This window comes from Diabrotica virgifera, chromosome 1, assembly GCF_917563875.1.
Source record: "Diabrotica virgifera virgifera chromosome 1, PGI_DIABVI_V3a".
Classification (NCBI taxonomy): Eukaryota; Metazoa; Arthropoda; class Insecta; order Coleoptera; family Chrysomelidae; genus Diabrotica; species Diabrotica virgifera.
Genome location: NC_065443.1, coordinates 16,901,258 through 16,973,346, shown reverse-complemented (window position 1 = coordinate 16,973,346; position 72,089 = coordinate 16,901,258). Strand labels below are relative to the sequence as shown.

Here is a 72,089-nt window from a genome sequence, read left to right as displayed (position 1 = left end):
TTACTATTTTCCCGGTGTTACTTACTAAATTTTCTGGGATTTTTCCATTGCCCTTCAAGGATCCCATCAACTTCGTCGCAAATACGTAATTAAGTACGCAATTAGTGTGACTGTTTGCCTGCTCAGAACGTAAAAACATGGCACAAAACGGCAAAAATCTTATTTTTAATCGTCGATTGTGTCGTAAAAAAGCTTTACCGGCTGGTTATTCAATGTAAAGTTCTGGAATGTATTAATATAGTGTCTAAAACTTTGCAGTCGGAGACAGTAGACCTACTTTCAGCCTACAACTTACTCAATAACACTCTTCTAAAACTGAAAGAGATGAGAGAACAATTTGATGATTTCGTATGTGAGGCGACAACAATTTGCAACCGTAGGGGTATTCAACCTGGGTTCTCTCAGAAAAGACAGATCAAGTCAAAAAAACATTTTGACGAACTGTGTGAGGACGAGAGGTTGCAGGAACCGGAATCATGTTTTAAAGTAACAGTGTTTCTCCCTATGATTGACATATTGTGCAGCCAAATACAAGCACGTTTTCTAGGAATGAAATCTGTTTTAGATACTTATAAAGTAACTTTTCCTGAATTCCTGTCAAAAGCAAGTGAAAGTGAAATTCATAACTGTGCTGTTGAATTTGTGAAAAGGTTTCCTAATGACATCTCTCCTTCATTCCCATCACAAATTTGCTCCGTAAAAGAAACTTTCAAAACAGAGCTTAAAACCATGTCCACTGTCAAAGAGCTTGCAGATTTATTGCTCATTGACCATAGCTCTTTGTCTTCAACTTATCCTGATGTGTGTACAGCGTGCGTCATGTACTTGACAGTCCCGGTCACCGTCGCTAAAGCGGAGCGCTCATTCTCAAAGTTGAAGATAATTAAGAACTATTTGAGAAGTACTATGGGCCAGGAAAGACTCGCAAATCTGGCGATACTTTCAATTGAAAATGATCGTGCCAAACAAATTGACATTGATAGTGTTACAGATGATTTTGCTTCAGCAAAAGTTAGAAAGAAAGACTTTTTTAAATAAATACAACCTGACATGTCAACATTGTACATATTGAACAAATTATTAAATGATATGATATTTTAAACTGGTGTTTTAGTTTTAATCTATATTTCCAAAAGATTTAATAAAAAATATAAAAAAAATATTACACCTAAAAAATATATTTAACTGAATATGCAGAGTTCAAGTTAAGTTTATATAAAAAAAAATCATTTTGAGGCTAAGCATGATTAGCTTATTTAAAAGTAGATTAAAGAGCTAGAATTGCAAAATAGTTAGATATTTTAAAATAAAAAAAAATAAAATCAATTAAAAAATTTGTATTCACCCAAAAGCAAGCTGAAATTTTTTTTTGTAGTAGGGGCCCCGTGAGTGGACTTGCCCCAGGGCCCCCGGATTTATCGCTACGCCACTGTTTTAGATCGTTTGTAATGTGAACGTTTAAATTAAGCATTTTTTATGAATATTTCAAATGCCTCATATTCGTTGCGCAAACTCAAAATCGAGATTAAATATTATAGGTTTTGAATATTAGGCTCTAGCAATGGAAATTCCATAGTGACCGATTAGAGAAAGTAATAAATTGTATTGATATCATGACAATCGTAAAAAATGGCAAAAATACGCAACTTTTATTTATGTAACACCTTTATAGAGGCTCAAACTCGTCGACCGCTTCAAGTGTTGTTTTTGAGAAAACGGTTCATTATACACAAAGAGTTTACATTTCAAGTTCATTCTAGATTTCTTTGTTTGAAATATTTTTTTCTACAGTGTACAGATACTTGTTATATCGATGTTTTCCGTCCCCCTCCCCTCCAACTAAGGAGGTTTTGGAGGGAAACCCGGGGGTAGGAGTGACAAACTTTTTTGCATTTTTTTGGGATCTCAAAATTGTTACTCTTAGGATTGGACAGGATTGTAAACAGTAAAAATTGAAAACATTAAATGATTACCTACCTATATTTTTGCTCGTGTTTTTAGTACTCAGTTCGAAGAATCTAATTCACCTTGACAATGAACTATAATACACAATTTCAATCGATATCAAAGACAACATAAGGATTTATCATTCTTTTATAGGTACCCTTTATATTGGATAAAAGAGATCGACTACACAGATGCCAACAGTTAACTTTTATAAAGGGCCGAATCCAACAGCTGCGCACAGAAGCCAGCAAAGGCATTTTTTATGGCGTATGAGGTATTTAAATCTAACAATAGCATTAAGCTGTAGGTAATAAAAGGTCTTCTCTTATTTTACTGTCAATTAAAGTCATTTAACAAAGAACCTCAGTTTAGAGATCATGTTTGGATTAAACAATGGCTAAATAAATAATGCCTTTTAATAGATGTCGTTAGATTAGGTTGAGACATTTACAGGAAGTGTTATAAAATTAGCTAAAGAAAATAAAGAATAGCCCAATATTAGCGCAATAATCAGTTTCATTGAAAAACGTCTAGGTTGAACGACATTACAAAACCAGCTGCACTAAAAATGAATCACAACATACAAAAACACAAAATGGCACAATGGTTAAATTATGACAAAATGTAAATAAAAGGAATTCCCTACCTGAGTATTTATAATAAAATTTTCACCTTCAAGACTATACTACAGTATAGTCTTGAAGTTGAAACTATACAGTATGTGTGTGTTCACAAAGAGGGGATGGCATTAGATAAACTTTTTGCCACAGTTTTTTGAAAGTTGAAGATTGAAGATGTCATATTAAATTTTTATTTTAGAATCTTTAAGAAATTGTATGATAACATCATTAATAGTTTTGGTGTTGAAGCTTAGTAGGTGTGAAATATTCAGGGATAAACTTACATTCCGCTCCTGAAGTCTAGCAATTAGTGCTTTCGTATGGTATTTATTAAGTTCACAATTAAAGATTATATGATTTAAATCTACAGTAGAGTAGTTATCACATGAACAGAGAGAGAGTTGATACGCATTCCTATTTTAGCTAAATGTACAGGAAAATTGCCATGGTTTAATCTTAAGCGACTTACGGATGTAGAATAAAATCGAGTAACGTGATAATCAAATATATGTGGGAGATTTTGCGGAAGTTGTGGGTATATGTAAGTGTACGGATTCCTCGAAGTTTGTACAAACTTAAGCCAAATAGTTTCCCATTTCTTTCTTAATTTTGTATGCAATTCTGGAATATAATCGCTGGAGATTGTTAAATCTACTATTTCATTTAAAGTTGCTGTATTCTTTGCCATTTCATCTACTACAGTCGTGACTATAGAGAAGTTATACAAGGTAGTATACTGGGTCCACTACTTTATGTACTTTACACATCCAATTTACCAACCTCTCCAGAAACCACTATTGGAACTTTCGCTGATGAAATAGCAATATTTGCAACTGAAGAGGATCCAGTAGCTGCAGTATTAAAACTTCAAGAACACCTAGACAAAATCGGACAGTGGTTAAAGAAATGGAAGATAAAAGCTAATAAAACTAAATCAACACATATAACTTTCACACTGAGGAAAGACACCCAAATACTAGCCTTAATCAAGTCAGCATACCACAACAGAATATCGTCGAATACCTGGGGCTTCATCTTCATTCTAAATTAAACTGGAAACAACACATTTTAAAGAAAAAGAAACAAATTGAGTTGAAAGCGAAAGAAATTAATTGGCTTAAAGTATGAAAATCTCGACTATCATTTGAGAACAAACTGCTCATTTATAAAACAGTCATCAGACTTATTACGACGTACGAAATCGGACTTTTATATGGAGTTATGCCAGCAAATCAAATACAAAAATGATCTAATGTACCCAATCAAAAATTCTACGCACCATCGCAAATGCCCCGTGGTACATTTCCAACCAAACACTTCATAGTATAGTAGAGACCTAAACATACCGTTAATTAGCACGGTTATCAAGAAAGAGATAACAGACACCATGAGAAATTGAAAGAGCACTCCAACCATTTAATATTACCACTACTGCATTCACTAAACAACAGAAGATTGGCACTGGCATGGCACTGGTATGGCACATAGGTCTTTGCTGAAACTGAGGTGAAACCGCTGGGTGATGTACCTCATAACGCCATATTAGTGCACAATCTTATAGTTAGTTTATACAAGTTATTGTGCTTGTTAACAAATTATCTTGTAGAATGTTTAATTTAGATTGATATTAAATGCTTATAAAAAAACCTCCAAGATCAACTCTCATTCATATTTGTTGTGAACTAGTAACATATATTGATATAGTTCGTCCGCTATAACTTTTCCCATGCGTCACGATTCATTTTCAAACAAATTAAGTCAAAACATAAAGTGAAACGTACGCCGATGTGTGTAGTATATGCTCACGTGTACCTTTCCCTAGTACGAATTCGCATTTTTCTTCGGCTATCTCTGGAAGTAGAAAGTTCTTTAGCCGTTCAATTGATTATACGTAGCAGGATTTTTTTCTGCGACTCATAATGCAAGGAAAGATAGATAGCAGAAGAAGCATCGGAAGAAGACAAATTTCATGCTTGAAGGACCTGAGAGAATGGTTTGGATGCAGCTCAAAACAACTATTTAGAGCTACTGCGTCAAAAATTAAAATAGCTATGATGATTGCCAACCTCCGTAGCGGAGATAGCACCTGAATTAGAAGAAGGAGGATTTTGCTTACATGAGGAATAAGGGCAATGACCTGCATACGGTCAGTGATCCCTTTTGTGGATAGGGATAAAGATTGATTCGCACCACTCAACAGGCCACTCACCGGTGTGGAACATATTATGGTGCACCTATCCAGTAACTCACAAAAAAGGGCGATTCAGCAGTCCTCGAGAATAACTGACCCATAAGCATAAACAAAATCTTACGTATACAGTGTACTATACTATGGAGTGGAATTATGGACGTTAAATGGAGAGACAATGAGACGACTTAACGCCTTTGAAATGTGGACCTATAGAAGAATTATGAGGGTTTCCTTGGTAGATAGAGTTACGAACAATGAAGTACTGAGAAGAATATGTAAAGAGAAGGAAGTTGAACTTACAATTAAAGAAAGAAAGCCACAGTATCTCGGACATGTCATGCGGGGCGAGAAGTATGGCAACCTACGACTCATAATGCAAGGAAAGATAGATGGCAGAAGAAGCATAGGAAGAAGACGAATTTCATGGCTGAAGAACCTGAGAGAATGGTTTGGATGCAGCTCAAAACAACTATTTAGAGCTACTGCCTCAAAAATTAAAATAGCTATGATGATTGCCAACATCCGTAGCTGAGATGGCACCCGAAGAAGAAGAAGCTTATTAAACCACCTCTACAAGTTATTCACAAGAATAATAGCAAATAGACTGGAAACAAAATTAGATTTTTACCAACCTAGAGAACAGGCAGGTTTTGGGAGAAACTTTGGCAGTAACGACCACCTCCACTGCATAAAAGGGATTATATAAAAATCTATTGATACAACCGACCATTTAGTCCTGTCGCCAGGGGGGGTACAACGGCCTCCTTAATTCAGATGGACTTACCCAAGTTTTTTTTTATATATTTTGACCCGCAGAATACGAATTTTTAGGGTAACAGTTGATCCGGATGTCGATAAGATTGTTATAAACAAAGAACTTGAGGAATTACATAACAGCGATTTCTCGCAAAACAAAACATCTTTTTGTATTTTTTGGGTCATTAAGCAAAAAATATTTCTACAAGTTTTTTCGTAGAATGCATAGTTTTCGAGATAACCGCGGTTGAACTTTCAAAAAATCGAAAATTTGTAATTTTTGAAACCGAATAACTTTTGATTAAAAAATAAAGTAGCAATTCTGCTTACCGCATTTGAAAGTTTAAGTCAAATTATATCGGTTTTGATTATCTGCATTGCTAGAAATTTATTATTTTATTGTTAATCAAAGCCCTAAACACCTAGTATGTGAGTGATGTTTTCAATGATTTCTCATTTAAAATCGAACGAGTAGGTAGAGTAGCTACGAGTGCAAGCGAGGCAATTTCTACGTAGCATGCGTTAAAACGCATGTATTAGGCACGGGAAACACTATGTGTTTATAGATTAGTTTAACAATAAAAAAATTAATTTTTAGCAATGCAAATAATCAAAACCGATATAATTTGACTTAAACTTTCAAATGGGGTAAGCAGAATTGCTACTTTATTTTTTAATCAAAAGTTATTCGGGTTCAAAAATTGCAATTTTTCTATTTTTTGAAAGTTCAACCGCGGTTATCTCGAAAACTATGCATTCTACGAAAAAACTTGTAGGAATATTTTTTTGCTTAAAATGACCCAAAAAATACAAAAAGATGTTTTGTTTTGCGAGAAATCGCTGTTATGTAATTCCTCAAGTTCTTTGTCTATAACAATCTTATCGACATCCGGATCAACTGTTACCCAAAAAATTCGTATTCTACGGGTCAAAATATATAAAAAAAACTTGGGTAAGTCCATCTGAATTAAGGAGGCCGTTGTACCCCCCCTGGCGACAGGACTAATTGGTCCTAGCTCTCATAGACTTTCGCAAAGCAATTACAATACATGTAAATCAAAATGTAATTCCGTCCAGGATGCAATAAAATTTTTATCAAAGTTTAGGTCAAAACAAAAGATATTTTCAAGAAAGTATATGATTCATATGAGGGGATCATTGTTTAAATGATTAAAAATGGGTAATTTTTGCTCAAAATTTATTTTTTTTAAATGATGCGGTAACTAATGTTCATATTAAGGTTTTTACAATTTTTTTCTGCAAAGCTGAAGAAACAATCTTTTATATAAGAGATACTAAATTAAATTTGACCTTTAATTTATTTAAATATGTAATTGTAAATCAAAATTGAAAAACAAGTTTCCAAAAACAATTATTTACATTATAAATAAGCAATATCAAACATTTTGTTTTGCATAAAAAGTTGCGCTATCGTATCAGTATAAATTGAAAAAAAAATTGGTTAATAAATATTGAGTAGTTTATGAGATATTTAATTTATTTATAAAAAATTACCATTTTTTCAATTACAAAAACGCGGTTGTTGCCGACAGAGTATACAAGTTTTTAAGGTCTCATTTTTTTTGCTTTTATGTATATTTTCGATAAATGTATTGACAAATTCAAATTTCGATAAAACAATACTCAAAAATGGCGTTTAACAATTGGTGTAATTTGTTTTTTGAATAACATCGCCGGGATTAAAAATTTAAAAATGATTTTTCCATTTTTTGCCGTGATAGCTTTTCCAAGTTTAAAAATTCATAGTTTGTTTATTTATCAATATTAACATTTAAAAGTGCGTGAGTATATCTATTAACCCTACTACTTAACAATGCCATTTATACACATAATAAACATTCTAGAATATTTTGAAAAATAATGATTTTCATAACACCTTAAATGAAAACTTTTTGCATGAAAATTGGCGGAGGAGTAATTTGCGATATCTCCGTTAATAATGTGCCAATTTCAATGTTTTTTTTTTAATTTGGGGTAGCATATAAAAATAATAACATCTGTATGACCCTTTTTGCAATAAATATTCATTAATTTGTTATAAACAATATTTTTCTTCAATTTTTTTTTCTCTAATATTGTGATAAATAAAAGTTGGCACCAAAGATAACCACAAAACAGTATTAAAACAAATTTTTATTTTAAACATCTAATAAAATAGTAAAATTTTGTTAAAGAAACAAAAACTTTTTTCTTTGTACAAATCATTGGCAAAATCTCGCAAAGTTAATGTGAATACAAAAGAAAATATATAAAAAAATGGAGGGCAACCTCTATTATAAGTCTATGTAATATAAGTGAATAAAAATTAACAAATATATACACAATTTTTAGTGTACTATCTGTTATAAAGATTGTAAAATTAGATGTAAAATACATATATTTTAATATTGTACAAAGAAAAAAGTCTTTAACAAATTTTTAATACTAATTCAGTATTATCTTGTTAATTTTTTTATAAAACATTTTTGTGCCAATTTTTATTTATCATACTTAAAAAAAATTGAAAAAATCTGTTTATTAGAAATTGACGAATATTTATTGTAAAAAGTGTCATTCAGATGTCATTATTTTTATATGCTACCGTAAACAAAAAAAAAAACATTGAAATTGGTCCATTATTAACGAAGATATTGCAAAGTACTACTGCACCACTCTTCATGCAAAAAGTTTTCATTTAAGGTCACTACGAAAATCATTATTTTTTAAAATACTCTAAAATTGTAACACTTTATATATTTTATAAATGACATTGTTGAGTAGTAGGGTTGATAGACGTACTCATGCACTTTAAAATTTTAATATTGATAAATATGAATTTTTAAACTTGGAAAAGCTATCTCGAAAAAAAAATGGATCTAGAATTTTTTTTCTTTTGTAAGTGTGTCAAAAACTAGCAGAAACACGAATATCGAAAAATAATTTCAAAATTTTTAATCATGACGGGCGATGTTATTAAAAAAGAATGTGTGTGTACTTTGTACGCACGTAAGAAGTTATACTTCTATTATAATATAATTTCAACGAAATAAATATACCTACTTAACAGTTACAATACAAAAAATTAACAATAATTATCAAAAATGAACCAAAACTTAACAATTCCAAATATTAAAAAAAAAAAGAAAAAAATATGAATCGTCCGGGATTTGAACCCGCAATCTCGCTATTTTTTTATCTCTGGTCCAATGCTCTACCAACAAGGCCATCAAGCCGCATGCTACTTACCTTTCAGATATACATAATTATACATCACGGTGACAAGTGAAATATAAAAATAGATGTTTTATTATTTTACGCTCAAGGAAGACAAATCCAAAGACACAAAATTATAATAAAAAACCTTTTAAACCACCTTTTTCAAATTGCGCGAGTTGTATTATTAATATTAATGTTAATAAATGAAATATAAATATTTTGACGTTTCACAATTTGACAATTCACTTTTAACTGCAGTGCCTTAAAAATTTAAAAAGCACTAGTGCCTTAAAGTAGCATTTTTAACTCTCCTATGGAGTTCTAAAAATTGAATTTTTAACACGTTTGTAGAAAAATATATTTAAAAACACTAATATATTCTTTCCACACCTTTTCTGGACTGATACATACATAAATTAAAACATTTTGAAGTATAACTTCAAAAATATAATATGAAAACTATTTAAAAAGCAGTATAACTATTAACTAATCTTTGTTGTTTCTCTTCCCACAAATTTTAAAACGCAACAACCATACATAACCAAACCGTCAACCGTCCAAACCACAGCTGCGCTACAGCTGCCATATTGGATAATTTTTGACATGTCATTTGAACATCCAATCAGAACAAAGTTATAATGCGCATGCGCCGGGATCGTAGGTTTTAACATATAAAAATTCACCCTCATACCGCGCGTAAAGAAGTATAACTTCAAAAAAAAGTTTTAAACAAATTACACCAATTTTCAAACACGATTTTGGAGGGGTGTTTAATTGAAATTTTGATTTGTCAATACATCTGTCGAAAATATACAAAAAAGCAAAAAAAATGAAACCTTAAAAACCTGTCTACTCCATCAGTAACAACCGCGTTTTTGCAATTGAAAAAAATGGTAATTTTTTATAAACAAATTAAATATCTCATAAACTACTTAATATTTATTAACCAATTTTTTTTGGTTTATACTGGTACCATAGTGCAACTTTTTCTGCAAAACAAAATGTTTTATAGTGTTTATTTATAATGCAAATAATATTTTTTTGGAAATTTTTTTTCAATTTTGATTTACAATTATTTAAATAAATTAAGGGTCAAATTTAATTCAGTAAGTCTTATATAGAAGATTGTTTCTTCAGCTTTGTAGAAAAATTTTTTAAAAACCTTAATAAAAACATGAATTACCGCAGCAGTTAAAAAAGTAAATTTTGTGCAAAAACTACCCATTTTTAATTATTTAAAAAATGATCCTCTCATATGAATCATATACTTTCTTGAAAATATCTTTTGTTTGGACCTAAACTTTGATAAAAAAAATTATTCCAACCTGTATGGAATTACATTTTGATTTTATTTTATTTTATTGGGCTATAGGTTATCGGTACTCCAAACTGATAGCAAACATACAATAATGCAACCATGACCGTCCGACCACACAAAGATACCAAATCTATAAAAATCAAAAGAAGATTCAGACAGGGAGACACGTTATCTCCCAAACTCTTTACGGCAGTATTTCAACATGCTTTCAAACAATTGGAGTGGGACGCCAAAGGAATAAATGTCGACGGCGAAAAGCTTTCCCACGTACGATTCGCAGACGAAATAGTTCTTATAACAGAAAACTTAAAATAGATTAGAACTATGCTTACTGAGTTAGGTGCCGCCTGTAAGAAAGTTGGTTTAAACATAAATTTTGGAAAGACATAATACATGACAAACCTGGTACCAAGCGAAAATCCAAAAGTCGACTTTAACGAAATAGCATTTGTCCATAAATATAAATACTTACGGCATGAAATCCAAATTGCCAGGGACAATCAAACTGCCGAATTACAAAGAAGGATCACCTTAACATAGGCCGCAGATAGAGCTCTATCAGACACATTCAAGAGCAAAATGCCAAATTATTTGAAAAAGAAGAAGTTCGACCTGACTTACGGCGCCGAAATATTATCGTTAACTAAGGCCACAGCAACCAAACTTAGAGTGGCCCAAAGAAGAATGGAACGGTCACTACTTGGTCTGACTCTCAGAGACAGGGTCAGAAACGAAGAAATCAGAAGAAGGACAGGCGTCACAGATGACCTAGAGCGAGTAGCATGGCTGAAGTGGAATTAAGCGGACCATGTAGCCAGAACGAAGAACGGAAAGTGGACCCAAAAAATTACAGTGTGGATACCAAGAGCACACAGAAGAAGTAGAGGTAGACCACCTACACGATGGACAGACGGATCAAAAGGATTGCTCGGAATTGGTTGCAGAAAGTCCAAGATCGACAAAACTGGAAGGAATTAGGGGGGCCTATGTTCAACTGTGGATGAAGAAGGCTGGATGATGATGATGATGATGATGATGATGATGATGATGATGATGATGATGATGATGATGATGATGATGATGATGATGATGATGATGATGATGATGATGATGATGATGATGATGATGATGATGATGATGATGATGATGATGATGATGATGATGATGATGATGATGATGATGATGATGATGATGATGATGATGATGATGATGATGATGATGATGATGATGATGATGATGATGATGATGATGATGATGATCATGATGATGATGATGCTGATCCAGGAATACATCTACGACAATTTCGCCCATTGCTTTTAGATTATCTGCTGGCATCCCAACAAACTTTTTTTTTTTTGTTTATTATGGTAGGGGAGCCCAAGCGGGGATTTTTGCAGTTACTCGAGCGCGTCAGATTATCATATGGGGAGAAACGTGGTACCCTGCAGAAATACCTCTGCCATATATTGGCTCTTAACACAGGTGAGTTCGTTTAGGGAGGCCCGAAAAAAAAATGAATCCTTAAAAATACTCGAAATTGTCAGATTAAGATAAGGTAAGTTAAGTACATGCAAAACAGTGTATATTTAAAAAATCTGACGATTTGAGCAGGGCGTAAGGGAATTGGTGTCACAAAATTTCACAAGAAAAAGGCGAATATTTCGCGAAATAAACGTCAGATCGAAAAACTAAAAACTACACGTTCAATATTTTTCAAAAATCTATCGATAGATACCAAACACGACCCCTCGCAGAGAGGGGTGGGGGGTAAATTTTAAATTTTAAATACAAATCCCGCGATATTTAGCAAAATAAACATCAGATCGAAAAACTGCAAAATACACTTATTTAATATTTTTGAAAAATATATCGAATGGTACCAAACGCGACCCCCCACGGAGGTGGGGTGGGGGGTTACTTTAAAATCTTAAATGGGAGCCCCCATTTTTTATTGCAGATTTGAATTCTCTGCATAAAAATAAGCAACTTTTATACGAAACATTTTTTCGAATTATGGATAGATGGCGCTATATTCGGAAAAAACGATTAATGGAAATGGAAAATTAAATTAAAAAATGGCAAGCGCCCGCTAAAATGGAAAATTTTACTTAACTTTTTTTGGTTTTAGGACCTAATAATCACAACCCAATAGGTCCCCAAAGCGCTCGAGTGACTGCACATTTAGCATACTTTGCTCCCCTACCATTAGTTGGTTGAGAGCCTTCAACAAAACATATTATAGTCCAGGAAATGAAAATGAAAAAATGACAAAACCTCGCAATTTTTTCGTCCAGCATCGATTTGTACAAAAATTTGGGGTTAGGCTCATTACACCCTCTAGTTCATTTTCTAAATTCAGCCGTTGTACGATTTTGATTTTTTAAGGGTGAAAACTACCCCTAATTTTAAAAAATTATAAAATAACATTTTAAACTTAATATTGTCAACATTTGGTTCTTATTAGTTACATAATGATTGTCTTATGCTTTAAGATACACTATGATAATATTTCAACCCTTAAAACCACCCTTGTTGGAGCTACAGTAGAACGTCGATAATCCGGACGTCAAAAATCCGGACCGTCAATAATCCGGATTTGTATCTAGCAAAAATATCTGATTCTTTTAAAACAAATTTAGAACTTCGCTGCGAAAAAGCCAACCTCTACTGCAATTCAAAAACCTTTTACACATTTTTTTAAAAGCTCAAATAGTGTATAATGTTTTTACTGTACTTACAGATGTTGCTATAAATAAATTACAATACAGTGTTTGAACATAAAAAAATGTTTTGATTAACTTTACCTCTCTAGACACTTGATTATGTAAGAGAAAATATGAAATTTTAAAATGTTCGTTGTATATAAATGTGTATACTGGCCTTTTTTTTAGATAATTTCGATAATCCGGATAATTTGATAATCCGGATGGGGTCCGGTCCCAATTAATCCGGATTATTGACGTTCTACTGTATATATAAAAAATTTACTTATCCTAAAAGAATAATTTCGGCTTGCATCGATTTACATAAAAATTTGGGATTAGGATAATCTCACTCTGTACTTCATATTCTATAGCATGCTTAAGGGGGTTGATTATTTTTAGGGGTGTAAACTACCCCTTATTGTCAAAAATTATATAAAAGCACTGTAAACTTTAATATGGGTAAAAATTGGTTTTGATTGGTTAAATAATGATTGTTTTATGCTTTGGGATATAATATCATAATATTTCAACCCTTAAAAACCACCGTTAATAACATTACAATTTTTATAAGTAGATAATTTAATAGATCTATATAGAAAAAAAAGTAGAATTTAAGAATTACAAAAACATTTATTTACTCAAAAATACGAATTTACAAATATGTATGTACAAGTAAAAATGCAAATACAAATAGTTTTTTAGTCATCTTCCAGTATACGAACCGGTTCTGTGGTATTATACATACATTGAAAATGATCCATAAGCGGACTATTCGAATTTTTCGAAAAAAAGAATTAGTTTTATTAACATGATTCCTTCATTTTTGGCGATAAAAAGTTATTTCAAAAATTATTTTGTAGGATTTTTGAAGAGCTATAAGACTGTGTAAACTAAATTCCGCAATATCCCTTAGATTTTAATTAGGGTGGGTTTAAATGGTCCGAATAAGGAGATGTTTGCTCGTAAATATAGTTTTTAAACAGCTATATCTCGCTAACTATTTACTGTAATGAAAATCTATACACACGGGAATTTTAGTTATTAAAAAAGCTATAATTTAGTATTAAATTATTTTTTTCGAATCTCCAGTGTTGTCGGAGATATTTTGAAGTAAAAGGTGAAAAATAGGAAATTGCAAAAAATCAATTTTTCTTTAAACTCCAATTTTTTTAAAATTAGGCCTTTTAAATAGGTCAAACTTCTTGGATGTATTGATAATACAAATGTAAAAGGAATCACAGAAAGGTAAAGACCAATTTTTAATTACGAAGGTAGTTAGGGGGTTGTTTTTCTGATTTTTTCATAGAGAAAAGCAGGTACCGACCTTTTTTTGATCATCAGTCGCTTAAGTTTCATGCTGGAAACTTTTTATTAATATTTTGTGAAAGGTCTAACTGTATGCCTGAAAAAATATTATTTAAGTTTTCCTCGAAAAATGCAAAAGTTTTTCCGTTATTTGGCTTTTAATATTTCAAATTATGCATTTGACGAAAAAAGCTAACTTTTAACATGCCGTGTCTCGCTTTGTATTGGTCTTAAAGATATTACAGAAAAATAATTTATTTTGTGTTACTAAAAGATACAATTTTGATATCTACAGTTTTTTTGATTAAATGCATATTTTTCGAGGTATTCTCAAAAAACCCTCTAAAAAAGTCGATTTTTTCGTCGAAAAACTGTTACTTTCAAGCGCGAATAAATCGAAAAATATTAGTTTTACGAAGAAAATGTCAAAAACATTTTTTCTTGGAATTACTTTTTACACTAATTTACATGGTTAAAATGTAATAAAAATTCCCGCCTCCGAGATGGGGTGGCAACCGCCCCCAAGGTTTTAATGTAAAGCGGCATGTTATAGAAAATAATCCTTGGACTATTCCCTACCTTCTGTGAGAATTTCAAGTAAATCCATGCTGGACGAAAAAATTGCGAACCAAAATGCTTCATTTCCTCGACTATTATAACAAAACACTTAAGAAATATTCAAAACACAATATGTATGACTTATATTTATTTATTCGATAATACTTTACAAAAACATTTTGTTTTTATGTAGATCCGGAGGCGATGGGTTAGGTTCTACTTTCATCAGCTGCTGAAAACCGCCATAAAAGGCATCTGCTTGAGAAACAATCCTTACGTTTTCATTGAATTGTTTTAGAACCTTTTCGAAAGTCGGATACAGATGTTTTAACACCGAATGATCTAGAGTAGGAAACATGTGGTGCATGCAATGGTCTCCGAACGATACCAGGACTAGAAAATCGGAACCTTTGATTTCTTTTCTTTCCATGACGGCGTCCAATTGACTTAAGCCCCAATCGTAGTTCTCTACAGCTCTAAAATATGTGTTAAAATATTATACACCATTGGAAAATTATTGGTATAGTGTAAATAAGAAATATAATAGAAAACTAAGGCCGTCCGCACATGGAGCGACACTCGAAGTAATCGATTCGATTCCAATCGCGTAGATCTCTCCCCGCGCTTAAGTTCCTTCGTTGTGGCATTAAGTTCCGTACACGGAGCGTTTAGGATTGCAAATCTCCTCGTCTTGTACGACTCTCGTTCCGTGCGATCTGAAGCGAACGAGAAAGTTTGAGTGAGACGCACGTTTAAAGTCATTATTTTATTTGTTTGCTTAGTTTTTGTTGATTTTTGCCCTAAATTAAATTTTAGTCTTTTTAAAGATCGGTGAATGTTATGTTCGTTGATTGTAGTACTATTAGCTTTATGGAAATATATTTTTTATAATGTAAAATTCTGAAAACATTGAACTTCTGTTTCTAGATGTTTATTATAAAATTCGTTGAGGAAGTAGAAAAATACCCTCAACTGTATAATGCAACTGTATAAAAATGTAATAATACCGTACTCTTCACAGATCGAAATAGTCGTTTTGGTTACTATATAAAAATTGCATTAATTTATAAAAACAGAATCGACTAGTGTGCGGAGGGCAATCGCTTGTGCCGCAGGGTTCGTACAAGACGAGCAAGACGCGCGAACTTCGAGACGTGTCTTCGATCGACCCATGTGCGGACGGCCTAAGAGTGGAACGTGTTTACCGATCGGCTTGTACGAAATAAATTCGGTCTGCGTTTAGTTGGGGAGCAGTTCCTTACTAGAGTGTAATTAAATGTATCAGTATTTCAATTGTTGTTGTGTGCAATTAATATTCTAAAGAATTACAAGTGTAATAATAAAAAAGACTCTGGTTTAAAAATAATAGTATTTCTCTCTTTTATGAGATTGATGAGCAAATTCTTAATTTAATTAATTACTCAATTATTTTAATTACTGCTTATGTAAAACAAAACCAAATTTAACTTAAATTTTCTAATAAACTTTATTCTGAGGGCTATTTTATTTGTGATGCTTTACCTTTGGTTTGTGGCTTCTGGTATCTCTAGTTGCCTACTACATCCAAGGACAAAACAGGGAAATTAAACACACTCAATGTCATATAAATGTTAAAAAATATTATTTATTTATCCAATATACCATAAACATACGATTTAAAAAATATGCTAAAATCTAAATTTGTTGCAACTATTTCTCATTTACTAAATTAAACTTTAATTCTGATATCCCCTGTTTTAACAAAAAAAATTTATTTAAATAATTCGTTATATTTATTCTTACAAAATTTAATAAAATTTACTTTTCTCTTTTTGAATTGATTACTTATTTCTTCTTTAAAATTTGGACTGACTAATTATGTTATAGAACTGTTCAGTACAGAAATTAAGCAAATATGGTGTGGATATAAACAAACTCTCTCCATTTCACAAATGATTTGACTAACCTTTTTGTTTCTTCCCTACTTCTTTTCCCGGATTACGTCGACCTCGATTCTATCACACGTACTCTTAGGATGTTGCGAAAGATCCCTCACAAACAAACAAACAGGACTCGCTCGAATTCTCGACTCAGTTTTCTCTCTGCTCGATATCTTGTGCAAATAGATACCAATCGGCTACTCGTTCTAGACAGAAACTGGAATCTTCCTCGGACACAGAAAAATAAACTTCTCAAACCGGTCAACGATTTCGTTTCAACTTCATTCTGCTCGCAAAGGCCAATTTCACCAGTTTACACTGACTTCTTACTTTTCAAAAACTGGACTGCTGTCTCCAGATATTTTTGTCCATTTTTTCTCTCGTCAAAATCAGACTCAACACTCTCATCCCTTCAATCTCCATCATTTTTCACCAATCACAAAACATCCTTTCTACCCACTACCCCATATTATCATTTCTTAGGAACCAACTTAATTTTGTATCCAACTTTCCAATTTGTTAAATTCTAGGAGACATCAAATTACTTTTCGTTGTTTCAAAATGCTAAACAAAAAGCCTTACATTCTAAACTCAATAAATTTGTTTACCGGCTATCCTTCTAAGAAAAACTTATAAAATGTCTTATTGTCCATTGCAAAACGAAACAAAATGTACTTTATAATTTGACCGCACCATTGTTTTAATTCCGTTCAAAACCCACTAACAAAACACCTAACGATTTCACCTTCCGCGAAAACACTGCTTACTAACTAAATTATTCTATTACAATTTTTGGTCATGTACAGGGCGATGAAAATCTATAATTTCGTGGTCTCTGATATAAATTTATTTTCTAAATTTTTTCCAAAAAAATTATACAACAGTATTTATAAAATAAATAAAAAACGAGCGGTGATATTATTGCATTCCTTGCTAAATTTTAAAAATTTTGAACTGTATTCTTAAAGTAATTTTATGTTTTTGTTCGGTATTTATTTGGTTCTTTTTGAAAGCGCATAGTAGTTAGTAACAAAATGCTTAGTTAGTTAGCGCTAGGACTTGGTCTGTGCAGCTACACTTTGGTCGAAATCCTGGTTGTTGCACAGGTGTATGTTGGGGTATTGTTTTGCTAATTCTATAGATAGAGCATAATTTTCAGAAGTGTACAATTTTTTTACAGTTAATTGTGATTTAATCTCAGCGGAGACTCATCAAGACTCCTAGTGGAGTGATTGCCGCCCTCTTTGGGCTCTTCCGATTCATTTGTCGCGGGGAATCAGTCCGAAATAACATTTTGGGTTTACAACTGGTTGCATGACTTGACGTCTTCTATAATTGTTCTCAATTCTTTCCTGTTTTTGCTTATGGTTGTCCACCCTCTAACACCCATCTTCTTAAGGTCTGCAATTATCTGGTTCTCCCATCTCGTTTTCGGTCTTCCTCATGGTCTGCTTGATACTGGTCTCCATTTGGTGATTTTCTCGATAACTGCTTCTGGATTTCTCCATTCTATATGTCCCATCCATCTGAGTCTCTGTGCCTTGATAAATCTGACGATGTCTTCTCCTTTCAGAAGTTCTCTTACTTTGTAGGTTTTCAGTTTTCTAAATTCAGTTACCTAAGTTTAGTAGGCCTGCTATTCTCCGAATGATTTTTTTCTCTATGATCCTTAATCTTTCTTCATCTTTCTGTGTCAAGCACATCGCTTCAGCACTGTGATTACTGGTCTGATAGGTGCTTAGAAATTTTCGGTTTGGTATTCTGAGTAAGCTTCTTATCTTTGAGGAAGTTGCTATATCTCCAGTAGGTTCTGTTTCCTATCAGGATTCTTTCATTGGTTACTATGCTTCCCTATTTAGTTCCATTAACTGTAATCACAAAATATTTAAAGTGTTACACCTTTTCAAACTCATATTCGGCAATATTATACCTTGTTACATTAACTGTATTTTTCTTGAGTATATTTGGTAGTTTTTTATTTCCAAACCCCCCTTGAAGGGTTCCTTGCACAACTTTGCAAATTCTTCCTTTAATAACCAATGCTATGTCATCAGCGAACGCCACAAGTTGCGACGTCGATGATATAATTATTGAACCTTTTATTTCGGTAGCTCTTATTGTTCCTTCTCTATAGCGACATTAAATAGTGACGTTGATAGAGAGTCGCGCTATCATACTTCAGTTGCTATTTCTGGCTTAGCCCAGGCGCAAATTGATCCTAAGCGAGACACAACCTGCACCGGCAAACTGCGTAGACAGTTTTGCGCATCCTACTATCAGTGCATGCGTTCGCAGGTCTCGCTTAGGAACGTTTGTCATCGGCGTATAGTTTTCTTGGGACGTGGGACGCGTGACTCACCGCCAGATGTTTATTTTTACTTGTTTTTGTTTGCGAGATGCACGTATCTGAAATGAATACGGATGGTAAGTACAATTTGTTATGATAAATAAAAATATTAGCATAGTCAATACGCCGAGTGAAAACTGCGTTTTCTTTGTCATTAAATTCTGATAACTTTTGGTAGACTAAATAAGCGGCGATCCGAAATTAATAATCAAAGTTATGCCTTTACAAAAACACATTATTAGAAAAATAAGGTGAAAAATGATTCATGTTACTTAAAACTGTGATCGATAAAAATATCGTATTACCCTCAAATTCAACTTGTCGGCATATTACATTTTTGTTTATTACATATTACATTTTTGTTTATGCTTAAAAATTAAAAGCGAAATATGCAGATAGTGTTATTTTTTATGACCGATCAGTAGCGGAGGGATTATGAATTATGACCTGCAGTAATTGTAAATAATTGTGATCCAAGCAATAAAGTGAGTTATGACCGAGCAGTAGGGGAGAGATTATTTTAAATATGTAGGTATTATGTGCAGAAATAAAATACTCATTTAAAGATATATTTTTATGCACCCGCTTATGATCAAATTCGATGTTTTCAAAAGTCATACCGCTACGATTACTAGGGACGTGTAAGATATTTTTAAAACTTTACTAGTTACAAGTACGGAAATTTTAAGTTGCCTACTCAATTCAGCACAAGGATCAGATACATCAGTATTTTGGAATCAGTATCTGTACTCAGTACCACTGAGAAGCGGTATCAAAAGTAACCGTTACATGTCCGCACTGATTTTGCCCGTCTCTATTCGCCGCGTCGATAGTCAACGGTTGGGTTGGGTTGTGTTCAATATCGGCCATCCGTCCCGCAGGCGCAGGTTGTGTCTCGCTTAGGTTCAATTTGTGCCGGGCCCACATAGACATAATATTTAAATTATTTCACATTTTGAAAGGTATATGTGATTAAAATACTTTATAATTTTTTTATATCAGGGTGTTTGGTAGGTCGATGGAAATTTTTTAAGGGATAATAGGGGACGACATTTGCAACATTTTTTGCTAATACTGTATCGCTCAAACTGTTAAGGTTTCCGAAATAAAGTTAAATTTGTCAATATTCGACAACCGGCTATTTCACCTTTAAAAATTATCTAGGCGTACTACCTCCCTGTTTTACGAATGGAATAAAAATGTAAACCTACAACACTGACTCTTCGCATAGAATTTCCATCAGCTATCGTCATTCTCCGAACGCATAACAAACAAAAAACAATCTACCTGCTATGCTAACAAACAATCTACCTGCTATGAAGTGGTTTAACAGTTTGAGCGATACATTATTAGCAAAAAATGTTGCAAATGGCGTCCCCTATTATCCCTTAAAAAATTTCCATCGACCTTCCAAACACCCTGTATAAATCTTACCTTGGAGTGTCCCCATCATGAAAAACATCTGGATGATGATGGGCTGCATGTAGTCCGATTAATGTAAATACGAAAGAACCCATCACCATGATTAAAGCATATATAATCAGTGTCTGAGTTATGGTACCTCCTCCAGTCAACGCCATAAATGCTGGTAGTATTAAATAAGTTAGATCCGTGAAAGCAACACTTTCATAGTTGCACAATGGAGAAAGTAGTACTCTGAAAATATAATCCACCACATTATACAGGGTGTTTCATTAATAATTGTCCATATAGTAACTGGAGAAACCTCAGCACAAAATACGAAGATTTAACCTAAAACACTTAAATAAAATGTGGTTCCTTACTGAGTTACAGGGTGTTTTATCTAAAAATTTAAAAATTATTTTTGCTCAGCATTTTAACTATTTGACGCATCCTTTTCATACTTGGCAGAAAGTGCAACTACTAGACACCCTACTAAATTGTGATAAACAAACGTTTCTAGCTACTGCCAGAGGCGTACGACAGGGGATGGTGAATGGTTGATCCTTCTCAAATTCTACGCCACTGGAGGAATTACTATTTTAGTGCCATATTTAGATTTTCCAATACTTTCTACGTAAATAACATACTCTTCATTGGTAACGATAAAGTCATTAGTTTTCGAGATATTTGAAGTTAAATATGAAACGGCACAATTATTTTGATTAATTTATGATATGATTCATATGATTAAAATTTAAAAATTATTTGTACCCAGTACTTTAAAACTATTTGGCGTATTGTTATCATACTTGACAGAAAGTGTAGGTACTGTACACCCTACTAAATTAAGATAAATAAACGTTTCTAGCTTCTACCAGAGGTGTACGACAGGGGATAGTGACTGGTTGACCCTTCCCAAATTCTACGTCACTGACGAAATTGGTATTTTAGTGTAATTTTTTGATTTTGCAATACTTTTTATGTAAATAATATACTCTTCATTCGTAACGATAAAATGATTAGTTTTCGAGATATTTGAAATTAAAAATGAAGCGACACAATACATTAATCAAAATAACCGTGTCGTTTCATTTTTAACTTCAAAGATCTCGAAAACTAATGACTTTATCGTTACGAATGAAGAGTATATTATTTTCACAGAAAGTGTTGGAGAATCCAAAAATTTAACTAAAACAGCAATTTCGCCAGTGGTGTAGAATTTGGAAAGGGTCAACCATTCACATTTCCCCGTCGTACGCCTCTGGTAACAACCAGAAACGTTTGTTTAACATAATTTAGTAGTCTGTACAGTACCTATACTTCCTGCCAAGTATGAAAAGGATACGTCGAATAGGATTAAAATGCTGAGCAAAAATAGTTTTTAAATTTTTAGATAAAACACCCTGTAACTCAGTAAGGAACAACATTTTATTTAAGTGTTTTAGGTTAAATCTTCGTATTTTGTGCTAAGGTTTCTCCAGTTACTATATGGACAATTATTAATGAAACACCCTGTATATTAGAAAATAACTAAAATGTGACATCAAAAAATGGAGCAAGAAATTAATAGAGCAAGTCCTAGAAAACAACGGAGCCTTAAATTGTCTAAGACCAACACTGGGTATTAAGAAAATAATTATCAAAATTAAAAACACCAATAATAAGGACGAGAAGGACAAATATCTATAGAATAGGTAACTAGATACTATTTAAAGTTTTATTTTAATAAAATTAAAAATAACATTAAAAATCAACCGAATGCTGAAATCAAAGAAGGCTAGGGGAAAATATAATTTGCATCTCATTTCAAAATTCAAATTGTTTTATGCAGATGTCGCCACGGCACCCATATCATATTATTTTGCTGTAAGTCTATAGTAGGAGTCGGATTTGTTTTAGTTCGTCCAGAGATAGTCATATATGCACTCTCTGAAGAAAGCTAACCAGCTTGAAACCGGTAAGAGTGTTTATGGCTCTCTCTGAACGAACTGAAATATAAGATGTCTCTCGATTTCGTTTTGTAGCGAATTTATTATTTTAATAACTAGATAGTTGCAGTACTAGAAGATTTCCGAAAAAATCCAATCCGAGAGATGAGAAATAATCCTATAAAAAAAAGGGGACAAACGTGAACTAAAGAATTATTGATCTATATCATTTCTTAGTCCAGTATACAAACTGTTTATGAGAATTATTAACAACCGAATAATAATTTACAAAATGGTATTCTAAATGTAAAATCGTACCCAAGCTGTGACATAAATTCAGACCACAATACTGTAGTCGCAACTGTCAGAATAAAACTTAAAAGAGTAGACAAGGCTAAACCCAGTCAGAGAATAGCATGGAGTGGTGCTGATCAAGGACAAAAACATACGTATGTTCAAGGACAAAAACATCAAAGACATGGTAGACACGCAGTTAGAGTCTAAGACATTTAGCTCCCACTAAAGAGAAGACAATAAAAGAAATAATAATTGAAGACGTGGGAAAAAATTAAAAATACTCTCCTGGAGGCAGCAAACCAAAATATACAGAAATAAAACTGTAAACAAAGAAAACCATGGATGGCAAACGAAATATTACAAATTATGGAGAGAAGACGGATGGCAAAAAACAAAAACCTAACAAGATACAAAGAACTCAACAGGGAAATTGAGAAAAAGATAAATGTAGCTAAGGAAGAGTGGATTAAAGCAAAATGTAAAGAGGTCTGCAAAGGAAGCATAAAGATAGATAATTACACAAAAAGGTTCAAGAAGTCGCAGGAATATGGAAAGGGAGCGTTCAAGTATTACGTAACGCAGTTTGGGGGGAGGGGGGGGTCTTGTAAAACGTTACGGCGCGTTACATGGGGGGAGGGGGGTTCGAACAGCGCGTTACGTAACATTCTTTTTTAAAAAATTAGTAAATCCTTTATAAAAGGTATATATTTTAAGGTAAATATATACCTTTTATAAAGGATTTACTATGTCTTTATATTACATGGTATACAGCCAACTACAGGAAAACTTTTTCCTTGTGGATTCTTTTTTAACTTAAATGAAAAAAAAACTACGGAATTTCATTTATGTTTTATATAGACCCCTGAATTGTATTATGTTGCACTCTCACGCTCCGCTCATGTTCCGACAACAGGACAATACATAATAGTAAATACCTATTCAAGTGAAAAAATCTTAAAATTTGTAACACAGATGAAGCATAGTAACATGTGTTTCCAATAATTAGATGGACCTGTCTCCACAACAAAAGATTAAAAGATACAGATGTTATTTAAGAGGTTGCAGAAGGGAACTACATGTTCATAAATCATATTTGTTTTCTGAAATCGTTTTCTGCAGTAGGTATTCATTAATGTTTTAAATACGCAAATTTTCAAATTATTTAAAAATGTTTTTAAATAAAAAGCATTAAATACAAAACCCACTATATTGATACTTAGTTTAGAAAATTGATAGATATTTAAAAAAAATAGTACCCTTATTTAAAGTGTGATTTCAAAATTTCAAAAATTTCAAGTCAATTTCAACATTTCACCTTGCATTATTCATAATAGACCCTACATAATACACATTTTTGAGATGAGGTTGTTAAGCAGCTTCTAAAAACAAAAATATACAGGGTGTTTAATTAAAATTAAAGATAATGGACTATGCTAGACTTGAGTGAATCACCCTGTATATTCAAATTTATGTTTAAATAGTCCATAGTTGAATTTAAAAGTTGACGTATCCTATAGCGTTTTTATAATTTTCTAAAATAATGACACATGACAGAAACAATTTTATTCCATAAGTGGTTTCCATACATTATAATTTTAAATGATCACCCTGTATTATTCATAAAGACCATAAATTCAGATTGTTAAGCAGCTTTTAAACATATAAAAATATACAGGGTGTTAAAAAATAAAGCTTATGGACTACGGTAGTCTTGCATGAATCACCCTGTACATTTAAATTTATGTTTAAAAAGCACACATTTTTATATATGAAAATCTACGGGTCTCAGCGTTTTTTTAAATTTATTAAAACAAGGACAGAAATAATTTTATTCCATAAGTGCCTTCTTATATATACAGAGTGTTTCAGAAAAAGGTAACACGATCTCTAAGATAGGTGAAAAACTGAAAAATAATTGGTGTTTGCTTAGTATAAAATTTTTGCAACGGCATGCGTTTTCACGATACAGGGCGTTGAAGAACAAAAATTTTACACATTTTTTTCACTATTTTTCCGAAACTACTGGCAACATCGTATATTATTTGTTATACAAAAATTTTTACTAAGCAAAATAAAATATTGAAATAAAAAATATGTTATTTTATTTTAAGTTTTTATTAAAAAAGATCAAATAGAAAAATGCATGACAAGAACAATAAAGGATGAAGCCAAAAATATATGTAAGGATGGGGCCAAGCACGGAAAATGTAAATGTAAATGTAAAATTAGTAATAAAAGATTATTATTCTAAGTTTTGGACATATTTCATGTCATGGGACATGAAATTACGATTGGCAGGGATAACCAGACACATGAACTAAAAAGAAGAATCGTTCTTGGGTGGGCAGCATTTGGAAAACTGAGAGAAACTTTTAAGAGTGAGTTGCCCATATGCCTCAAGAGAAAGGTATTTGATCAGTGCGTCCTCCCAGTCTTGACGTACGGATCAGAAACATTTACCTTACCTAAAGCCTCGGCTACCAAACTAAGAGTAACGCAGAGAAGAATGGAGCGGTCAATGTTAGGAATAACTCTGCGAGACAAAATCAGAAACGAAGAAATCAGGAGAAGAACAAAGGTGACTGACGTCATCAAAAGGATAGCTAACTTGAAGTGGAGATGGGCAGGACACATAGCGAGAATGACACATGGGCGATGGACAAAAAGGTTATTGGAATGGAGGCAAAGAGAAAACAAGAGAAGCGACGGTTGACCGCCTACAAGATGGACAGAGGACGTAAGAAAGCTAAATAAAAACTGGATGAGAGCGGCGTAGGATAGACGTGGTTGGAAACGAGGGGAGGAGACCTATGTTCAGCAGTGGACTTTTGAGGCTGGATGATGATTGTAAGTTTTTATTATTACCTCACATGCGATTAAAATAATAACAAAGTTCTTTTACCGGGCTTCCGGTACTTTCCGCAACCTAGTTTCCCATTTAGGTCCAAATGGTTACTTGGGTGTTACGTAACGTTTAGGTAGGGGGAGGGGGTACAGAAAAACGTTACGGTGCGTTACATGGGGGGAGGGGGGGTCAAAAATCTTCAAAAATTGCGTTACGTAATACTTGAACGCTCCCAAACTCAAACATTTATCTATTGTAACAAACAAGAAAAACCAAATCAAATAATTAGACCCTGAAAAACAGAAAGAAATATGGGAACAACATCTTAAATATTTTTTTGGTGATCAGAGAACAGAAGAGGCCCCACAAATAAATACAGATGGAAAACTAAATAATATTCTAACCGAAGAAGTTATGCGGGCAATAAAAGACGCAAAGAACAACAAGGCACCCAGCGAAGATCTAACAAAAGCCGAACATTTTAAACACCTAAGTAATAATGCTGTCAGGAAATTAACCTACCTCTTTAACATTATATGTATATGAACATGGCACTCTACCACATGACTGGCTAACATCCACATATGTAGCTCTTCCTAAAAAACAAAAAGCAAGGAAATGTGAAGACAATCGAACTGTACCCCTAATGAGTCATGCCGCTAAGATTTTTATGCGCGTAATTTATAACTGCATTCACAATAAGTGTGAAGAATACCTGAGTCGTTCTCAATATGGTTTTAGAAAAAGTACAGGCACCAGAGAAGCAATTATGGGATTGACATAGTATAGTATAGTTGATCCAAAAGATGGCATAACCCAGACATCCAAAGTGAAAATTATCCTTCAACACCAAATTGTTCTGTATGGTCCACACAATGTCCAGAAAAAAGTCACACCATTTTGAGCGTCGGATTTGTGGAGGAGAGGGGGGAGAAATCGGTAAATTCGTAAATTCGTAGTTTTTTAAGTTTTTCGGCAATATTTCTAAAACTATGCGGTTTAGCATGAACAACCCTCTATAGAAAATTGTTCTACATTAAATTTTAAATAAAAAAGGCCCTATACATAATCTTTCTAAAATGAATGGTTCCAAAGATCCGGAGGTAGTATAGTATAACTGGTCAAAAAAAAGGCCCAACCCAAACATACAAAGTAAAAGTTTTCCTCCAACACCAAAATGTTCTATATGGTCCACATATTGTTCAGTAAAAAGTTAAACCATTTTGAGCGTCCGGTTTGGGAGGGAGATGGGAGAGAAGCCGGTAAATTAGTAGTTTTTTTACGTTTTTCGTCAATATTTCTAAAACTATGCTTTAGCGTAAACAACATTATATACAAAAATTTTCTACATGAAATTCAAAACAAAAAATGTTCTATACATAATTCTTATAAAATTAACGGTTCCAGAGTTAGGGCGAAAAGTCGAGGTTCTCGATACTTTTTATATTTTTTGGGCAATATTTATGATATAACTATACCAAAAACCCAGACATCCAAAGTGAAAGTTATCCTCCAACACCAAACTGTTCTATATGGTCCGCATAATGTTCAGAAAAAGGTCACACCATTTTGAGAGTTGGGTTTGGGGGGGGGGGGGAGAGGGGGGGAGAAATCGGTAAATATAAAAAGTATCGAAAACCTCCACTTTTCACCCTCCGTAACTCTGGAACCGTTGATTTTATAACAATATGTATCCAACCTTTTTTGTTTTAAATTTTATGTAGAACATTTTTCTATAGAACATTCCTTACGCCAAAGGATAGTTTTAGAAATATTGACGAAAAACGTAAAAAAACTACTAGTTTATCGACTTCTCCCCCATATCCCCCCCAAACCGGACGCTCAAAATGGTGTAACTTTTTACTGAACAATATGTGGACCATATAGAACAATTTGGTGTTGAAGGAAAACTTTTACTTTGGATGTTTGGGTTGGGCCTTTTTTTTTGGACCAATTATACTATACTACCTCCGTAACTTTGGAACCGTTCATTTTAGAAGGGTTATGCATAGGGCCTTTTTTATTTCAAATTTAATGTAGAACAATTTTGTGTAGAAGGTTGTTCATGCTAAATCGCTTAGTTTTAGAAATATTGACGAAAAACGTAAAAAACTACGAATTTGCAGATTTCTCCCCCTCTCCGCCCCAAACCCGACGCTCAAAATGGTGTGACTTTTTTCTGAACATTATGTGGACCGTATAGAACAATTTGGTGTTGGAGAATAACTTTCACTTTTGATGTCTGGGTTTGGGTCTAACTATACCATACTACTAATGGCAGAAAGGTCTCTCGAGGTTCAAAAACAGCTGTATGTGTGCTTTGTCGATTATAGAAAGGCCTTCGACCGCCCGAAAGGAAATACCAATTATGTAAACATAGAACGAGGAGTGCGTCAAGGGTGCATTCTGTCCCCTCTACTATTTAACGTCTATGCCGAACATATCATCAGAGCTTCTCTTGAAGATCGTCCTGAAGGTGCCAGAGCCAATGGCATTATCATTAACAATGTAAGATATGCCGATGACACACTAGTATTAGCGGAAACAGAGAACCAACTAAAAATATTGATGAACATACTATCAGAAGAAAATCACAGACTGGGCTTGTATATTAATCTTTCCAAAACCAAAATCATGGTATTCCACAAGAACCCCCATAAACAAATTACATCCAACATACAAATCAATGGTATCACCCTTCAGAGTTCCCAACGCTTCATATACCTGGGCAGAGAGCTAAAAAGTCAGCTAGACCACTCAAAATAAATTAGAAGACGCATTTAAATAGCAAGATCTGGCTTAATGAACATGCGTAAAATGCTCTGTAACCCCAAGCTATCAGTCACAATAATATTGAGAACACTAAGGTGTTATGTGTGGTCTCTATTACCTTATGGCTGTGAGACCTGGACATTAAAACAGTATGACGTCAACAAACTGAATTCATTCGAAATGTGGATGTACCGCCGAATGCTAAGAATAAGCTGGACCAGCAGAATTATAAATGAAGAAGTACTGGAAATAATGAAGACACGTCCTCATCTGGTCAATACAATCAAAATTAGAAAGACAGCATACCTAGGATACATAATGCGCCATAGGGAATTTGACCAGCTCCAGGTAATATTAGAAGGCAAAATCGAATGTAAAAGGGGTATAGGAAGAAAGAAAAAATCCTGCCTCCGAAACATCAGAGATTGGACCCACACGACAGGGAATGACTTAATCCATCAAGAGGAGAGAAATTTGCCATATTGATCGCCAACCTCAATAGAGAAGGTACTTAGGAGGAGGAGGAATTTACAAAATAGACAATTATTTATATCAACCAGTGGAACAGACTGGCTTCCGTAAACAAAATGACATTAAACAAAGGTACATCAGACTATCTTCTGACAGTATGAACGTTGATAGAGAAGGAAAATGAATACCAACTACCCTGTTTCTTGCCTTCGTAGACTATGAAAACGTATTTGACTTTATTGTAAAATTGTAAAATAGATTTGAGATAGGCAATTAATACATAATATACATGAAAACGCAACTATGATAGTACAACTAGACGAAAATACGAATCCCATCCCCATTAAGACAGCAATTCGACTAGCCAAAGTACCGCAAAATTTGTTTATTGTAGCCCTAGAAGAAATCTTCAAAACTACAAATTGGTCAACATGTGTCATCAACGTTAATGGCAGCAAGTTAAACCACCTCAGATTCGCCGACGACATTGTGATTATATCTAGCATCTTGTAGTACAAGGTACTACAAACGTTGTTAGAGGAATTTGCAGACAGCTTGAATTTGTAGCAACGTTGTAAGTCCATAATACATATGAGATGGGTATATGACAAAAATAGTCCGTGATAAACCGGTTTTAATCTTAAAAACGCGCCCTCTTCCACTTCCCGACCTCAGACCACTCATAAATTATGTTTTCTTTAATTTTTGTTATATTTTCTTCCTGGCCTATTACACACGGCCTATTAAATTTTTAATTATTCCAAATAGTCCAGAAAGCCACTGCGCATCCGCTAGGAAAAATATTCTAATTCGGATTTTTTGCACAATCTTACTCAAAAAGGATTCCTTTTAACAAATTTGCATGTTGCCAGGGCCAAAAGGTGGTCAAAAATTTTTTAAACGTTTTTTTTTGTTTTTCTCCTAAAATTATTTTTTTTGCATGGAACAAAGTTTTTTTAGATTTTTTAGATCATTCCAAACAGAAAAGGTCTTTAGTGACTTTTCTCTAAAAATGATAGTTTTTGACATATAAGCGATTAAAAATTGAAAAATGGCGAAATCGGCCATTTTTATCCCTCAAAAACTATGTGAAAAAGTTAAAATTTGAATGTTGCCAAAGTAATTAGATATTCTTTAAACATCGATTCATGAAATCCCGAAGAGTTTTTTGCAATACAAGATTCAAAACTCCTTTGTTTTTTAATTGATCATCAAGCGTGCGCGACACTATTTTCCACCGACAGTATGGTGCAAATAAAAGGAATCAATTCGTTACTTCGTAAACCGGCGACTTTAAGGAAAAATCCCGAAACAGGTCGATTTTTATTTTTAAGTTACGATATTATGGCATATATGATATACTAGTGACGTCATCAATCTGACCGTGATGACGTAATCGATGATTTTTTTAAATGAGAATAGGGATCGTGTGCTAGCTCATTTGAAAGGTTCTTCAATTCTCTATTTAGTAATATAAACATTTATATAATTATTTATACCTTCTAATTCTTTTTTGTCAAATAATTTAATTTAATAAAAATTTTTTGGACACCCTGTATAAATAATTATGTAAATATTTTCATTACTGAATAGAGAATTGAAGAACCTTTCAAATGAGCTACCACACGACCCCTATTCTGATTTAAAAAAATAATCGATTACGTCATCACGCCCAGACGGATGACGTCACTAGTATACCATACATGCCACAATATCATAACTTAAAAATAAAAATCGACCTGTTTCGGGTTTTTTTCTTAAAGTAGCCGGTTTACGAAATAACGAATTTATTCCTTTCATTTGCACCATACTGTATACACATGCAACGGTGGAAAATAGTGTCGCGCACGCATGATTAGAAATTAAAAACAAAGGAGTTTTGAATAATATATTGCAAAAAACTCTTTGGGATTTCATCAATCGATGTTTAAAGAATATCTACCTACCTTGGCAACATTCAAATTTTCAGTTTTTCACATAGTTTTTGAGCGTTTAAAATGGCCGATTTCGCAATTTTTCAATTTTTAATCGCTTATATGTCAAAAACTATCATTTTTAGAGAAAAATCACTAAAGACCTTTTCTGTTTGGAATGATCCAAAAAACCTAAAAAAACTTTGTTCCATGCAAAAAAAAATAATTTTAGGAAAAAAACAAAAAAAAACGTTTCAAAAATTTTTGACCACCTTTTGGTCCTGGCAACATGCAAATTTGTTAAAAGGAGTCCTTTTTGAGTAAGATTGTGCAAAAAATCCGAATTAGAATATTTTTCCTAGCGGATGCGCAGAGGCTTTCTGGACTCAAAACTTTTATCGACTAATCCAATCTGTCATTTAGTTTTCTCACTTTCTCGGTATATATCATTAAGAATAACTCGTCAACGTTAGCCACAACGTTAGCCACACCAAGACACTTTGGAATTTTATTACTATCTGAAGCAATAATGACAATATAATGATTTTTCAATTTGTTTAAAACATGTTTATTTGTCACGATCTTTATGTCAGAACATTGTATAAATACTGAAAACAGCGTATAAGAAAGTATTATAATATCCATTGGAACAGCAAAAGAAAATCTAAAAAAGATTTCGTACCGCATTGAAAGCCTGTATAAACCGATGCGCATATATTATATATAACATTTTTAAATTACCTTCTAAGGTAATATCCTGGAAATGCCATACACCATATAACTGGTGATAATAATACTGAAATATAACCTCCAATAAACTTTTTTATTGGCATATATGATAATAAGGGTTCCGCTTGAGATATTTCTAAATCAATAATCGTATTAGTGTAGAGATGATGGCTTAGAACGTGGCTTATCCTCCAATCCCTAAAAATTAAGTAATTAGTAGACTTGCTGAAAAAAACGGCCACATTTGGTGAATAAAAAATCGCTCTTCCACCATGCCGACGCACTGGATTCCACCGTCGCCGTCGCAATAACCTACATGATCGCTAGAATTGGCCTACGAATTTTTGTCACATCCACCCTATTCTTCTGATTTGGTCCCGTGCGTCTTTTTCTATTTCCAAGTGTGAAAAGTCGCTCTCCAGGCAGAAATTTGAATGGAATGAGGAGGTTATCGCCTCCATGGAGGCATACTTTGTAGACTTCGAGAAAAGCTATTTTTCAGATGGGTTAAATAACTTTGAGCACTAAAAAATACTAACCTTACTGAAAACATCGAAAACTGGAAATAATACATCCTAAAATTATCCCTTCGATGAATATAGTTATGTGCAGCAATGGTGAGTAAACTTAACATTACTCCAGCTACAGTTATGAATAAAAAACTACTATATCTTACGGCTAACGACGAAAAAACTAAAGTCCCCACTAAAAGTAGATCACTGTAAAAATCTGAGATTAAATAACCACTTTGCGGTATGTCTTTTAATTTTTTTCGTGCCTCTCTTTTTAAAACTCTGTAAAATCCGTCGTCTTTGAATGTAAATGGAACGTTTCGCTTTGTGGCTGCCTTTTTCACGAAATATTTTTCTATCAACTTTTCAGGTATTTCAGATATGTGATGAGTCTCGAAAGCTTCTGATATATCTGTACCCTAAAATATGAATATAAAGATTACTACTACAACTACAACCTTAAGGTGAAACAGTAGCGATCAACAGGTAGCGAAAACGCATTCCAAGATTGCGGCTGTAATTTTGAATATTTTTTCGAGATATTTGGCACACGTATTCGTAATATAATAAAGAATGGCGGTAAAGAGCTCAATTTAAAAAATATATTAATATGTGGAAATTACTCTGTAATTAAATACAATATTAAAAAAACGAGCATGTACCGCCATTAAGAAGAACAAAAAAATACTCTTTCTTCAAATAAACTTTTTTATCCGATGCCTAGATTTTGTGTCATTTTGGAACTACTAATGAAATAAAAAATTTTAGTAGTTCCAAAATGACACAAAATCTAGGCATCGGATAAAAAAGTTTATTTGAAGAAAGTGTATTTTTTTGTTCTTCTTAATGGCGGTACAGGCTCGTTTTTTTAATTTTGTACAGAGTAATTTCCACATATTAATATATTTTTCACACTGGGCTCTGTACCGCCATTATTTATTATATTACGAATAAGTGTGTCAAATATCTCGAAAAAATATTCAAAATTACAGCCGCAATCTTGGAACGCGTTTTTGCTACCTGTTGATCGCTACTGTTTCCTCTTAATAAAAAAACATTATAAAATAAAAAGCAATTAAATTTAAAAAAGGTAATTATAAAATTGGTCGGTCAGATAGCCAAGCGGGCTGAGGCGCTCGATCGATAAATAGAGCGGATATGCGATCAAGGTTCGAGCCCCGGCCGGTGACTAGAAAAATAAAAAGGATGACGTAGTAGTTAAAATTCTATAGAATCTATGGCTTGGTCTGGAATGTGCTGGTGTCTGATCGGCCTATGAGGGACCAGAACGGCAAGAGATAAGGGCTTGCGTCTCAGTGATACTCCCTCATAGATCCCTACCGGAAGGGCGTTGACGCCTAAAAACGTTGTATACAGGGTGTTTGTTAAAGAATGGGCCATAGCCTAACCTTACATTCCTGAGGTTAAAGTAGGTCGATATAAGCTAACTTACCGTAGTACAAAAGTTGATAACCTAAATACAGGGTGTCAAAGTAAAACTTTTATTTTATTTATTTTTGAATATTTCCTGACAGGTATGGGACAACAACAAACAATTTGGTAAGTGGTGCTGGTACTGTACAATCTACTAAATTATATTAAACAAACGTTTCTGGCTACTACCACAGGCATACGCCACTGGCGGAATTGCTATTTTAGTGCAATTTTTTGATTCTCCAATACTTTCTATGTATAAAACATACTCTTTATTCGTAACGATAAAGCCATTAGGTTTCTAAATATTTGAAGCTAAAAACGAAGGAGCATAATACATTAACCCTTAACTTGGCGGTGTGTACTCCAGGATACGTTGTTTATTATAATTAATTTCTCTATATATACGTAAAGTTGCCGCGAGATTTTAAAAGTACCCTCTCCACAAAGTATTCGCCTAACCAATAAATTAATTTGAATGTCATACACAGAGATTTCCACCAATGAGAGAGCGTTTTATGTAAGCGTGCTAAAAATGGCTTCCAAAAAAGGTGTTAGTTTGTGTCATTCGGAAAGTAAATTCATTTTTTAAATGTTTTAAGTTATTATATGAATTGGTAAACTATAGTTCTAGATAAATAGGCCTGCAACAAACAATCGTATAAAATAATATTCAGGATTTGTTTATAAACAAACAGATAGGATCACTTTGAAAAGTAGTATCTCTGAAAATACATTGCCAGGTTAGCGGCAATTTAGATAGTATCCTTGAATATACATTGGCAGGTACTGATGAAAATTGAATGAGTATCTTTTTGGATACATCACCCGGTATACGGACAAATACTAACTGTTTCTTATTAGCTACTTTGCCCATTAGAGAATTAACAGAAAAGTGATAAAAACATTTGGTATATTATGTTGTAATGATTTATCGTATGTTCTTATCTACTCCAAAAGCTTGTATGTATGTCCCAGCTTGTATGTATGAATCATATATGTATGTCCCGTCAATATTTCTTGAAAGTATTAGTATAAAAAAATGTTACAGTATGTTATCATAATATGATAATATAATGATAATATTATTATCAAATTCTATTTTTTACATATTAGGTATATACAGTGCGACTACAAAGTAACTAAGTAACGCATAAATTCATTAGATATTATCTAAATAAACATAGAAATTCCCGAAACATATCGATTTTTATTTTTAAATTACGATTTTTTGGCATAATACTAGTGACGTCATCCATCTGGCCGTGATGACATTATCGATGACACCGAAAAAGAAGATTCGTAGTCACGTCATATATTCGTAGAATATACCTGGAGAAGATGTCAGAAGAGATCTTTTCAGACACTTTCCAACTTTTACAACCAAAGGACGATGCCGAAACTGTTGCAAAGGACAAACAGCAATGAGTTGTACAAAATGTAGGGCGAGATTATGTTTGACGGAATCCCGTAATTGTTTTTATGATTTTCATAATAACTAAATTTTGTAATTTTTTATACTTATAATTACTTTCCACTTTTATTTTTTGAGTGTTCCAAGTTTTATTTGAAGTTTTGAATTTAAGTTTTAAAAATAAATGTTTGATCATCATTGTAGTTTATTTATAATTTATAAATGTACATGATTATATATTAATTAATACAATACTATGTGTATGGTTGAAACCCCTACACAAAAAGCCATCTATTCATAATTATTAAAGTAACACAAAATTCCACAAAATAAAATGACAGCATTAAACAAATCTACAAATGTTTCGCTAAAAGTCTTGAAAATTCTAAAGATTTTTAGCGGAACAATTTATTGTAGATTTGTTTATTGTTTTCATTATATTTTGTGGAATTTTGATAATTTTGCTTTAATTCAATGACCCAATAATATTTAATATATTGGTCCAAACTACAAATATACATCTTGGCAATGTATCTTTCTAGATACGGAGGTATTTTTTTAATAACCTGGCAATGTATCTATGGGGCATCAGTACTTGTTTTATAGTGTTCCTGGCAATGTGTCTTGCGAGGTACATTGTAATGTACGGTACGCCTAGTAGTGTATCTTATGGGATACAATGTCAATAAAATGTCAAAAAATTTAAAATAGAAAAAAAACTGTAATTGACTCTGATAATGGAGCCCTCTAAAAATGACATCCAGTAAGCAAAAACATTTTTCCCTCGGCGGTTATAGGCGCACCAAGTTAAGGGTTAATCAAAATAAGTGCGCCTTATCATTTTTAACTTAAAATATATTGAAAACTAATGACTTTATCGTTACGAATGAAGAGTATATTATTTGCATAGAAAGTATTGGAGAATCTAAAAATTATGCTAAAATAGCAGTTTCATCAGTGGCGTAGAATTTGGGAAGGGTAAACCATTTACTTCCCCCTGTCGTACGCCTCTGGTATTAACCACAAACGATTATTTAACATAATTTAGTAAGGTATACAGTACCTACACTTTCTGCCAAGTACCATAAGGATATGTCAGATAGTTTTATAGTAATAGTTTTATTTTATTTTATAAAAATAGTTTTTTCGATGCACCCTACTAGGCACATATAGTTCTTAAAAAATTCACAAGGAAAAAGTTTTCCTGTAGTTGGCTGTATACCATGTAATACAAAAAATAGTAAAATCCTGTATAAAAGGTATATTTAAAAAACCCTCAAAAGAGCCACATCAAATTCGCATAACTAGTTTTCGACTGGCTTACCAGTCATCATCAGTGCACACGTGCAATGTATGTACAATGACTCCACTTGCCGTCTCACTTCCAACATGTGAACAAGTCATATCTACATCTCAGATGTTACCTAGGACTTAGGACAAATTAGAAAATATTTTAAACATCCAGGCTTAAGGTAACATTTTAAACCAATGTTTCCTTGACGGACTACTTTTACTGGGCTTTAACCCACATATTTTTGTATAATACTATCTTGGTGGTTAGCATGTACATTGCACGTAAGCACTGATGATGACTGGTAAACCAGTCGAAAACTAGTTATGTGAATTTGATGTGGCCCTTTTGAGGGTTTTTTAAATATACCTTTTATACAGGATTTTACTGTTTTTTTTTATAGTTCTTAAAGTTTTAAATAAAGAATAAATTATTAAAAAAAAAAGAATACTTTAAAATAATTTGACATATTCCGTGTGATACTTGCCAGAAAGTGTAGGCACTGTATACGCAGAAAGTGTAGGCACTGTATACCCTACTAAATTATGTTAAATAATCGTTTCTGGCTACTACCAGAGGCGTACGACAGGGGAAAGTGAATGGTTGATCCTTCCCAAATTCTACGTCACTGATCAAACTGCTATTTTAGCATAATTTTTAGATTTCCCAATACTTTCTATGCAAATAATATATTCTTCATTCGTAACGATAAAGTCATTAGTTTTCGAGATATTTGAAGTTAAAAATGAAAAGGCACACTTATTTTGATTAATTTATTATGCTCCTTCGTTTTGAGCTTCAAATATCTCGAAAACTAATGGCTTTATCGTTACGAATGACAAGTATGTTTTTTACATAGAAAGTGTTGGATAATCAAAAAATTGCACTAAAATAGCAATTCCGCCAGTGGCGTAGAATTTGGGAAGGTTCAACCATTCATGTTCCCCTGTGTCGTACGCCTCTGGTAGTAGCCAGAAACGTTTGTTTAACATAATTTAGTAGATTGTACAATACCAGCACTACTTACCAAATTTCGTGTTGTTGTCCTATGTGTCAGGAGATATACAAAAATAAATAAATTAACACCCTGTATTATGTAAAATTTGACACCCTGTATTTCGGTTATTATCAACTTTTGTACTAAGTTTGCTTAAATCGGCCTATTTTAATCTCAGGAATCTAAGGTTAAGCTATGGCCCATTCTTTACCAAACACCCTGTATATATTATAAAATTTAATCATCATCATCATTTTGTTTGCGATTATCCCTATGCGGAGGCGGCTTTCTAATTACATTTCTCCATAAATGGCTAGACGACATCAAAGCCAAAGTGGGGAGAAACTTTCACCAAATGGCACAAACAGAGAAAAGTGGAGAGCCCATGGGGAGGCCCTTGTCCAGGAGTGGATGCAAACAGGCTGAAGAAGAAGAAGAAGATTATATACGTTTAGAGAGTTATGGCTGTTTTATAGAATTTTCCTCCCATTTCATCCATCCAACTCTAATTCTGATTCTATTGCATTCATCTCAATATATTTCCCCATTACTTTGTAATACCGATCCTAGGTACTTAAAACTCTTTCACTTCACAATCACTTTCATCGCAATCGCTATTCACTTTCACAATCATTTCACCATCTCAAAATATCATGTTATTTGTAGTACCTCCAACTTCCATCTTTAAACGAACATTCCAAATACATACTCTGTCTTTGTCCTAGTAAGTTTTAAACCTTTTTCCCCAAGAGCGTGTCTCTGTTACGGTCAATGATGTAAATTGGACATTGACGTTAATGGCCGGGCATTGTCGTGAATGTCCATTTTCCTTGGTCATTAACGACAATGCCCGGCCATTAACGACAATAACCGTAGCTATTGGTAAATGTTGTAAAAACTTAACGTAAAATTAGATTTTTCATCAATAACCGGTCAATAAAGACAGTGCCCAGAAGCAAATGCCCAATGTTGATAAATCGATGCCTCAGTGTTTTCAGATGCCGGTGTTTTCGTCAACTGGCATAATCAGTCGCTCTTTACCACTTATTGTAATTACATCATATTTACAAACCATTCTATAGTGCTTTGTTGTTTTTTTTAGCTCCCGGTGTTCTCAAAATATTTTTCGCTTCTTTAATTTCACTTATTCGGCTATTGTATTCGTCACAGTTTAAAAATGATTTATTGTCATCACGTTTTGACTCGACTATTACGTTTATACAGGGTGTCCCGAAAAGAATGGTCATAAATTATACCACATATTCTGGGGTCAAAAATATGTTGATTGAACCTCACTTACCTATATACAATAGTGCACACAAAAAAAGTTACAGCCCTTTGAAGTTACAAAATGAAAATCGATTTTTTTTCATATATCGAAAACCCTTCGAGATTTTTCATTGAAAATGGACAAGTGGCATTATTATAGCAGCAACATCTTAAAAAAAAATTAAAGTGAAATTTGTGCACCCCATAAAAATTTTAAGGGGGTTTTGTTCCTTTAAACCCCCCCAAACTTTTGTGTACGTTCCAATTAAATTAATATTGTGACACCATTAGTTAAACAAAATGTTTTTAAAACTTTTTTGCCTCTTAGTACTTTTTTGATAAGTCAGTGTTTATCGACCTATTTTGAATATTTGTCGAATCCACCACATATTTGTATATGGTTAAATACGATTATAGAGACCTGTTAATAATCTGAAAATGCATTTATAATTTACATTTTTAGGTATATTTTGAAAAAGAAGCCATATCTCGATAAAAGGTGATTTCTCAAAAAAAGACAGAGTCAAAAAAGTTTTAAAAACACTGTGTTTAACTAATGGTACCACAATAATAGTGTAATTGGAACGTACACAAACATTTGGGGGGTTTAAAGGAACAAAACCCCCATAAAATTTTTATGTAAATATATTAAAAAAGAAGCCGCATCTCGATAAAGACTGGCTTATTGAAAAAATACTAAGAGTCAAAAAAGTTTTAAAAACGTTGTGTTTAACTAATGATACCACAATAATGAATTAATTGGAACGTATACAAAAGTATGGGGGGTTTAAGGGAACCAAACCCTCATAAAATTTTTATGGGGTGGACAAACTTCACTATAATTTTGTTTTAAGATGTTACTGCCATAAGAATGATACATGTCAATTTTCAATAAAAAATCTCTAATAGTTTTCGATATATTGAAAAAAATCGATTTTCATTTTGTAACTTCAAAGGGCTGTAACTTTTTTTATGAGCACATTTGTACTAAGGTAAGTTAGGTTCAATCGAACTATTTTTGACCGCAGAATGTGTGGTATAATTTATGACCAATCTTTTCGGGACACCCTGTATAATACTTGCTACATGATAACACTTATTAAATAAATTTACGAATAATTTCAACACGAAAACAATACACAATATACACACATGAAGTAAACAAAAGTAAAACTACACATAACCCATCTTTTATTCAAAATATCAACATTGACCGATTAACAGTGGGCATTGTCGACATTGGCCGGGCAATGATAGAAATGTTATCAAGAATTTAAAATTATCATCAATGTCCGGTTTCTATGGACAATAACGTTAATGGCCGGCCATTGTCGACAATGACCAATTCAACCGGCCATTGTCGTTATTGGCCGGCCATTAACGTTATTGGCCGGATTTACGTCATTGTCCGTAACATCTCCATTGTTTTAAGTCGCCTTCACTATATCCACCAACACCACATCATCAGCATACATTAAACACAAGAAAATGTTACCCTGTAGCCTTGATGCAATCTTACTTTCATATAAAATTTATCAGTCTTTTCCATACCTGTCGTAACACTAGTTGTTACTTTACTTCCTCATACATATCTCTTACAATCTTTACATATTGCCCACCACATTATTTCTCGAGGAAATCTATCATATGCTTTCTCAAGATCTAATACCATTGTTACCTTCGTTAGTTTTAACCAATCTGATCCCCCAGGATGTTGATTGATAAAATTTGTAAAATCGTATAATCCATCATGAATCCTCCAAAATCCTTCTGCGCCGTCTGTTTGTCTTCTTTCGTCCATCCACACATGACTCGTTAAAAACATAGGACGTTTAAGCCTTGCAGAAGAAACCTTTATACCCAAAGATGATTTTGGAATCAATTCTTCACTTGGTTCAATCTGTAAAAAAATAGAAAAAGATTTAATGAAAATTATGTACACTTGCGGTATTGCCAGTTTGGCAATGAGCAAAGAGACCGATTGGGTGAATTTGTAGAAGAAGAATTGATACTAACACTTAATTCAAACTCCCGTATAGACTATATACATATAAATCACTTTAAGATACGCAAGACCGCATAGAGAGAGTGAAATTAAATAGGTTACATTTTGATTAATTATTAAAACATTATTAAAACATCTAGGAGCCGATATCAAGTCGGACCATATAACCAACAGATTTAGCAAAATTAGGCTCAGACTAAACAATAATCGACGTAATATCAACCCAAAACAAGACATCAGACTACTGAAAGACCAACACAAAAAATAGAGTGTAAAACAATAAATACAGAACAACTCCTTCTTGTTCTTCCTCTTGTTCTATTGTTCATTGGCGGATTGATACCTCTATGGAAGACTGTCACTCCATCTTTTGCGCGGTCGGCCGATACTTCTTCTACCAGAAGGTTTCATCACCTTCTGATTGGTGATTTATCTCTTGTTATGTTGACCACACGTCTTTTCTGTATTCTTCTTATGTCATCATCATCATCAATGGCGCTACAACTCTTCGTGAGTCTTTGCCACGTTTACTATTGCCTTCCATGTTTGTCGGTCCTGTGCCACTAATTCCCATTGTCGCACTCCCATTTTGTCTAGATCTTCTTTGACTGCATCTTTCCATCTTTTTCTAGGCCGCCCTACAGACCTTCTTCCATCTGGCCTTTTCCAGAACACATTGTTTAGAAGGCGATTGTCGTCACTGCGTATCACATGCCCTGCCCATCTGAGTCTATTGGCCTTTATATATCTGCCTAGATTTTCTATTCCGAATAGAGACTCTAGCTCGTTATTGTATCTGCGCCTCCATTCGTTTGTCACGCTGTCTCTGCAAGGGCCATATCATTCGAAGGATTTGACGTTCCCACACCAGCAATTTATTAACTTCTCTTTTTGTTAGCGTCCATGTTTCGTTTCCATACGCGACTGCTGATCGTATTATGATCTTATATATCTGGATTTTTGCACCTCGTGAAAGAACTTTTGACTTCATTAGATGTTGCATTGCAAAGAAAGATCTGTTTCCTGCCATTATTCTCGTTTCAACTTCTCGCTCTAATTTGTTGTCATTTGTGATTGTTGCTCCTAGATATTTAAATTCTTTAACAACTTCGAAGTTGTGATCGTTTATAGTAATGTTTTGCCTTACTCGCCGTCGTTCTTGTTTTGAGACGACCGTGTATTTTGTTTTGTCTTCATTTATTTTGAGACCGATGTTTAATGCAGCTTCTTCAAAGCTCGAGAAAATATCCTTAATTTCTAATGTTGATTGTGCTACTACGTTTACGTCATCGGCAAAGGCGAGTATGATTTTTGCTCCCCGAGCAGTTATGTCTGGTTTGATTTTTTGATATATTTTCTACATGACATATTCTAAGGCCAGGTTAAACAACAATGGGGACAACGGATCTCCCTGTCTCAGTCCAGAATTTACGTAGAAAGCGTTTGATATTTTCCCCCTATTCTAACTTGTGCAAAGGAGTTACTTACATTCTGCTTATGTGGTTACTCAATTCTCTTTTTCTATTTAGTTTCCATTCGTTTATACACTGTACGTTACATTTTTTCCTAATGTCTTCACTCTTATTTCGGTCTCTCAGCGTATTCCTGTAATTCTTCTCAGTACTCTGATTCCTGCGTTTCTTGTAGTCTTTGTGTTGTGGGTGTATCGGGTCTTGTTTCTGATGCATGTGTCGTGTTGGTCTTACACTGGCTTTATAAATTATTGACTTCATCTCAGTTTTAATATGTCAGTTTCACCATAGAGTGATATTAAGACATCCTGCCAGTCTATTTGCTTTTTATACTTGATTTCTCACTGGTTTATCCAGTTTTCCGTATAGATGGACAAGTGCAAGGTATTTTATTTCCATTACTAGTTCAAGAGTAATGCCATCAATTTCTATTTTACTGATTGGTTCTTTACTGATTACTATTGTTTTAGTTTTCTGTATTGAAATTGTCATATTGAATTCTTTTGCTCTTATGACAAAAATGTGGACTAATCTTTGCAGACTATCTTCATCTTGGACTATCAGTATTGCGTCGTCTGCGAAACAGAGTATTTTTACTTTTTGTTTCCCATTATTTATCCTGTTCCTTTGTTGACCCTTTTGATAATTCCATTCATGATTAAATTGAATAGTATAGGGCTCAATGAGTCCCCCTGTCTTATTCCGCTGCCTATTTAATTAAATCACCCTCAAGGTCCATGAGCCTCCCTCCCCCCATCAAAAATTCTGGATCCGCCACTGCGTGTATTCGGGACAAAAAAGTAAGGTTTACACCAAATTTCTTAAAAAAAAATAAGATAAAAATAAAAACCAAAAACTAGGATATTTGAATATTTCGCATTCGCATTCATTTTGAGGTTATAAAAAAAATTCGGAAAACAAACCAAAGCCGGAAATTGTGTTGCACGTAAAATCTCACCCCTTCTACTTCCCGACCTTAGATTGCCTGTAAATTATAATCATTTTTCCTTTATTTTTTACTTTCTTCCTTTTCCAAAAAGTGGTTTTCATCCTGTTACGTTTTTCTTCATTTTTCACCTTTTCAAAGGCTTTGGTCGTGGTCTAAATGTATAACAATCAATTAAACTTAAAATGAAAAGGTAAAGGGCTTTTTACAACAAACAAACATGGTCAAAAGTGCAATACCATTTTAAATCTTTTAAAAATACGACAATACTACAGATCTCTATCTAAAGAATACTATCTACATACAACACATGCATGTCCTTATTGCATTTATTTTTTTACACTTCATGTCTACCTTGAGTTCGTTATATCAACCTTTATACTGATGTGTTGATTTACTAAATCACCTCCAATAGTGCAATAAATTATTCATAATATAGGAAAATACCTGAGTGCATTTCTAATTCCTTATTAATATTGGAACATCATCCTGCTTATACAGGGTGTGAAAATAAGCGAGAAGTTCTAATATTTCGCGAAAATTACATCAGATCGAAAAACTGAAAAACATACGTTCAATATTTTTCAAAAATCTATCGAATGACACCAAACATGACCACCTTCCACACCCCCCAGAGATGAGCTGGAGGCTCTTCGAAATGGGAACCTCATTTTTTATTGCAGATTTGAATTTCTCATAAAAAATAAGAAAATTTTATAGGTACCATTTTTTAGAACTGTTAATAGATGGCGTTTTATAACTGGAAAAATTAATTTTCAAAAATCTATCGAATGGCACCAAACACTACCCCGCAACCCCACTCAGTGGAAGTGGGTTGGTCAAAGGGGTAGACAAGGACTCGACTCGGATTCTAGTGCCATAGGAGAGAGAGACACAGATAGAGAGGGCGAGAGAGAGAGAGGGAGAGAGAGAGAGAGAAAGCGAGAGAGAGAAAGGGGGACAATCAGAGAGCGAGGGAGAGAGAGAGTGATAGTTCAAAGATACACGGACATGAAAGTTGATGTGCATTTTTTTTTAAATTCATAAATTGATTTTGAAAAAGCGTTTGAAAAGTAAGTAGGACATAAAAAATTAGTCAAAATTCCTGCAAAAACTAGATCGGGTTCAATCCTTAATTGTAAAATAGCCTTATTGTGTTTGAAGAAAGTGCTCTGGAATGCAAATGCTTATGGTCATAGAGGAAGAAAATTTAAAATTTTCAAGGAATTTTAAATAAAACTCTCTGGATGATGAAATATTTTGAATAAAGTTGCAAAAAGTAGCAGTTGTGCTAACACCAATAATAATTGTAAAATGGATTACTTTATTGGAAGACAATATGTTTAAAATATCCCAGGTTGTCGAGGCATTTAAGGACATAGCAAATATTTTTACCGAGAATATTCCATTACTTCCAATCACTAAGCCCGAGGAAAAGGAATGCTTATATCTAAATTAGAAAAAAAAAAAGAAAAAAATGGCAGTGAAGCCTGTGCAACATGCTGCAAACTTACTTGATTCATTTAACAGGACAAAGCATCACTGGTAAAGAGCATATATTAGCTGAACAGTGTATAGACGAAATATTAACCAACCATCCCAAGTTTATTGACAAAAAAGAAAATATTTTTACAGAACTAACATACAATAGACATACAATATACATACAATACACACTAACATACAACAGACTAACAAGAAAAAATATAATATTTCCATAAGTTTCCGAAAGTTTCCAATATTCCCGGAAACTTTCCGGCGTTTGAATCTTCCCGGAAATTTTACATCACTAACTGTGCATATTTATTTCATGGTTTTGCAATTATAATGTGTATTTGTTTATTATTTATATGTATTTTATTAATTTTTACCATATTCTCCGGCTAAACCGGATTTTCGATAACCCGGATCGGCCGCGGTCACGATTAATCCGACTTATCGAGGTTCCACTGTATCTTGAAAATTTGAATCTGCATTACAATGTTCAGTCAAGTATGCTTTTGATGTACTTGTCCACCGTGCAACCCCAAACAGGAAAAAACAGAAAAAATGGCCACATAAACGTTACACAAACACATAAAAAACTCGTATCATGGTGTGGGTGTATCACCCAACCATTTTGGCCTGGTAGAGACAGCTGACTGACCCAATGTCTGGGATACTTCAGGAGAGGACAGAGATATGAAATGCTAAGATTGATAATACAGGGAAAGATAAGAGGAGGAAGGAGTATATGAAGAAGGAGAGTGTCATGGTTGAAAAATTGAATGGACTGGTTTAACTCTTAAAGAATTTAAAGACAATAGGAACTGGTTTCGGTCTCGAATATGGCAACTATATTCAGAGAAGTAGATAAATTTGGAACAGGACGTATCAAATGACTTGTTTCTTTTTTCATAGTTTATATATACTCACTGAGAACTTTGATCAGACGAAAATTAATTTGTATAGGTACCTACTTTATAAACATAAACCGTTGTTTCTATTTAAAACGAAAACAGGAAATCATTAGCAAATATAATACATATATCTATAATATTATTATATAAATGAAGCATGTATTTACCATAGAGACATCCAGCGAAAATGCTGGTCTTATTAAAGATGTTATCCCATTCACAATATCCATTTTAACAAAAATTAACCATAGGTCGACAGTAAAAAACACAATACGCGATATTATGAACGCGCTTTATCGGTACGTCAATGGAAATAGCTGATGCTCCTTGACCCTATCGCAATGATACTTGATAACCACACAAGACAATGCGCGATGTTTGCGACTAACAATAAATAATATATCTCAGCGCAGTCCAATGTTTACGGTAGTACTGAACTCTAATCCTTAATCGTTCTAAAATTATAATTATTATACTATCAGTCAGTACTTATGATGGAAACAACGTGTAATCAATAACATTAACACAAACGATGTTTTAATTAATATGGTTCATTCCACCAACATACGACTGTTTTGGATTATCGCAACAACGAATATTTCAGTGTGCAACATAATAAGTACGAAAGTAAATGGCTCTAATAATTATTCAAATAAACAGCACTGTAATTTGCAATTTATTTTCGTTCTTCATATTTTGCACAATTAAATATTCGTTGTCGAAATAATCCAACACAGTCGTATATTCATGGAATAGGGTATAAGATCCATCAATACCTCGTTGTCTAAACAAATTGATACAATAAATTTATTTTTTATTTACATTTAAGAGCACACAGTAGCGATCAACAGGTAGCAACAAACGCGGTCCAAGATTGCGAAAGTTCTGCGAACTTTCAAAAGTAAGGCAACAGTGCGTCGGTAATTCGACACTGACAGTGACGTTTATACTATCAAAAACAATAATTTTTATACACATAGGCGCGGAATGTTGCCAAGTCAGTGACGTTCGATTTCTTGTTATAAAAAAATCGATTTTTAGTAGTTCCAATGTGACACAAAATCTAGACACGGGATAAAAAACTTTATTTGAAGAATGTGTATTTTTTTTGTCTTCCTTAATGGCGGTACAGGCTCCTTTTTTCAATATTTTATTTAGTTATAAAGTAATTTCCACATACTAACATATTTCTGAAATTGTGCTCTGTACCGCCATTCTTTATTATATTACGAATATGTGTGCCAAATATCTCGACAAAATATTCAAAATTAGAGCCGCAATCTTGGAACGCGTTTGTTGCTACCTGTTGATCGCTACTGTTTGCTCTTAAGGAGCATGAACCTAGAAAACAAAGGTAATATTATCAAGCTTCCAAAAAAAGAGCACCATACTGAAAGGATGACCAAAGAAAGTTGAATTTTGAGCTACTCAAGCAGGCTTTAGACCAAATTCCTCCTGCATAGACCACATCAATACTCTGAGGGTAATAATAGAACAATCGGTTGAATGGAACACACCCTTATTCTTCTTAATCGACATGATCTTTGTCGATTTCGAGCATGCCGTTGACAGCTTATCTCATGCTATTATATGAAAAATTTTAGAGCTAAAACATCCCCCGATAAATAATCTCCATAATAAAGTAACTATACTGGAGTCAGACAGGGATGCATGCTTTCTCCGTTTCTTTTTAAAAGCTGTAGACTATCTTCTCTCCAAACTAGACTCCGAGGTATACAATGGACGTCAACCACACCCGTAAGCGATCTAGAATACGCCTATGATATCTGCCTCTTAGGACAAGGGTTCCAAGATGTGGCTTACCAACTGGAAACACTTTCCACTGAAGCCAATAAAATAGATTTGAAAATCAATGTTATTAAATCCAAATTAAGGTAATAGAGCATATTACATGTATTTTGAACATCCATGTTTAAGTTCAAATATTTCATCTATGTTTCCATGACGTATCAATTTTAAAGGGTTTTTACCCATATATTTTTATAATATTATATTTTGGTAGTTAGAATGTTAAATTACGTGAGTATAACCTACAACTTTTCTTAAAATCGTAGTCAAAATTTTAAAAACTTTGCATTATCTTATCAGGTTATACGCATTTTATCAGGTAAGCACTGATGATGATCGGTCATCCAATCGAAAACTAGTTCTGTGATGTAGCCCTTTTTAGGAAAATTTTAGGAAAACCTTGTGGATTTTTAGGAAAAATAGTTCCAGTAATGCAAAGACTGTCCTATATTGGAATCTTCAAGGAACAAGAAAAAGAGGTCGCCCGACACAAACTTGGAGAAGATCAATGATGGATGAAATAAGAGATCAATGAAAGTCTTGGAAAGATGTGCAGACCTTAGCGCAAAATAGAACTTAATGGCGCGTTTTCACTAAAGCTCTACTTATGAGTTCAAGAACCTTATTACCAGTACGTCAATGGAACACATTGATGCTCCTTGACCCTATCGCAATGATACTTGATAACCACACGAGGCAATGCGCGATGTTTGCGTGTATAATAAATATAATATTATCTCAGCGCAGTCCAATGTTTACGGTAGTACTGAACTCTAATCCTTAATCGTTCTAAAATTATAATTATTAGACTATCAGTCAGTAATCGTAATGGAAACAACGTGTAATCAATAACATTAACACAAACGATGTTTTAATTGATAAGATCCATCAATACTTCGTTTTCTAAATAAATTGGAACAATACATTGATTTTTTTATTTACATTTAAGGCGCTTCAACCTAGGTAAACAAAGATAGCATTATCAAGCTTCCAAAAAGGGCAACTCACACTGTGTAAAAAATGGAGAGGAATATTCTTGCTTACCGCAATAAATAAAATTTTCATAGCCATCATACTGAAAAGATGACCGAAGAAAGTTTAATTTCGAGCTAATCAAGCAGGCTTTAGACCAGAATCATCTTATATACACCACACCAATACTGTGGGGATAATAAGGGGACAATCGGTTGAATGGAACACCCCTTTATATATGTGTTTTGTCGATTTCGCGCATGCCTTTGATAGATTATCTTCTCATGCTGCATGCTGCTATAGGTATGGAAAGTTTTAGAGCTTAAAAACATCCACCAAAAAATAATTTCCATCATAGAGTCACTATACACTGAGGCGAAATGCAGAGTGTCGAAAAATTGACAATGACGAATTTAACATACTTACTGGAGTCAGACAGGGATGTATGCTTTCTCCGTTTCTTTTTAAAAGCTGTAGAGTATGTTCTCTCCATACTAGACTCCGATACAAGAGGTATACATTGGATGTTAACCACACGCCTAACCGATCTAGAATACGTCTGTTACATCTGCCTCTTAGGACAAAGGTTTCAAGACATTGCTGACCAACTGGAAACACTTTCCACTAAAGCCAATAAAATAGGTTTAAAAATGAATATTATTAAAACCAAATCCATGTATAACAACATAGTATTTATTATTAACAACATTTAGGTTGAACATGTGGAACATTTTATGTATCTTTCGAAGTGTCAAAAAGCGGAGGTATAGAAGACGACATTCTGATGAGGATACGAAAAGCTCAACCCTGGTTGGAGGTCTGACCAGTATACTACAAAGACAAACAACCGAATATTCCAGTCAAATGTAATGTCTGTTCTACTCTACGGATGTGAAACCTGGAAACTGACAAAAACCCTTACAGAAAAACTGCAGGTATTTGTTAATAATTGCATACGAACAATTGTTCCTATTTTTGGTCTAACATCATCAGAATCGAAGATCTGCTACACCTGACCGAACTAAAGGGGGTAGAAAATACAATAAAGCTCAGAAAGTGGGATTGGATCGGTCAGACACTTCGGAAAAATAGTTCCAGTATGGCAAATACTGCACTAAAGTTGAATCCCAAGGCAAAAAGAAAAATTGATTGCTCAACACAAACTTGAAGAAGATCAATCATGGACGAGATAAGAGGTCAAGGAAAGTCTTGGAAGAGGTGAAGAGCTTAGAGCAAAATAGAACTCGATCGCGTGTTTTCACTGAAGCTCTGTGCTCCAGTTAGCAGTTCAAAAACCGTGTTACCGGTACGTACGTATGTATGTATCGGTTTTAGAACGTCTTTCGACGTTGTCCGATGCCTAACTTCCACGTCCTTCTATCATCCCATTGGCCATCTCTAAGATCCCTTGTACTCATTGCTTTGGTTACCCCTTCTTTCCATGTCTTTTTGGGTCTTCCTCGTTTTTTTTGCGGTTTGGTGGTACCCACTGCATGATCTTTTTGGGCAATCTTGTGTCTTCCATTCTTTGAACATGACCATACCAAATAAACTGTTTCCTCTCAATGTCTATTGTTATGTAACCATCTATTCCAATTCGTCGTCTTACTTCCTCATTTCGAACTCTTTCCCTACGGGATATACCTAACGATCTTCTAAACACATCCATTTCTAGAGCTTCTAATTTTTTCCAGTTGTTCTTGGTTATTCTCCAAGTTTCTGCTCCGTAAAGTAGGCTGCTTTTAATAAGTGTTTCATAGATATTTAATTGTATTTTCGCTGTATTCCTATTTCGGAGCTCCAAAGTATTCCATTTAGGCAGCCAATTGTTCTTCTAGCTTGTGTTACCCTTTTCTTTATTTCCTCATCGTCTTTTCCCGTTTTATAGAAGATTACTCCCAGGCACGTGTGTTCACTACAGGATGTGATTTGTTCATGATCCTCTAGTTCGATATTGGATAACTCAGCTCCTATGGGTAGGTATTTAGTTTTTTCCACACTAATTTCCAAGCCCCACTGTTCATATTCCTCCTTTAGTTTTCTTGCCATATACTGTAGGTCGTATTTATCATTAGCTATGATGACTTGGTCATCAGCAAATTGTAAGGTATATAAACAAACCTCTCCGAGGTCTATACCCATACCGTGGCATTTTCGTTTCCACTGGTTTAGTGCTTTTGCAACATATATCTTGAACAAAGTTGTCGAAATACAGCAGCCCTGGCACAGACCCTTGTTAACTATGAACTTTTTAGATAGTGTGTTGCCAATTTTTACTTGTGATGTAGAATTTTCATATAGATTTTTTAAGGCTTTGACTAGAGTGTAGCTGATGTTAGTTTCTTGTAGTGATTTCCACAGTTTAGTCACTGGAACGCTGTCGTATGCTTTACGGAGGTCAACAAACATGAGATGGTCTCTTGATTGGTTGCTGATTTTTTTCAATTAATTGTTTTAGGCTGAAGACATTATCTGTGCATGTCCTTCCAGCGCGGAAACCAGCCTGTTCTTCTTCTTGTTCCCTATACTCCATCTCAATGAGATTTCTAAGACTGCGCCCGTTCACCCGGCTTAGTGTACTAGTTACCGATATTCCTCTGTAATTTGAGCAATCCAACTTATTTCCTTTTTTGGGAATGGAAGAAATATAAGCTACTTTCCATAAACTGGGTGGTGTGACACCGTTTATATATTTGTTCATACACCAAGTAAGTGCTTGAAAGAGTTTATCTGTGCCACATTATATTATTATGACCGGTAAGTCAATGGAACAAATTGATGCTTCTTGACCCTATCGCCATGGTACTTGATAACAACACGAGCCAATGCGCGTTGCTTGCGACTATCAATAAATAATATAGCTCAGCGCAGTCCAATGTTTACGTTAGTACTAAACTCTAATCCTTAATCGTTCTAAAATTATAATTATTATAGGTAATATCAGTCAGTAATTGTAATGGAAACGTAAAATAAACATTAACACAAACGATATTTTAATTAATAAGATCCCATCAATAATGAGTTTTCTAAATAATTGATACAAAATATTAATACTTTAGTGTAAGACAACGTGACTTTGTGACCGTTTTTAGTGGTTTGAAGTAGTATAAAGGAGATCAGAACGAAATTTAGAGACACTCGAAATCAACACGAAATGTCCAAAATTTATATTTACACAATGAAATTATCGATCGAGTTAGCAAATACAAATACATATTTAGTCACTTTTATGATGAAGACAACGATAGCTCAGCAGAAATCAAAATAAGAATAGAAAAAGCCAGATCCATATTCATTAAAATGAAGAGAGTGTTGTGTGGAAGAAATTTGAGCCTTGAAATGAAACTTCGCCTGATGAGATGTTACGTAATTTCTGTGCTGTTCTACCGAATGGAGTCATTAACGCTGAAAAAGATTGATACCAAAAAATTAGAGGCATTTGAACTGTGGATGTATCGCAGAATCTTGAGAATATCATGGACGGAGAGAGTCACAAACGTCGAGGTCTTGAGAAGAATGAATAAAGAAAAGGAAGTCATATTTACGATCAAAAAACGAAAACTGCAATACTTGGGACACGTTACAAGAGGCGAAAGATATGAACTGCTTCGAATAATTATGCAGGGGAAGATAGCAGGAAAAAGGTCCATAGGAAGAAGACGAAACTCCTGGCTAAAGAATCTACGGGAATGGTATAGCTTCGCCAACCTTCGGAACGAAGATGGCACTTGAAGAAGAAGAAGATACTATATAATACTATTATGTAAACAGTAAACACTTGCAAGTTGCAACAATAAATTGTTTCTTGGCATAAAACTTCAGAAATAAATTATGGTAGGGGTGCCCAAGCGGGGGTTTTGCAGTTACTCGAGTGCGTTAGATTATCATATGGGGTGAAACCTTGTACCCTGTAAATGTAGCTCTACCATAATATATTGGCTCTTAAACCTTAGAAAAACTTGGCTATCCTTAGAAAAACTCCAAATCGTCAGATTAAGATAAGGTTAGTTAAGTACATGCAAAACAGTTTATATTAGGCGTAAGGTAATGGGTGAGTTACAAAGTTTCACAAGAAAAGAGCGAATATTTCGCGAAATAAACGGCAGATCGAAAACCAAAAAATACGTGCTCATTATTTTTCAAAAATCTATCGAATGATACCAAACACGACTCTCCACGGATAGTGGTGGGGGGTAAATTTAAAATTTTAAATACGAATCCCGCGATATTTCGCGAAATGAACATCAGATCGCAAAATCGAACAATACACTTATTCAATACATTTGAAAAATCTATCGAATGACACTAAACACGACCCCCCATGGAGGTGGAGTTTAAAATCTTAAATAAGAACCCCCATTTTTTATTGCAGATTTGGATTCCTTACGTAAAAATAAGTAACTTTTACTCGAGACATTTTTTAAAATTATGTATAGATGGCGCTATAATCGAGAAAAACGATTGTTGGAAATGGAAAATTAAATAAAAATGGAAAGTCACCACTAAAATGGAAAACTTTACTTAAATTTTTTTGGTTTTAGGACCTACTCTTCACAACCCAGTAAATCGCCTAAGCGCTTGAGTGACTGCACATTTAGCATACTTTCCTCCCCTAATATTAGTAATTAATTCCTCGCATTTTACTTTTCAGGCTTTGTAGTTTTTGATCGATATCTCGACTTTTGGAGTGAGTTTTTTGCTAGGGTGAGGATTAATAGGGTACTTTTACTAATAATATAAATATCCCGCTAAGATGGGCCCTATAATAGTCCTTATCATTGCCGAGAATAGTCGAGATATACCTATGATTGTTAAATTTACCGTAAAGTTAGCATAACTATTGCTTCTTAGAAACGGATACAGCAATAAATTTTTTCTTTCCGTAATAACTTAGCAACTAATTCCGTGGGGTTGAATTTTCTAGTTTCATAATTTTTTTGGGGTGAATTTTACGCTAGGCAATGATAGGGTAGTTTTTAGGTATTGGTTAATGTACCAATCAAGAGCAATTCATTAGCAATAAAATTTGCCGCTAAGATGGGTCTTGTACCCTTTTCCTTACCGAAATATAGCTTGGGTGCAGCTAGCTTTACCGTAATCCTAGAAGCACCCACTGTTTCTCGGAAACGGCTAAAGCAATAATTTTTTACTTTTCGTAATAAATTAGCAATAAATGAGCAATTAATTTCTTGGGGTTGAATCTTCAATTTTCATTATTTTTTCGGGGGTGAGTTTTGCGCTAGAGGATGATGGGATAATTTTTAGAGATTGGTTCATATATCAATCAAGAGCAATTAATTAGCAATAAAATATGCCGTTAAAGTGGGCCCTGTACTGCTTTTCATTGTCGAGATATAGGGTGGGTGCTGCTAGCTTTACCGTAAAGCTAGCAGCACCCACTGTTTCTCGGAAACGGCTACAGCAATAAATTTTCTCTTTCCGTGATAAATTAGCAATAAATTAGCAATTAATTCCTTGGGGTTAAATTTTCGATTTTAATCATTTTTTTGTGGGTGAGTTTTGCGTTAGGGGATGATAAGGTAGTTTTTAGGGATTGGTTCATATATCAATCAAGAGCAATTAATTAGCAATAAAATATGCCGTTAAAGTGGGCCCTGTACTCCTTTTCATTGTCGAGATATAGGGTGGGTGCTGCTAGCTTTACCGTAAAGCTAGCAGCACTCACTCTTTCTCGGAAACGGCTACAGCAATACATTTTTTCTTTCCTTGATAAATTAGCAATAAATTAGCAATTAATTCCTTGGGGTTGAATTTTCGATTTTTATCATTTATTCGGGGGTGAGTTTTGCGCTAGGGGATGATGGGGTAGTTTTTCGGGATTAGTTAACATACCAATCAAGAGCAATTAATTAGCAATAAAATATGCCGTTAAAATGGGTCCTTTACTCCTTTTCATTGTCGATATATAGGGTGGGTGCTGCTAGCTTTACCGTAAAGCTAGCAGCTCTCACTGTTTCTCGGAAACGGCTACAGCAATAAATTTTTTCTTTCGGTAATAAATTAGCAATAAATTAGCAATAAATTATAGTCTTAGTAGGAATTCGGTCTTATAAAATGGTGCTGCTAACTTTACCGACATACGCATATCACACATTTTCATACGTGCAATTTTGAATACAGTAAAAGATGTAACGGTAAAAAGAAAAGTAGAATTAGACAGCGACCATTATAATGATATGAGAATGCGATACAAAAAAATAGAAATATAAAGATTAAAAGAGAGAGCAATCGAAAAAAAGTAGGTACCAATAAAAATTAAAATAACAATTTGAAATTAATAAAAACCACATTCTAGGTTTCTCCCACGTAGAAGTTGTTGAATTCATAGGGTATTTTGTGGATGACGTTCGTTGATCTCTCTTGTGTGTATTTAGGTTTGGTTTTGGACAGAATAGAGCTCAGTGTATTATTTTACCGGAGCTTTTTTTGTTTATCGTTGTTTGTCCAGTGGATTTATATCCTTATTTTTGTCAGTTTGCTAATTTTTCTGTTTTTAAGCATCATTTTGTTTTTGACGGAGGTTTCACTTTACCATACAGTGAAACTTCGGTAAGTCGGATTAATCAGAACCGCGGCCGATCTGGGTTATCGAAAATCCGGGTTAGCCGGAGAATATGGTAAAAATTAATAAAATACATATTAATAATAAACAAATACACATTACAATTGCAAAAACATGAAATACATATATGCACAGTACATCTAAATTACGTAAAGTTGTAATAGAGTTTATTTTTTGGTAAAAAACTCAGTCAAGGTGAAAAAATGTTTGTTTTGTCTGATAAAATCGGTCCGGGTTATTGGAGGCCGACTTATCGGAGTTCCACTGTAATTTATTCAATTTATTCTTTTTCCGTTGTTCCCATCGCTACTCTCTAGTAGTTGAATGTCATTACTTTATAAACTTATAAAATTTTTGATCTTCAGATGCCCCTGTTTCTATTCTCGTCATATTTCTTTATTTTATCCAGAAGTTCGTTAATTTCTCTGGTCACCTCATCAGAGTTAGGTTTTGTTTTTAATTTTTCTTATTGCATACTTCCTATAACAATTTGTAAAAGTCTTATATTTCTTTTTTTTACTCAGCTTTGTGGGTGCATATAAAATTAGTTTTATCCGTGGATACATCCTATTTATATTATTTTTTCTCGCATTTTTAATATTTTGTATTTCTTCTTCTCCTGATATCATAACCCTAGATAGATGGGTCCTTGTCCGTCTGACTATGATCTTTCATTCAGATGTGTCTTGTGTCCTCCTCCATTCTCTTGCATTCATAGTTTTTAAGTCGTCTTCTACCTCGTTCTGGGTTTTCCTTTCTTCGTCTTCCTATTGGCTTCCATTGTAATATTTTCTTTGTTGTTTTTATATCTTCTTGTCTATGGACGTGTCAGAAACATGACACTCTTTGACTTTTATCAAACCCTACAATATAATACCCTTCATTCTTCTTCAAGTGCCCTGTCCGTTGCGAACGTTGGCTATTACCATGGTAATTCTGGTCTTGCTTGCGGCACTTCTGAATAGTTTGACTGATGTGAGCCCGAACCACTTCCGCAGATTTTGGAGCCACGTGTGGCGTCTCCTGCCTGGCCCTCGCTTACTGTCTATTTTTCCCTGGATAATCAATTGCAGTAGACGGTACCTACTTATCGTGTCTCAATATGTGGCCCAGTGGCGACGCGTGACTTTTTCTAAAGTGTTACCAAAACCAGATGCAAAAAATCTTATTAAAAAAAAAGATATGGCTAAACGTATATATAGCTTTAATAATATCATTTTGTATATCACTTGAAACTCTCGAAAAACAGTTGATGTTTCTAGATGTTGGCAAAATTTTTAATCTTTTTTGGCAATTAATGTTAACAATTCCCTGTAATTGCCTCAAATATCAGAGCCGTCGCCCTCAAAATGACCACGAAACACTAATTCTTGTTTGGCCAAAAAACATACGGTATCTATTATAAGTGAGCTAAGGATATACCTATCTATTGTTTTAACAAACTCATTGTGTTTAGCAATATTTGCTTTAAAAGCTTGGTTAAGAGAACTTTCGATTCTTGAAAACTCTAAAAATATTTAAATCGTGAACCTGGTCCATCCATTTTTCTGTAGAAACCAAAAGACATGGCCAACAAAGTCTATTTTTCTTGCAACCACATAACCAAGGATTTTCACTGTACCAACTAAATTTAAAATATCGAACTACTTTTTTTTATTCCTTTTCTAAATTGTTTAAAATAGGTCTTTCATTTTCAATAATCTCATTTTTTTTCAATCAGAATTACTTTTCAAGTAATTGATCGATTACGCAGGGACACTCATCCATGGTGAACTGCACGCACACTTTTTATAGGTACTGTAACCAAATTTAAATCTGGCAACAGTTCTACTGATATACACAGCGCGCTTACGCCCGTCGCTCCTTCAAAATTTTCAGACACTAGCCAGTCCCGAGCCGCCCGAGTGACAGCGAGATAACCATTCATTGTAACCACAAATGAGACTGGTAACAGAATATAATAAAGTGCAACTGAGTCACATAAACTCGCCAATACTTTCGTGTGTCTACTAGTAGTTGGCTATTTACTGAATTAGGTAGTATTAACACATAATATAATAATATATTTATATTGGTAAAAATATAGATAAATGGAATTATTCATCGTCATAAAATATTTATTCGCAAGATTTTTAACTGTTACCAATGGTAACAGTGGTTACATGGACGCTTCGCCAGTGATGTGGCCTAGATATTCAAGTTATTTTTTTGTTTAATTGTGCTCACGATTTCTTTCCCTTTTCTGATTCTGTGAATTACCTATATGTTGGTGACATATTTGCTCCTAGTTTTTTCGTGAACGTCTCTGTCAGCGTCCAGGCCTGTACCCTTCATTGTATTCATTAATTTCGTCGTTTCTCCTAATTCTCCATGCGCAGTCTTCCTCTTCCACCGGGCTGCATATTTACAGATGCTAGCGTGTGTAGATATCAGGGTGTTGAAATTAGTTAGGGTTTGGAAAAACAGTACATTTACAAATACTAACAGATTATGAGACCAGAGTGTTGAAACTAGCTAGCTTTTTTAGTGGCGATACATGCATAGATGCTACGGCTATTGACATTGATTTTATATACCTACTTCTGTGAAAAAATATTTAAGTGATTTAGATATTAATAAATAATTAAACGTTGTTAGGATATGAACAATATAAATATACATGGTGATTCATTAAGAATGTCCAATCTGTGAGTTGTAGATTCTAGACCTCAAAATAATAAGATTTAACCCAAATGACTTAGACAAAATGTGACTCATTACTGAGTTACAGGGTGTTTTATTTAAAAATTTAATAACTATTTTTACTCAGTACTTTAACATTATTTGACGTATCCTTGTCATACTTGGCAGAAAGTGTAAGTACTGTGTAGCTTATTAAATTATGCTAAACAAACGTTTCTGGCTACTAGCAGAGGCGTACGACAGGGGAAAGTGAATTGTTGACCCTTCCCAAATTCTACGCCACAGACGGAATTGCTATTTTAGCTCAATGTTTAGATTCTTTAATCTAATCCATTCTATGTAAACAATATACTCTTCATTCGTAACGATAAAGTCGTTAGTTTTCGAGATATTTGAAGTTAAAATTAAAACAGCACAGCTATTTTGATTAATGTTTTGTGCCCTTCCATTTTTAAGTTCAAATATCTCGCAAACTAATTATTATATCGTTACGAATGAAGAATATATTGTTACATGGAAAGTGTTGCAGAATATAAAAATTCTCCTAAAATAGTAATTCCGTCAGTGGCGTAGAATTTGAAAGGGTCAACAATTCACTTTCCCCTGTCGTACGCCTCTGGTAGTAGCTAGAAACGTTTGTTTACCATAATTTAATAGAGTACACAGTACTTACACTTTCTGCCACGTATGACAAGGATATGTCAAATAGTGTTAAAGTACTGAGTAAAAATGGTTATTAAATTTTTAAATGAAACACCCTGTAACTCAGTAACGAGCCACATTTTATCTAAGTCATTTGGGATAAATCTTATTATTTTGAGGTCTAGAATCTACAACTCAGAGATTGGACATTCTTAATGAATCACCCTGTATATTTATATTGTTCATATCCTAACAACGTTTAATTATTTATTAATATATAAATAACTTAAATATTTTTTCACAGAAGTAGGTATATAAAATCAATGTCAATAGCCGTTAGCATCTATGCATGTATCGCCACTAAAAAAGCTAGCTGGTTTCAACACTCTGGTGTCCTAATCTGTTAGTATTTGTAAATGTACTGTTTTTCCAAACCCTAACTGATTTCAACACCCTGGTGTCTACACACGCTAGCATCTGTAAATATCCCACCGGGCTGTATACTTTTCTCAGTTCTTTCCCTCGAATGTTTTGAGTTGCTCTTCATCTTTTCTTGTCATTACCCAGGTGTCACAACCATAGGTTACTAAGGGTCTAATTAAAGTTCTTTTAGGTAGATAGTCATTTTGGTTCTTTTGTCTAATAATTTCGATATCATTAACCTTAAGTATCATTAACCTAAAGTACTAATGTCCAAAGAGAAAAACGTAAGAACACTGAGATAATTGCCGTGTTTTTTAGACTTATTTAAAATCAACAAAACTTCATTTTGTAATTATGTGTGTAATAAAACTAGTGCGGAAATAATAAAAATATGCAATATTGGTGATTATTTCATTCATAGATATTCTGACCAATAGAAAGCTACATAAATAAAAATTACAGCGATGTATTTCATTCATAGAGATTCTGACCAATTACAGCGGTAATTGATTTCGATAATTTCTACGCAAAAATGAATATTCAGTGACATTAATGACAATTAATGTTTTACAACTTGTCAAAGAGAACACCATGAACAGGTTTAGCAAGTATTCAGGTGAAGATGTCAATAAAATATTAGTTAAAATGATTTAAAAATACAGTTTTATTCATGAAATAATCTTACCGAATTACTCTCGAGCTCTTAAAAATTACCGATTTGTTTGACATAATTTCACTCCCCTTCGGGTCGTGAAATTAAAACTGTCAAAGTGTCACTCGGGATACAAATACATAGATAATTTTAAAGCGCTCGTGGAATTACTACTGATACTAATAACAAATTTTACTTACCAAGAATTTGATCACATTTTTCACATTTTCAACAAAACTCACACACGTCATTTCAAATACAACTAAGTAATCGCATTAGCGGATCTAAAGATCTTTCAAACTGTTCTGGTTGCAGCGTATTCCAAGGCAGTGGCGTCATTAAAACAGTCGATCAATGTTAAACAACAATCCTTTTTTTAACTTCTCTTCACTACGTCCTTAATTTTTCACTATGCACTTTCCTATTAAGCGATGACACGCTAACAGTAGTTATAAGTGGATCATTCGTAGACGTCGCGGGCCGTAATAACGTAAAGGTGAAATTCTTCTATTAAAAGTGTATTAATGTTAGAATACACTGCTCCAAGAAATTAATATTCTTCTTTAAGTGCCATTTCCGCGACGAAGGTTGGCAATCATCATAGCTATTCGGATTTTAGAGACGGCTGCTCTGAAAAGTTCATTTGATGTACATCCGTACCATTCTCTCAGGTTGCGCAGCCACGATATTCTGCGTCCCCCTTTGCTCCTTTTTTCTTGAATCTTTCCCTGTACAATCAATTGGAGCAAGTTCTATCTCTCTCCACGTGTAATATGTCAGAGATATTCCAATTTTCTTGTTTTGTAAAATAATACACTACAAAACTCACCATACACTGAACCAAAAAAGTACGTAAATATAATGAAAAAAACATTAATTCAAAAACGGGGAGCATTAATTTTCGTCCAAAGATCAGTATCGTTGGTCCAATGTAAGTAGATACATTAAATAATGCTCAAAAGCATTAATTTTTATGAATTAGTACGTTCATTTAATGTACTTTCTAGTTAAGAATCAATGTATCGGTACATTGAATCAATGTATCGGTACATTAATCCTTTACTAGAAAGAATATTAAGTGAACGTACTAATTCATAGAAGTTAATGTTTTTAGCATTAGTTAATGTATCTACTTACATTGGACCAACGATACTGATCTTTGGACGAAAATTAATGCTCCCCGTTTTTGAATCAATGTTTTTTTCATTATATTTACGTACTTTTTTGGTTCGGTGAATGTCATCTTCATGTATATTTGTATATAACATACAAATAGTTAATAAGTAAACAAAATGACGACTTAATATCTACATAAATATTACAAATATAGGTTGAAGCAACGATTTTTTGCCGATTTTCAAACTAAGGTTAAGTATCTATAAGTTTAAAGAAAAAAAAACATATATTTTTAATTAACACAAACAACTTTTTATAATGTAATTTGGAAAAAAAACTGAATAACTAAATATAACACAAAATTGATTCTTGTTATAAAATATATGGATAAAAATATATATACATTTATATTATATAAAAATGTATACCTGATATCGTGAAAATAAATACATCTAAAATAACATCTCCATAAATACAACATCTCTGTGGGATTAATTATTACCACCCATACACAAAACAAATGGTTGAATGGCATTTTTCTTTGATTTCAAAAGTCTAATATGATCTTCGACTTCTTGCTGTGTCTTTCCGATGTAAGAATGATTACTGGAAATCTCTGATGGTATATTTTATTATATATTTGGTTGTCCATTAAGATCCTTTTTAACCATTTTATTAGTTCGTATCAAATATCGATGTAGACCCCAAAGAAGAACTGCATGTTAGCCATTTACAATTTATGTATATTAATAATTATTATAAAAAAATAAATCTAAATAGTGAACATAGTTGTATTTTTGGGTATCACTTTTTTTATAGAAATATTTTAATTTATCCTGAAAAAAAAATTGCTAGATATTGGGATGTTTATTTTTACTTTGATAGATACTACCCACTGCAAGAGTTAATATTTTTCAATTATTTACGGTTTAATCACCTAAAGATTTAATTTGCTAATTTTTATAAGATTATACTATTTAGAAATATTTTCAAATGGTTCCCATTTTCTTTTACCTATGTGTCGAATTAGCTTTTGAAAAAATTTGCAGCAAAAATTAATTAATACTAGATATTAGATATGCAGGACTATATAAGGAAAAATGAAAGAATACCCAATAATTATTATTACATGTACTTACGCTGGGAAATTTTCTTTGTGACATGGTGACAGAAAAATACAGCGTGTTTTATATGTTCGTTCATGGATATTCTTTCATTTTTCCGATAGGTACTTACATTTCGTAATGTCTCCATGGATAATCTTTTCAAATAAAAATTTATTTGTTTTATCCTTGATATGACTTTCACACCGAAAAAAGGAGATAATTCTTTCGAAATTGCTGTTCCGTCCATCAATAAGTCCATTTGCATTTCCAAAAGCCACTCCAAAGTTCATATCAATCTGCAAAAGGGGAAATAGAAGTACAAATTTTTTCTTATAGAAATCCAACAACATAATTTATAAATAGTTAAAAATATATATAAATACATACCTTAGAAAAATCAACCAAATCACTAGTGCCAAACACCGCTCCTCAGAGTCTGCAGGGTGACTGTCTGCTAGGAGGCTGCAACTGTTGTCACGTGATTTTTTTTCACCAATAAAAACACTTATGGAGTTTTAAGAAATGTATCGGTTTATGTACAAGATTATTGCTACAATGAATTGATCATTGATTCAGCTATATTACATTAATACAATTATTGCATTACATCAAAGCAATGTATCGAGTTATTAATCAAAGTCGAAAGCATTGATTTAATGTTACAAACACATTAATTCAATAAACGAGTTCGTAATTTAAAGAACACTGTACATTAGTGCAACGTTTTATATTCATTAATTTAAACGCATAATCCTGATGTATAGTTTCATATATACAATAAACAAATTATTAGTACAATGAAAAAAATCATTGGATAGATAAAACGATTCATTGGATTAATGATTCTATTCATTATTTTTTAATGAATATAATTATATTGTAATAATGAATATGGTCATTACTTAATGACTACGTGTTTATAGTATTAACGAAATTTTCGTTGAATCAATGTAAAAAAAGTAAATGATAGGCGTTCATTGGTACTATGTACAATATTTTTTTCAGTGTATAACATGAAAATGTTAACTGAAGCGAAACGCATTTTATTTCGTAGTTTTACTTTGTAAAACAAACAGATTTGTAAAACAAACAGAAGTTGTCATTAACCATCTTCAATATTCATAAGTTAACACAATCTTAAAACAATGAACAACAAAATCGGTAATTTTAAAAATTGAAATTGTTCAATTTCTTTTACTTAATACTACCCCTGCTACGAATCACAGTCTGGAATCGACGATTCATACTCAAAATAAACGATTCTCCAATACTGCTGGAAAAACTTTATCATAGTGGTGTTAGAGGAACTGCGTTAAAGTGGATCCACACCTTTTTATCGAAAAGGTTTCAAAAAATTAAGGTTAATGTGAATGGAAATATAATATTTTCTTCAGAAGAAAGTGTTCTCTCCGGAGTTCCACAGGGAAGTATCATTGGCCCTCTTTTATTTTTGATTTTCTTCAATGATTTAAATCAACTGATAAATTAGAGCTTAACATGTTTGGTTCGGAATCCATTAGATAATTTTTCTGATGCAGTAAGCGTTCGAGTAGAAAACGTGGAACAGCAATCAGGCTGTTATGTCACTCAATTTACTGACGATACCACAGTTGCACTAAATTCCAATAATTTTTTTCATGTAGTAGAAAAAGCAAACGGTCTTGTAAAAAGTATGACTCATTACTGTTTAAATAATGCCCTAATCTTAAATGGATCAAAGACCAATATGGTAGCCTTTTCACCTTCTACCATGTAGATGAGTCCATTAGTATTTGACAATGGGTCAGTGGTAAATAGCCACTCTACTAAGTTGCTAGGTGTTTACTTGGATTCTAATTTGTCTTGGAGCTCTCACGTTGATTATGTAGTGGGAAGATTGTCTGTGCACTGTTATGTTCTATGGCAACTTAGGAATTTTGTCTCCCTAGATATCTTAAAACTTTACTATTTTGCTCATGTACAGTCAATTTTGCAATATTGCTTAGTTTGTTGGGGAAATTGCTCGCGAATTAATGAGGTGCTTGTTCTTAAAAAAAAGAAGAATGTGTGTGTGTACTTTGTACGCACGTAAGAAGTTATACTTCTATTATATGATTTCTTAAAAATAAATATACTTTAAACAGTTTGTTTTAATTTTTATTAAACACCAAACTAATTTTGTGCTTGCCGCTTTCAAAAAAATAAAAAAAAAAGTATAGGATTGCTCCGGATTCGAACTCAAGCCCTCTCGCTCTCTGGCCGAATGCTATACCAAATACGCTACGAGGACTGTGTCTGTATCGGTTCGGACGTACCTAATGACAATTCACGGTAACAAACAGGCAAGGTGAAGTATAATAAATATACAATAAAATGTTTTAATAATACTCATCTTACTCCTGAGGAAGAAAAATCCAAAGACACAAAAATTATAATAAATATATTTACTAAAAACACTAATATATTCTTTTCACACCTTTTCTTGCACTGATATATTTATACATAACTTGAAAGATAGCACCTAAACGCCATACTGTCTGTGTGCGCATGCGCGCAGTATTATGAAATTTTACTCTCAATCGCGCCTAAACAAGTATAACTTCAAAAATTATTCGTACCATGACGTTTGGAAGGCGGTTGGATTCCTGTAGACCAGTTTTTAAACAATTAAATATTTTAACTGTAATTTCGTTGTATATTTTCAGTTGTGTTGTTTATGTAAAGTCACATAGATGCAATTTTATTTGCAGAAATGATGTTTCCTTAATGAGTGGCTACAATTTTCGTTACAGAAATGATTTGGTGACTCCTGTTCGCCACTTGACCGTTGAGGGCAAGGGTCCTTACCCAACATGCGTTCGTTTGTATAATAAATTACCTAAATTATGTTAAAGAGTAAAATATTTATGTATTTAAGAGAACAGTTAAGGACTTACTTCTGGTAAACACTTTCTATTCGTTAAATGAATGCTTGCAGGCATCTTTTTAACAATTTGTATGTTTTTGTGTATATTTTATATGTTTTTATGTTAACTGTTTTTATGTACTTATAGTTTTTACTGATCATAGATTGTATTTGACGCATTTCAATACTTGTAAAAGTCAGATGAAATAAAGAACATTGATTGATTGATTGATTGATTGATTGATTCTTAAAGTATTCTTCGATGGGCTAAGTTAAAGCCGAAATACGTATTGTATAAGCACATAGTGGAGGCCCTGTAATCAAATCTGAATCATCTTTACTTTCATTATAGTTGTATTCACTTTTGTGGGTATAAAAGGAACTAGTTCCTCTAAAGATTGTTATCACGGTGAACGACAAGTCGTGGATGAAATTAAAGATCCCCTTTCGGGAGAAAAAATTCACCACTCTGTTTTGCTTTGTATTTTCCATTTTAAAAAGCGCAGAGGATAACAATTCCAATTTTAGTTTCCGCCTCTTTTGACTAACTATTCTCATCCAGTTCATTCCAATTGTTGACAAGACGTTGTTCCAGTTCATACAGCAACTTCGATTGATTAGGGGAATCCCGCAAACGTCTACCAAGCAAGTCCCAAAAATTCTCTATAGGATTGAGATCGGCACTATTCGCTGGCCATTCCACAACGTCGATTCCGACTTCTAGATAATTTTGCGCTAGGTATATTTGTAACGCGAGGTCGTGCATTATCGTGCATTAGAACAAAATTTTCGCAAATATAAAGAGCAAATGACAACATCGTCTTGAAAAACGTCAACGATATATGCCTACATTTAATACAAAAATGAATATAAAAACACCAATGGATCGCTTTTTTGTTTTTGTAGATGGTGCGTTAATTTCTTGGAGCAGTGTCTATATATAATAATCAAACTCTCATTTTTATATAAATTATCATGTGAATATACCTTGGTAACAGGTTTTCAGTCAAAAAGTGACCGCAAATAGTTTTATTTAAATTAATGGTAATTCATTCTTGAAAAAAAATGTATTTCATTAATTTTTTAAATATCGTCCAATTCAAACGTGTGCACGTCACAGATTTAACGACATCGTAATAGTCTGGGCAGATTATCGAAGAAAAGGCCATTATGGGAAAAGTTATTTACCAGCAATTTTATTGCTGGAATCGAATCTTATGACTCTATATATTAATAATATAGGTATGCAAACTCCGCAGATAGTGTACTACTTTTTTTATAAACAAAATGGCGCCTGAAAATCGTGTATTTCTCAATGTTTGCTCTATAACTCCAAAGATTTTAACTTTACACCAAAAACACCCAAATAAAAATCCACCCTAATTAAATTCTGCATAGAGACGTGTTTTTCCAGATTTACTTCGAGAAAAATTTTCCTCGGAAAATGCAGGTTTTTTAAACCAAATATTTAATTTTCAAATGAAATTTTAGATAAGTAATTGTTTATCGATAATTAAATATCTTGGTAATATAAAATCTCTTTACGTATAGATTATAATTCCAGAAGCCGATGGAAATTGAATGAACAATTTAGCAACAATTGAATTGTTAATTAAAAATTTTCGGTCGCTATAATAACCACAATAATTATGATATATAAGAATCACTATTAGTTTTGTATAAAAATATACTGTACCTATCTAATGCACTTTACAGAATTGAAATTGGACTATTTAAGCGGCCTCAGAAATATTTTAAAGTTATAGACAATTTTTTGGCTTATAAACAAATAGAATATCTCGGGAAATATTAAACTAAATTAAATCATGCAAACCGTATTGGAGAAAATGTGGCAGGCGCTTTTTATAAAAGAAAAAATGTTTAATTGTGATAAGTGGTACCTGAGATACAACCGATCAAATTTCACCGGCATTTACGGCAAAGATATAGACAATAGGATCATAATTTTCGAACCTTCACCTTTTTATTTTTGTTCTCTTTCTTCACACTAATTTTCATATCATTAAAATACTCATAACATATATTATTATAATAAAAACTATCGATATTACTAGTGAAAATTTCCACAAATAGCAAAATTCCAATCAAAAATTAGGTTGGAGAAAATGTAATCTCAAAGTTCAATATCGGTATACGTTAAAAAATCTCGGCTTCCCATGGAGCAATTTTCTTCATTCTTTTTTTGTTCCCAAGTGACTCGAGTAGAGCCACCTAACTAACGCATTATTAAATGTAAACTTGCTTTTGTTTTGTTATAATAAATCAATTTATTTATTATAATTTTTTTTAAATTTGTTTAAATAAAGATTGTTTAAATAATTATACAGCTTTCAAATAAGAATATTTGTGTTTTTAACGTTAAAAGGTACACTTGCAGTAAGTTTATGTAAAAAAAGTCTACAACTGGAAAAAATATATAGTTTTCTTTTCTTATAAATAAATTAATCTATTATTACAAAACAAAAGCAAGTTTGACCTTTAATAATGCGTTAGTTAGATGGCTGTACTCGAGTTACTTGGTAACAAAAAAAGAATGAAGAAAATTGCTCCATGGGAAGCCAAGAAAATGCATTTTTTTAACGTACCTATACCGATTTTGAACTTTGAGATTAAATTTTCTCCAACCTAATTTTTGATTGGAATTTTGCTATTTTTGGCAATTTTCACTCGTAATATCGATAGTTTTTATTATAATAATATATGCTATGAGTGTTTTAAATATATGAACATTCTTGTGGAGAAAGAGGACAAAAATAAAAAGGTGATGGTTCGAAAATGATGATCCTATTGTTTATATCTTTGCCGTAAATGCCGGTCAACTTTGATCAGTTGTATCTCAGGAACCACTCATCACAATTAAACGTTTTTTCTTTTAAAAGAAGCGTCCTGCCTCATTTTTGCCAATATCGTTTTCATGATGTAATTTAATTTAACTATTTTCCGAGATATTCTATTTGTTTTTAAGCCAAAAATTGTTAATAATTTTAAAATATTCCTGAGGCCACTTAGATAGTCTAATTTTAATTATGTAAAGTACATTAGATAGGTACAGTGTCTTTTTACACAAAAATCACAGTTATTCTTATGTATCATAATTATTGTGGTTATTATAGCGACCGTAAATTTTTAATTAACAATTCAATTGTTGTTAAACTGTTCATTAAATTTCCATCGGCTTCTGGAATTATAATCTGTACGTAAAGAGCTTTTGTATTAGCAAGATATTTAATTATTGATAAACAATTACTTATCTAAAATGTTAGTTGAAAATTAAAGATTTAGTTGGAAAAACCCGCATTTTCTGGGGAAAATTTTCGTCGAAGTAAATCGGAAAAAACACGTCTCTATGTAGAATTTAATTACGGTGAATTTTTATTTGGGTATTTTTGGTGTAAAGTTAAAATCTTTGGAGGTATAGCGCAATAATTGAAAAAAACACGATTGTCAGGCGCCATTTTGTTTATAAAAAAAGTAGCACACTAGCTGCGGACATTGCATACCTATATTATTAATATATGCAATCATAAGATTCGATTCCAGTAATAAAATTGCTGGTAAATAACTTTTCCTTGTATTTTGCTAATTAGCCCAGAGTATAACCCAATAGTATAATCTAACAATAAAACACTGAAAACTTTTGTTTTCGATACTTTCACAAAATTTATTATGAAACTATGTGACTGCAGCTGTTTCGGCAGAGTGCCTTTCTCAAGTGATTTATTTTACGGGTTCCACTGTAAATTCAACCCAAGGTAACGCCCACTGCCATTTGTTACACTTTGATACAGACTAATGCTTTCTACTTTCTGCGCGACCTTATCCAGTCTGTTTCAAGGTTTCTTTCTAAAGCTACAGTACAAGCAATAAAATTACACGTTACAAGCAGTATTTTTTATTACCAAGAACAATCCAAAGTATGCATTAAAAAAACATCGGAAACATTTTCAATCTATTTTAATGAATTAGGAAAACTTTCTCCGGGTGCAAGGGTTATATCATTAAATTGAATAATTACGTTCCTGACACTCATATTTGGTGTAAGGAAATCCTGAAGAGTGTCAACATCATCTCTAGGTTGTCTATCAAACGGATAACCCATTGATCTACGATCGGGATACAGTTTATTTTTAAGGCCACAATAGCTTGCTGCATCGCCGGGATGATCTACAACGTGCTGGTCTATCTGAAATCATAAATATAATTATAATATTACAATATAAAAAGTGTTAAAAAAGTAAGTGTATAGTAAAACATAAAAACAAGAACATAATAAATTTCTTTTTTTTTTCAATTTTATTCTTGTGCCTTTTAAATGTAGCTTGACAATTATTCTTGATGTCAAGTTTCCTAGTTTTTGCTCTCCAACCCACTTTTCTTTTGCCGCCTGCCCATGTATTTATTAATATGTACAATTCTCTGTATCTTTCGTATTCTTTCTTCTTTCATTCTTTCGAAATAACCCATCTATCTCAATATTGATGCTTTCCAACTTCTGATATTGTAGGCTATTTAAAAACACTTCATCAACATCATTATTCATCAACCTCTTGCATCCACTGTTTGGATATAGGTCTCCTCCATATTATTCCATTGTTCTCATCTCGTGCCTTGGGTATCCAATTTTCCAATGTTTTTCTCAAGTCATTCATCCAATATTTTTGGTGGTCTACCTCGGTGTCTTTTATCTTCTCTAGGTCTCCATTCTATGAGTCGTTTGATCCACCTGTTATCATTTAAACGTGTCCAGTCCATCTCCACTTGGCGTGTGCAATTTTTTCTATGGCGTCTGTCACTTTAGTCCTCTCTCACTATCCTTTTTGGTACCATATTTTTTCTTGTTATTCCCAACATTGCTCTTTCCATTTTTTTTTGGGTTATTCTCAATTTATCTGCAGAAAGTTTAGTCAAAGTTATGGTTTCGGAACCATATCTTATTACCGGCAGTATGCATTTGTTGTAAACTTTTTTCTTCAAACAAATTGGTAGCGTTACTTTAGAATATGTCGCTTCTTACCAAATGCTACCCATTCCAAACCTATACGAAGCTGGATCTCACAAGTTTGATTGTCTTTTTCTATTCTAATTTAAAAACACTTATGATCTCGAAATCAGTTCTTTTATATTCCATCCCCTTCTTCTTCTTTTTCTTAAAGTTCCCTCTCCTATCGGAGGTTGGATATTATAATAGCTATGGTTACTTTGTTGGCTGCTGCTCTGAATAGTTGTAATGAACTACAGTTAAACCATTCTCTAAGGTTCCTCAGCCAGGAGATGCGTCTTCTTCCTATGCTTCTTCTTCCTTGGATCCTTCCTTGCATAATAATTCTCAGCAACTCATATTTTCCTCATCTGGTAACGTGACCCAAATATTCCAGTTTTCTAGTTTTTATACTTTTCATAATTTCTAACTCCTTATTTAAACGTCGTAGCACTTCAACATTGGTAATCCTTTGAACCCACTGAATTTTCAATATTCTTCTGTAACACCACATTTCGAACGCTTCTATTCTTCTTATGTGTTGTTTCTTCAATGTCCAAGCTTCCATTCCGTATATCAATATGGAAAATATGTAGCATCTTAGAGCCCTCAATCTGAGAGGCAACTGAAGGTCTTTGTTTGTAAGCAGTGTCTTCATTTTTATAAATGCTTGCCTTGCAGTTTCAATTTGGACTTTAATTTCTTTGCTTTGGTCATTTTTGTCATCAACCCAGGTTCCCAGATATTTGTATGTCTTAACTTTTTCTATTTGGGTTTGCTCTATCATTAACCTTTCATTTCCATGTTCTGTTTTTGAGACAATCATAAATTTTAGTTTTTTTCTTGTTTATTTTTAGTCCGTATCGAATGCAATAATCGTTAATTCTATTTAGCAATTCTTGTAGCGGTTCCAAGGTCTGCCATTATAACGGCGGCATCAGCGAATCTTATGGTATTTACTTTTCTTCCGTTTATAGAGATTCCATCACTTAGCTCCGCTATCGCTCCCTGAAATATGGCTTCACTGTACAAGTTAAACAGTAGCGGCGACAGAACACAACCCTGTCTTACTCCTCTCTTTATATCAATATTCTCGAATTCTTGTTCTTCTATCTTTATATTGGCCTTTCGATTCCAATACAGATTAATGATAATTCGTAAATCTCGTCTGTCTATATCTCTGTTTTTCAATAATTCTATTAGTTTTTCATGTCGGACCCTGTCGAACGCTTTTTAGAAGTCGATGAAACAGGAATAAATATCCAGGTTCATATCTAAGCATCTTTAAGAGAGGACATTAAACGCAAACAATGCCTCTCTTGTTCCAAGTTCTTTGCGGAACTCAAATTGGGTATCATCCATATCATATTCTAGCTTTCTGTATAATCTTCCATGAATCACCTTTAAAAATATTTTGAGGGTATGGCTTATTAGTGATATTGTCCTATAGTCCGAACAATCTTTGGCGTATATTGTTTTTGGTATTGTTACAAAGGTGGACACCGACCATTTCTGAGGGATTTTTCCGGTTTTATATACTTCATTAAACAGATCCAGTAGTACCGGTAGAGTTTCATCGTCTAGCTAGACATTTCAGTAATTCCGCAGGTATTTCGTCTGGACCTACAGTTTTTCCGTTTTTTGCGTTTCGTATTGCTTGTTCGATTTCCTCCATTATGATCTCTGGTCCCGTTTCGCTGTCGATTGCTTCCGGTTTTTGTCTATTATCCTCAAACAGATCTATTATGTATGTCTTCCACTTTTTTAATTTCTCTTTGACTTCTATAATTAATTTCCATTTATGTCTTTAGGAAGGCCATCTTTCTTTTTTCGCTGTGTATTTGTGATTTCCTTTATTTTCTTGTGCATGTTAAAGCTATCATACTTTTTAGAATATTCTTCTATTTCACTACATTGATTTGCCAGCCAGGTTGATTTGGCCTCATTTATTTTCTTTCCTATTAATCTCTGGATTTCCTTGTATTTTGCCTTACTCCTGTCTTTATGTTTCCTTCTTTCCTTTATTAGCTCTATGATTTCTGAAGTCATCCATCTCTGTTTTTTTATTATTTTTGTGGGTAATATCTTCTTTCCTGCCTCTACTAACGTTTCTTGTATCACGTTCCATTTGTCATTTACATCTGTTGTTTTTATCACGTCTTGTTTGATTTTCTTTAAGTTATCATTTATTTCTGCTTTTAGCCTCTGACGTACAGGTTCTTCTTTTATATTTGAGACATCAAATCGTGGTATATTTGTTTGTTTTTGGATCTTTTTCAGTTTTATCTTCATTACGCCTACTAATGGATTATGATCTGAATTTATGTCAGCTCCGGGCTATGTTCTCACAGACTTTATAGTGTTATTGTATCTGGATTTGATTAAAATGTAATCTATCTGGTTTCTTACAATGTGATCTTCCGAATTCGCCGGTGATATCCAGGTATAAAGTCTTCTTTTAGGTAATTTAAATAAGGTATTCATTACTACCAGCTCCTCGCTTTGGCAGAATTCGGCAAGTCTGTCCCTTCTCTCATTTCTTTCTCCCAAGCCAAATTCTCCCACAGGGAGATCCTGTGGGAGATCCCCTTCTTAGGTATCCCCTTCTTAGATAGCGCGCAAAGAACCGGCAAAATATCGCAAAAGATTCAAAACATTAATTTATCAAGTTGTGAGATAGCACGAGATAATTCTTACACGTGGCTAGTTGACTTTAGTCGTTATTATTATAAACACTATATTTTAATTTCCCATGTTAGAACAAATTATTGAATAAATTAAGACAGATGCTAGTAAAAAAACATTAATTAGTAGCCATTTTAATTATAAATCAAACTAATAATAAAAATAACTCAACTAAAATATTTTACTAATCGTCATACTAAACTTGCCATATACAATGACTTGTAATTATGACTTATTATGAATTCAACTAGCTTTAATCTAACGTCTAGAGATGGGAAACTATCATGTTATGTAATGTAAATTTATAGTTTTCTAATGATAATTTCTAATAATAAGCCAAACCAAAGTGAATCCATGGAAGCAGAGACAGAAAATTAACAGTTAGAAGACATAGAGGATAATTCACCCAGCAAAAAACAAATCGAGGAAATCATTAAAAATCTTAAAAACAACAAATGCCCTGGAAGCGATAACATAACAGCAGAGATGATGAAATATGGTGAAAATTGCTGAATGATTGTATACACAAAATCATAAAAGATATATGGTTAAAAGA

At 33.3% G+C, this 72,089-nt stretch overlaps 2 protein-coding genes across 3 annotated transcripts in view; both read right to left on the bottom strand.

The window, feature by feature from the left end:
• Window positions 1–14,751: 14,751 nt before the first annotated feature.
• LOC126887490 (cytochrome b5-related protein-like) lies at window positions 14,752–59,191 on the bottom strand. Of its 2 annotated transcripts, none has more exons than XM_050655093.1 (6): window positions 58,944–59,191; window positions 39,837–40,058; window positions 31,781–32,172; window positions 31,254–31,439; window positions 20,317–20,538; window positions 14,752–15,092 (listed from the first exon to the last, which is right to left on the bottom strand). In XM_050655093.1, the coding sequence occupies exons 1-6, from the start codon at window positions 58,992–58,994 to the stop codon at window positions 14,783–14,785; spliced, it is 1,383 nt and encodes a 460-aa protein (XP_050511050.1). In that variant the 5' UTR covers window positions 58,995–59,191; the 3' UTR covers window positions 14,752–14,782. The 2 variants fall into 2 exon arrangements, with proteins under 2 accessions (XP_050511050.1, XP_050511041.1); XM_050655084.1 differs by lacking the exon at window positions 58,944–59,191 and adding an exon at window positions 45,148–45,418.
• Window positions 59,192–67,746: 8,555 nt separating this feature from the next.
• Window positions 67,747–72,089, bottom strand: part of LOC114334233 (uncharacterized) — a 78,745-nt gene continuing 74,402 nt past the window's right edge. Inside the window, exon 21 of the mRNA XM_050653629.1 lies at window positions 67,747–68,053. Within this exon, the coding sequence (XP_050509586.1) occupies window positions 67,820–68,053 (234 nt within the window). The 3' untranslated portion in view covers window positions 67,747–67,819. The remainder of the gene's footprint in view (window positions 68,054–72,089) is intronic.

Coding starts and splice junctions, on each gene's coding strand:
- LOC126887490 (XM_050655084.1), bottom strand. CDS start 45,210: ATGGATATTGTGAATGGGATAACATCTTTAATAAGACCAGCATTTTCG. Junction 40,059..45,147: donor TTTCGCTGGATGTCTCTATG/GTAAATACATGC, acceptor ATTTTTTTACAG/ATTGAACCAAGTGAAGAATT. Junction 15,093..20,316: donor CATGATGGGGACACTCCAAG/GTAAGATTTATA, acceptor CACATATTTTAG/AGCTGTAGAGAACTACGATT.